General features: G+C 47.4%; 1 protein-coding gene across 2 annotated transcripts; it reads right to left on the bottom strand.

Annotated features, from left to right (window-relative positions):
• Positions 1-27,426: 27,426 nt before the first annotated feature.
• Positions 27,427-48,913, bottom strand: LOC125536863 (protein RETICULATA, chloroplastic). Of its 2 annotated transcripts, XR_015616215.1 has the most exons (10): positions 48,737-48,913; positions 48,058-48,638; positions 47,873-47,971; positions 47,559-47,779; positions 46,807-46,876; positions 46,630-46,709; positions 35,118-35,182; positions 34,854-35,027; positions 27,927-28,146; positions 27,427-27,760 (listed from the first exon to the last, which is right to left on the bottom strand). XR_015616215.1 is itself a non-coding variant. In XM_048700141.2 (9 exons), exons 2-8 carry the CDS (start codon positions 48,613-48,615, stop codon positions 27,953-27,955), a joined length of 1,287 nt encoding a protein of 428 aa, XP_048556098.1. In that variant the 5' UTR covers positions 48,616-48,638; positions 48,737-48,913; the 3' UTR covers positions 27,427-27,760; positions 27,927-27,952. The 2 variants fall into 2 exon arrangements, 1 of the variants encoding a protein (XP_048556098.1); XM_048700141.2 differs by lacking the exon at positions 34,854-35,027.
• Positions 48,914-63,130: the final 14,217 nt, after the last annotated feature.

Raw genomic sequence — 63,130 nt, forward strand, 5'->3', positions numbered from 1 at the left:
CAGGGCACACCGGATGAGCAAGACGTCGGGTAGGCCAGCCTAGAGTTGCCCCTGGTAACCCCGGACATCGCTCAGTTGGACCAACACTTAGAGAAGCACTGGCCCGGGGGGGTTAAAATAAATATGACCCTTGAGTCCGCGAAACCCAAGGGAAAAGGCTAGGTGGCGAATGGTAAAACCAATGTTGGGCATTGCTGGAAGAGTTTTATTCAAGGCGAACTGTCAAGGGGTTCCCATTATAACCCAACCGTGTAAGGAACGCAAAATCTGGGAACATAACACCGATATGACGGAAACTAGGGCGGCAAGAGTGGAACAAAACACCAAGCATAAGGCCGAGCCTTCCACCCTTTACCAAGTATATAGGTGCATTAAGATAAACAAGATAATATGGTGATATCCAAACAATAAACATGTTCCAACAAGGAACGATCTCCAAACTTCACGTGCAATTAGGAACGCTATAAGAGGGGCTGAGCAAAGCGGTAACATAGCCAAACAATGGTTTGCTAGGACATGGTGGGTTAGAGGTTTGGCATGGCAATTGGGGAGTCATGATAAGCAAGTGGTAGGTATCGTAGCATAGGCATAGCAAAAGAGTGAGCATCTAGCAAGCAAAGATAGAAGTGATTTCAAGGGTATGGTCATCTTGCCTGCAAAGTTCTCAGAGCTGCCTTGATCCTCGTAAGCATACTCAACGGGCTCCTCGATCACGTACTCGTCTCCTAGCTCTACCCAAGCAAGAACAACAAGCAAAAAGGAACACAATCAACCACGTGCAATGCTCAAGCAACATGATGCAAACATGGTATGATATGCGGGATGCGATATGTGATGCATGTGCAAGATTTGCAAAGGAATGATTGGACCTGGCCTCAACTTGGAAATCCAAGAGTGCCACTGGAAAGGCGAGGTGATTTCGGTCGAAATTGATATAAATATCACCGGAATCGGATGCACGGTTTGGAAATGGCAAGCAAAACAAATATGGCACCGGTCTGCGGTTAACAGCTAGTAACCTTATAAATGCATCAAGACCAACATGCTACAGCACTCCAACATGACAACACAATACATGGAAGGGATCCACTCATGATGCTTGACAAAAGATGAACACTGAGCTACAGCTAATTCACTCAATAGCAAGCTCAAACAAGCATGGCAAAAATGCAAAAGATATGAGGTTTCAGACTTAGTGAAATTAACAGCAAGACAGGAATCTATCAACAGGAAGCAATGTTTAGAGCATGATAACTACATGCTACAGGAACATATAATGGCAAAGCAAGGCATGGTATGAAGCTACTCAAAGCATACAACAGAAGTCCCTTAGTGACCATGAGCCAAAAGGGATCAGAAAATACAATTGCAAGCATGTGAACATAGCAAAAACATAAACAAATTCAGACTTAGTAAAAAACTGGAGCATGGCAAAACAGATAACGAGTATGCATGTTTACGAGCTCGATGCACTCACCACGAGGCATTTCATGACAAACTAAGCATACACCCAGCAAATAGCCATGGCATAGAAGCTAAGACATGGCAAGAACAACAACATAGCATGCACGGATCAACAACAACAAGCTCGGCAAAATTGCTAAACATGTTAACAATCTGCCAGGAACATTTTATAGCAAAAGTAGAGCTCGATTGACTCGAGCTAGGGTGCTCCATAATTGCAAACAAATAAATGGGTGGATAGAGCACAACATTATCTACAAAACATCCTTACTGATCATGCTCAAAAGAGGCAAGGATCACTAGGAAACAACATGAACATATGGCATAAAAATAATGACAGGGCAAGGACTTGGTGAAATTCCAAGTCCCTGAAATCAGCATCATTGAGTAAGCTACTTTGCATGCTTGTGCTAGTCATCACAAATATCACAAAAATACATGGCATACACCCCTGTAAAGATGGCATGGCATGCTTCAAAACACATGTAGAGCTCAGGATCATAGCATGCACACATTAAACATGGCAAAAAATGACAAAAGTGCATTTGCTGAAACAGATCTGAAACTATCATCACATAGCCCTCTTCCAACAGCATTTCGGGTATCAAGATGAGCTCAAATGAAAATGATGCAATGAGATGAAATGATGTACTCATTGAGATGAACATTTTGATATGCTACACATACGAATCGGAGCCACAATGAGGAAGTTATGATGTGTCAAAGATTGCAAAATATCTAGGGTTTCTGAGGGAAAAGTCAACCCGAGGACTAGATCCAGATCGGATCTCACCGGAACACTATAGCTGCTCGCGCCTCCCGAGGTTCACCGGGCGGAGATGGAGCGGGACGTCGCCGGACTTGGAGGAGAGGAGGTGCGACGGCCTTGGCTGCGTGGAGGAGGACGGCGGCGGGGCTCGACCGGAGATCGGAGGAGGCCGGCCGGAGCGAGGCGGCGCCGGTCGCCGGCGTTACAAGGTCGGCGATCGCCGGCGTCAACGCAAGGGCGGCGGGGCAGCGAGGAACAGTGGCGCGGGGCCGGCTCCCAGGCGCGGGCGGCGAACGAAGGCGGTGGCGGGGCAACGTGGGCCAGGAAGGGCTCGCTGCGGGCCTCCCGGGCCGGCGGCACGCGGGACCTGGCGGCGACAAGTGGCAACTCCTAAGTGGTGGCGGCAGTGTGTCCGGCGCCGGCGAACAATGTCCGGCGCGCTGAGGACGAAGGGGACTAGGGTTAGGGGGTGTTTGATCCGGAAATTCGGGGAAGGGCCTATTTATAGAGGTAGAGGGAGCTAGGAAGCTCCAAATGAGGTGCGGTTTTCGGCCACGCGATCGTGATCGAATGGCCTAGGTGATGGAGGAGGTTTAGGTGGGTTTTGGGCCACTTTGGAAGGGTGTTGGGCTGCAACACACACGAGGCCTTTTCAGTCCCTCGGTTAACCATTGGAGTATCAAACGAAGTCCAAATGGCACGAAACTTGACAGGCGGTCTACCGGTAGTAAACCAAGGCCGCATGACAAGTCTAGGACCAATCCGAAAACGTTTAGCACCCACACGCGAAAAGAGGTAGAAAGGGACACCGGAGGACATAGGATCGCCGTAATGCAAAACGGACAACGGGGAAAATGCTCGGATACATGAGACGAACGCGTATGCAAATGCAATGCACATGATGACATGATATGAGATGCATGACAAAGATAAAACACACGGAGACAAACACCCGACAACGAGGAAATAACATAACTTAGTGCCGGAAAAGGGAAGAGTTGGAATACAATTAAGGTAGTTACATCCGGGGTGTTACAACACTCCAGCACTACGAAAGGATCTCGTCCCGAGATCTAGGACTGGAAAAACTTCGGGTACTCAGAACGGAGGTGATCCTCACGTTCCCAGGTGGCTTCACAGTCGGAATGATGTGACCACTTGACTTTCAGGAATTTGATAGACTTGTTGCGAGTCTTGCGCTCAGTTTCTTCAAGAATAGCAACGGGGTGCTTAGGATAAGACAGGTCTTCTTGGAGATCAATGTCTTCGAAGTTGACGGTGCGGTCAGGGGTCTTGAAGAACTTGCGCAGTTGAGACACGTGAAACACGCCGTGCACGTTTGCAAAGTCGGAGGGAAGCTCAAGTTGATAGGCGAGATCTCCTCTCTTGCTGACGATCTTGAAAGGACCCACGTATCTAGGGGCAAGCTTCCCTTTGATACCGAAGCGACGAGTACCTTTCATTGGAGACACGCGGAGGTAGACATGGTCTCCGATCTCGAAAGCCAAGTCACGATGCTTGCTATCATAGTAGCTCTTCTGGCGCGATTGCGCGGCTTTGAGATTATCACGAATGACTTTGCACATTTCTTCTGCCTCTATGATCAAGTCATTTCCAAGAAGTTGACGTTCACTAGTCTGTGACCAGTTAAGAGGAGTACGGCACTTTCTGCCATAGAGAATCTCAAATGGGGCCTTGCCCGAACTCGCTTGGAAGCTGTTGTTGTAGGAGAACTCGGCATATGGAAGACAAACTTCCCACTTCATACCGAAAGAGATGATGCAAGCCCTGAGCATATCTTCAAGAATCTGATTTACTCGCTCGACTTGGCAACTAGTTTGAGGATGAAAAGTTGTGCTGAAGCGAATGTTGGTGCCCATGGCCTTCTGAAAAGATTCCCAGAACTTAGAGGTGAAGATGCTGCCATGATCTGAAGATATCAACTGCAGAATGCCGTGCAGAGAGACAATTCGGGAGGTATATAGCTCTGCCAACTGAGCTACTGTGATAGATTCTTCGATAGGAAGGAAATGAGCCACTTTAGTGAGTTTGTCGATGACAATGAAGATAGCATCATTGCCACGCTTGGACTTTGGAAATCCAGTCACGAAGTCCATCTCAATGTGGTCAAACTTCCATTCTGGGATGGCAAGAGGTTGGAGGAGACCAGCTGGCCGTTGGTGTTCTGCATTCACTCTTCTGCAGACATCACATTCATTCACAAACTGAGAAATCTCGCGCTTCATTCGAGTCCACCAATACGCCTGCTTGAGGTCATGTTACATCTTTGTACTTCCAGGGTGGATAGAGAGGAGTGAATTGTGAGCTTCGTTCATAATGACTTTACGAAGGTCACCTTTAGGCACAACAATGCGATCCTCTAAGAATAGAGTATCCTTGTCATCAAGACGATAGCACTTGTACTTGGGTTGACTCTTGGCAATCCCAATCTTCACCTTCTTCACCATAGCATCAAGAAGTTGACCCTCGCGAATCTGATCTTCCAGAGTAGGAGAGACTTGGCGGTTGGCGAGGAAACCTTAGGGAACAACTTGAAGATTGAGTTTGCGGAAAGCTTCACAAAGCTCGGGTTGGTAAGGCTTGATAATCAAACTATTGCAGTAAGCCTTCCTGCTCAATGCGTCAGCAATTACATTGGCCTTGCCTGGAGTATATTCGATACTTGGATTATACTCTTGAATCATCTCGACCCAACGAGTCTGCATGAGGTTGAGATTTGGCTGAGTGAAGATGTACTTGAGACTCTTATGATCAGTGAAGATATCCATTTTTCGTCCCAATAAGAGATGTCTCCAAGTTAAAAGAGCATGCACAACTGCCGCCAACTCGAGGTCATGAGTGGGGTAGTTCTTTTCATTGGGCTTCAACTGGCGAGAGGTATAGGCCACAACTTTCTTCTCTTGCATCAACACTGCACCAAGACCTTGACGGGAAGCATCACAGAAGACCTCAGACGGTTTGGATTCATCAGGAGGAGTCAGAACTGGAGCAGTGACTAACTTCTATTTCAGGGTGTTGAAAGCGATGTCACATTCAGGAGACCAGACATACTTCACATGCTTCTGGAGAAGGTTGGAAAGAGGCTTCGCGATCTTTGAGAAGTTCTCAACGAACCTTCGACAATAGCTTGCGAGACCAAGGAAGTTGTGGAGTTGCTTCACATTCTGAGGTGGTTCCCAATTCACAATTGCAGACACCTTCTCAGGATTCACCGCTATGCCCTTGGCAGAGATTATATGCCCAAGGTAGAGAACCTCGTCGAGCCAAAACTTGCACTTTGAAAACTTCGCATAGAACTGATGTTCTCTGAGCTTATCCAGCACCAAATGCAAGTGCTTGGCATGATCCTCCTTGTTCTTGGAAAAGACCAAAATGTCATCGAGGTAGACCAAGACGAAGTCATTTGTGTAGGCGTTGAAGATGAAGTTCATCATGCGAGAGAACGTGGAGGAGCGTTGACGAGGCCGAATGACATGACAGTGTATTCATATGAACCATAGCTTGTTCTGAATGCTGTCTTGGGGATATCTTGTTCACGAATGCGAATCTGATGATAGCCCATACGGAGATCAAGCTTGGAGAATACTTGAGCACCTTTGAGTTGTTCAAAAAGCTCGTTGATGTTGGGAAGTGGGTACTTGTTCTTTATGGTCTTCTTGTTCAATGGAAGGTAGTCGACACAAAGTCGGTCCGTTCCATCCTTCTTCTTCACGAAAAGAACTCCACAACCCCATGGAGAAGAACTAGGTCGGATGAGACCCATTTGCTCTTGAATATCGAGTTGCTTCTCAGCTCATTCAACTCTTCAGGTCCAAGCTTGTAAGGACGTTTGCAAACAGGTTCCGTGCCAGGCTCAAGATCGATGACAAATTCAACTGGCCGGTGCGGAGGCATTCCTGGAAGCTCTTCCGGAAAGACGTCTTGATATTCGCAAACGACTAGAATCTGAGAGATGGCATCCAGCTCGCCTTTCTCATTGAGAGAAAACAGTCGAATGGTATCATCCCTTGCGGCAAAGACAATTACATCCTCAGACGTATGAGTCAATTGAATCTGCCTGGCAGCACAATCAAGGTGAGCCTTGTGCTTAGAAAGCCAGTCCATTCCAAGAATAATATATATATCCAAGTTACCAAGGACCATTGGCGAAGAAAGAAACTTATAGTCGCCCAACGTGATAGTAACATCCGGAGCCATCATTTTGGTGTTCATGAACAAACCCGGAGAAGAAACCGCTATCGGCTTAGGCAAATCAACAGTATGCACATCATGCGTGGATGCAAAAGGCTTCGATAAAAATGAAAAAGATGCACCAATATCAAAAAGAACTCTTGCAGGAATATCATTAAGAGGAAGGTTACCCATGATGACATTTGACGAGTCCTCTGCCTGAGCTGCGTTCATCATGTTGATCTTAGCAGACTTGGGGTTATGCTTGACCACTGCGGTGCTGGCAAATCTCACAGGAGGAGGAGGAGGGAGACGCCTCTGATTGAAGCATTTGTTGGCATAGTGACCCTTCTGCTGACACTTGTTGCACGTGACCTCCGAGAGCGGACGGTGATATGGAGCACTTGATCTTGGAGCTTGAGACGAAGTCTTGTTCTGAAAGCCTGGGTTGGGTGGGTGGGAAGATCCATTGCCACCTTTGCCCTTCTGCTGATAAGGCTGATGGAACGAAGGACGAGGTAGCCAATACTTTTGCTGCTTAGAAGCCACTTGAGTTGAGGAAGAAGGAGTCGCATCTCTGACTTGCTTCTTGGAAGCATCGCACTTTAGTTGGGCAGTCTCTGTTTTCATTGCCATATTGTAGAACTCATCGTACTTCTTCGGCTCAAAAAGGACGAGAGCTAGTTGGAGATCTTCTCTGAGGCCACCCCTGAACTGAGAAATCATGCTCTTCTCGTCAGGGACGTCCTGCATGGCGAAACAAGTGAGCCTCTGGAACCGAATGTTATACTGGTAAACAGACAAGTTGCCTTGCTTCAAGTTGCGGAATTCCTCACACTTTCTCACAACAACACTCTGAGGAATGTGATGAGCTTTGAAGTCTTGACGGAATTCATCCCAGGTAATCACACGGCCTCCTCTGGAATCTTTGTATTGCTGAAACCATTCTGCAGCTTGGTCTTTGAGTTGGAAGGAGGCAAACTTGACAAAGTCCTCAGGCCTGACGTTGCTGCACTCGAAATGCTTGCAGATATCCACGAGCCAATCATCAGCGTCTGAGGCCTCGACATAGTTGCTGAAGGTCTTTGGCTGATTAGCGAGGAACTGGTTGAGTGTAGCAAACTGATTCTGATTGTTGCCATGGCCATGATTACCTTGGTTGCGCTCTTGTAGAATTTGCATGATCAGCTAAGTGTTTGCATTGGTAGCGGCCATCACAGCTTTCCATGCCTCCGGAGGTGGAGGTGGTGGTGGCGGATCAGGATTCGGAGTTGTGCGCGTTGGAGGAGCCATCCTGGAGAGGGTGACATCCGTTAGCATCTTGACAAACAAATATTCAAGCTGAATCAAACGGATTGAAATTGCAACATAAAGTCTTCACATCCGAACAAAATGAATGAATGAATTCCAATTGAAATGGTCACATTTCCATAAATTGAGAAGCCACTTAGATAGAGGTAGAAGAATAAAACAACAAGGTACGGACAAGAACAAATACTTGGTAAGGATTACCCAATCACAAACCAAATATCCGCGGAAGAAGAACTAGAGCTACATGAATTCCCACCTATGAAACTCCCCAACCTTTCCGGTTATGCAATCAGGTGTTGGAGATACAGGGGAAGCATAATATCTCACCCAAAGCTAGCAAATCCTACATCCAGCTGTATCCATCCTTCAACACATAACCAAGAAACCTTCGGAAAGCATTTACCTCAACCTTCGAAAAGCATCCGTTATACAAGTTATGGAAATACTCCCGAACTCCCGCCCCAGTATTGGGTGGCGTCGAGGTTATCTCACCAACAACTGCATAAAAGAGATTTTCGATGTCGGCGAAACTCAGGTATTCCAGAACTGCAACGATAAAATTGTGACGACAACACCTCGGAGTCAACTCCCCGGGACACTGCACAACCCCTAAATGTGAGAAGAGAAGAGAAGCAACGCAACAGTCGTGAACTAGAAGTGATCAAGAAGTGATCCTGAAACTACTTACGTTCAAGCATAACACAAGAACCATGTTCACTTCACGGACTCCACCGAAAAGAGACCATCACGGCTACACATGCGGTTGATGCATTTTAATTAAGTTAAGTGTCAAGTTCTCTACAACTGGACATTAACAAATTCCCATCTGCCACATAACCACGGGCACGGCTTTCAAAAGTTCAAAACCCTGCAGGGGTGTCCCTACTTAGCCCATCACAAGCTCTCATGGTCAACGAAGGATATTCCTTCTCCTGGGAAGACCCGATCAGTCTCGGAATCCCGGTTACAAGACATTTCAACAATGGTAAAACAAGACCAGCAAAGCCGCCTGATGTGTCGACAATCCCGATAGGAGTCGCACGTATGTCGTTCTCAGGGCAACACCGTATGAGACTAGCTATGAGTAAAACCAACCCTCAAGTTTCCCTGACGTGGCCCCGCAGGCAGCTTGGTTCGAACCAACACTTCGAGAAGCACTGGCCCCGGGGGGGTTAAAATAAAGATGACCCTCGGGAGCGTGACTCCCAAGGGAAAAGTATAGGTGGTGGTGAGGCAAATGGTAAAACCAAGGTTGGGCCTTGCTGGAGGAGTTTTATTCAAAGCGAACTGTCAAGGGGTTCCCATAACATCCAACCGCGTAAGGAACGCAAAATCAAGGAACATAACACCGGTATGATGGAAACTAGGGCGGCAAGAGTGGAGCAAAACACAAGGCATAAGGCCGAGCCTTCCACCCTTTACCAAGTATATAGATGCATTAAGTAAATAAAAGATATAATAATGATATCCCAACAATATCCATGTCCCAACATGGAACAAACTTCATCTTCACCTACAACTAGCAACACTATAAGAGGGGCTGAGCAAAGCGGTAACATAGCCAAACAATGGTTTGTTAGGACATGGTGGGTTAGAGGTTTGGCATGGCAATTGGGGAGTCATGATAAGCAAGTGGTAGGTATCGTAGCATAGGCATAGCAAAAGAGTGAGCATCTAGCAAGCAAAGATAGAAGTGCTTTCGAGGGTATGGTCATATTGCCTGCAAAGTTCTCAGAGCTGCCTTGATCCTCGTAAGCATACTCAACGGGCTCCTCGATCACGTAATCGTCTCCCGGCTCTACCCAAGCAAGAACAACAAGCAAAAAGGAACACAATCAACCACGTGCAATGCTCAAGCAACATGATGCAAACATGGTATGATATGCGGGATGCGGTATGTGATGCATGTGCAAGATTTGCAAAGGAATGATTGGACCTGGCCTCAACTTGGAAATCCAAGAGTGCCACTGGAAAGGCGAGGTGATTTCGGTCGAAATTGATATAAATATCACCGGAATCGGATGCACGGTTTGGAAATGGCAAGCAAAACAAATATGGCACCGGTCTGCGGTTAACAGCTAGTAACCTTATAAATGCATCAAGACCAACATGCTACAGCACTCCAACATGACAACACAATACATGGAAGGGATCCACTCATGATGCTTGACAAAAGATGAACACTGAGCTACAGCTAATTCACTCAATAGCAAGCTCAAACAAGCATGGCAAAAATGCAAAAGATATGAGGTTTCAGACTTAGTGAAATTAACAGCAAGTCAGGAATCTATCAACAGGAAGCAATGTTTAGAGCATGATAACTACATGCTACAGGAACATATAATGGCAAAGCAAGGCATGGTATGAAGCTACTCAAAGCATACAACAGAAGTCCCTTAGTGACCATGAGCCAAAAGGGATCAGAAAATACAATTGCAAGCATGTGAACATAGCAAAAACATAAACAGATTCAGACTTAGTGAAAAACTGGAGCATGGCAAAACAGATAACGAGTATGCATGTTTACGAGCTCGATGCACTCACCACGAGGCATTGCATGACAAACTAAGCATACACCCAGCAAATAGCCATGGCATAGAAGCTAATACATGGCAAGAACAACAACATAGCATGCACGGATCAACAACAACAAGCTCGGCAAAATTGCTAAACATGTTAACAATCTGCCAGGAACATTTTATAGCAAAAGTAGAGCTCTATTGACTCAAGCTAGGGTGCTCCATAATTGCAAACAAATAAATGGGTGGATAGAGCACAACATTATCTACAAAACATCCTTACTGATCATGCTCAAAAGAGGCACGGATCACTAGGAAACAACATGAACATATGGCATAAAAATAATGACAGGGCAAGGACTTGGTGAAATTCCAAGTCCCTGAAATCAGCATCATTGAGTAAGCTACTTTGCATGCTTGTGCTAGTTATTTGGTTTTTATTCAAATTATTCTCCTCCTAAAAATAAACTATATGGAAAAGGGTAAAATGATTCCCTTCAATGGAAAATTAGGAGAAAATAAATTTGAAATCATTTACGTATTTTCGAAAATGGTTTCATTGGATTTTATTGCAACAGCAACACTATTTTGACTTTTGTGGATTTTTTGTGGATTTTATTTGCCTCTGAAAATATGTTCATGTTTTAAGAAATTGTTTTCTGAAAATGTTGATATATTATATGTCTATATATCTTTTTTTATTCTCTGTTTATTTTTCTTGTTTTGTCCTCTCTAAAAAAATAGAGAAAACCCTAGCTAACCTAACCTAGCGTCCCAGCCCACTAGGCCAGCAGCACGACCCATGGCCACCTCCCCATGGCCTTGCTCCCGAAATCCCTCACCATCGGCCGCCCACACCGCGTCCCTTTCTCTCTATCGCTAGCCCTCAGACACCGACAGGTGGGCCCTGCCTGTCAGCATCTTCTTCCCCACGTCATGGACAGAGGCCGCATCTCGCACGCCTCCCCGGCCGATTTTCTCGCAAAGATTTGCCTCACCCGCAATCCCTTGCCCACGCAAGACCCTCTACAAATACACCCCTCCTCCTCCTCTGCCGTTTTTTGCAAAAACCGCAAGCTCTCGTACCCCAGAACACTCGATCCGATCTCCCCGGAGTTCTCGCCCGAAGCTTCTGTCACTGCTCGACTCCGTCGCCACAGAAGGTTCCCAGCTCCCGTTTTCCCCTTTGTATTTTACCCCTTGACCTCCTCTATCTCGTTGAACTTTCCTCTCTCGCAGAATCGCACGGTACAAAGCCCTAAACCTCTCTCGAATCTCGTCGGCGCTGCCTCGTGCTCCAGTTGCTCGTCACCATTGCGGGAGGACTCCATGGACGCTCATGAGCACACCACCGGGCTCGCCTTCACGCGAGGCGTCCCGTTCGACCCTCCCCCGAGTTCGGCGACCACCAGGAGCGACGCCCGCATCGACCAGAGCCGTCGCGTCGCCGTCTTCTCCAAGTCCGACGGCCTCGTCGTTGTGCTGTAAGCCACCATCATCCCCGACCGTCCGATCGTAGTTGTAGGGTCTAGATTAGATCGGCTTGTTTTTATTATTAGGCAAAACATTATCAGTTAATTAGCAGCCGTTTGCTAGGTTAGCAACGCAGCGGACGTCCTTTATCCAATCACAAACCCACGCAGCCACGAGATTTGTTTATTCTCTTTAGCCGTTGTCGCTGCCGCCGAATCCGCTAAGCCTTGGTCGTTCGGTCGCATCCAACAAACACAGCCATTACGAGCTCGCCACATGTGTAACACCCCGGATGTAACTTGCCATATTTGTACTCCAACTCTTGTCATTTTCGGCTCTAAGTTATGTTTTTCCCTTCGTGGTTGGGTCTTGTCTTTGTTTTGCATTTTGTTCATGTCATGCATTTCATATCATGCCATCATGTTCATCTCATTTGCATACGTGTTTGTCTCATGCATCCGAGCTTTTTTCCCGTTGTCCGTTTTGCAATCTGATACTCCTACGTCCTCCGGCGCCCCATTTTGTCTCTTTTCGTGAGCGGGTGTTAAACTTTCTCGGAATGGACCAAGATTTGCCAAGCGGCCTTGGTACACCACTGGTAGACCACCTGTCAAGTTTCGTGCCATTTGGAGTCCGTATGATACTCCAACGGTTAACCGGGGAACCGTAAAGGTCCCGTGTGTGTTGCAGCCCAACACCCCTCCAAAACGGCCCAATAACCCTTCCAAACCACTCCCATGTCCTCCGCCGTCGGATCACGATCACGTGGTCGAAAACTACACCTCATTTGGACACTCCCACCTCTTTCTAGGTATAAATATGTCCTCCCCGTCCAAAATCCGGGTCCAAACCCTAGTTCCACCTCTCCCTCCGCGCCAGACACGTCCGTCGGCGTCGGACGCGTCCAGCCGCCGCCGCTCGTCCAATCGGCGCCCGCCACCTGTCACCACACCACCATCCGCCGTCCGCCGGCCCACGAGCCCACGTCGGGCCCGCGGGGCCCGAACCGTCGCCTCGGCCGCCCCGCGCCCGTGCGCCTCCCCGCGCGCTCGCACCGCCCGAGCGTCGCCGCGTCCCCGCCCGTCGGCGCGCCACCGCCTCCTCCCGCGCCCGAGCCAGGTGGGCTCGTGCCGCACCGCCCGGCCACGTCCTCGCCGGCCGCCGCCCGTCCAGATCCGGGGAAGGAGACCCCGGATCCGCCTCCGCCGACCTCCTCCACGCCGCCAGCGACGACCTCGCCGGAGACGACGCTGCCGCCGCCCGGCCCGATCCCCTCTGCCTCCACGAACCCTAGATCCGTTGACTTTCCTCGAGGTCGAATTTTCCCACTAAGTCCTTTGTCTGCTATATTTTTATGCCCAGTTTGTGTTGCCATAACTTCCTGCTTGTCTCGTTTTGTGCGTGCAATATACCAAAATGTTCATCAGGATGTGCTCTTCATTTTGTTCCATTGTGGCATTTTTTTTAGTTCATCTGGATACCCAAATCGTTGATGCAAGAGTGCTATAAATTGTTAGGTGCTGTTACTCAACAGATTATGAGCTTTTGTCATTTTTGTCACATTTTTTGTGTGCTGCATATGGGCATGAGTCCTACATGTATTTTGATCTATGCCATTCCATCTTTACAGGGGTGTTTTCCATGTATTTTTGTGATCCATGTGGTGACTAGCACAAGCATGCAAAGTAGCCTTCGTGTTATTGCTGATTTCAGGATCTCTGGATTTTGACAGTGTCTTTTGTCTGCCGTTATTTTGATGCCATGTAACCATGTTGCTACAGTTAGATACATGCTTTATTTGAGGTGCTTCAGTAAGGATGATTTGAACATATTGTTGTGGTCTATCCATCCATGCCCCTATTTGCAATTATGGAGTGTCCTAGCATGACTTAATCTTGCTCTACTTTTGCTATAAAATGTTCCTGGCAAATTGTTTACATGTTAATCAATTTTGCCATGGTTGTTGTAGTTGATCCAAGCATGCTATAAACTTGTTCTTGCCAGGGTTAGCTTCATGAACCTGTCATCTTGTTGATTCTATGCTTATCTTGTCATGCAATGCCTTATGTTGAGTGAATCGAGCTCGCAAAGATGCCTTCATAACTCTGTTTTGCCATACCCAGTTTTCTATTAAGTTTGAATCTGTTAACGAAACTTGCTATGTTTACATGGGTGCCATCATATCTTCTGTGCCTTTTTGGCTTATGGTCATTAAGGGACTTTTGTGATATGCTTTGAGTAGATTCATGCCATGCCTTTGTTTTCTATGATATGTTCCTGTAGCATGTTGTTTGCTTGCTCTAAACATTGCTTCCTGATGTTAATTCCTGACATGTTATTATTTTCACCAAGCCTGTGATGCTGATATCTTTTGCACTTTTGACATGCTTGTTTGAACCTGCTCTTGTGTGATTTAGCCATATCTTAGTGTTCATATTTTGTCAAGCATCTTGAGTAGATCACTGCCATGTGTTTTGTTGCTTTGTTGGAGTGCAGTAGCTTAGTTTCTTGTTGCATTCTAGATGGCATCGTGTTGTTAATCGCAGAATTGTGCCATTATTGTTTTGCTTGCCATTTGTAAACCGTGCATCCGATTCCGGTGATCTTTATATCGATTTCGACCTAAATCATCTCATCTTTCCAGAGGCACACTTGGTTTGCCAAGTTGAGGCCTGGTTCAAACTTTCCCTTCCGAAGCATGCATATGCATTGCATATCACATCTCGCGTGTCATGTCATGTTTTGCATCATGTTGATTGTGCATTGCACCGTGATTGATTGTTGGTCCTTTGCTTGTGTTCTTTCTTTGGGTAGATCCGGGATACGAATACGTGATCGAGGAACCCATTGAGTATGCTTACGAGGATCAAGCTTTCGTCAACTCGGAGAACTTTGCAGGCAAGATGACCATACCCTCGAAATCACTTCTATCTTTGCTTGCTAGTTGTTCGCTCTATTGCTATGCCGCGATACCTACCACTTGCTATATCATGCCTCCCATATTGACATGTCAAGCCTCTAACCCACCTTTCCTAGCAAACCGTTGTTTGGCTATGTTACCGCTTTGCTCAGCCCCTCTTATAGCATTGCTAGTTGCAGGTGAAGATGAAGTTTGTTCCATGTTGGAACATGGTTTTTGTTGGGATATCATTATTATATTTTATTTACTTTAATGCATCTATATACTTGGTAAAGGGTGGAAGGCTTGGCCTTATGCCTGGTGTTTTGTTCCACTCTTGCCGCCCTAGTTTCCGTCATACTGGTGTTATGTTCCTTGATTTTGTGTTCCTCGCGGTTGGGTGTTATGGGAACCCCTTGACAGTTCGCTTTGAATAAAACTCCTCCAGCAAGGCCCAACCTTGGTTTTACCATTTGCCTACCTACCACCATATACCTTCCCTTGGGTTCTGCAGACTCAAGGGTCATCTTATTTTAACCCCCCCCCCCCCGGGCCAGTGCTCCACTGAGTGTTGGTCCGAACCGAGCTGCCCGTGGGGCCACCTCGGGGAAACTTGAGGTTTAGTTTTACTTGTAGCTAGTCTCATCCGGTGTTGCCCTGAGAATGAGATACGTGCGACTCCTATCGGGATTTGTCGGCACATCGGGTGGCTTTTCTGGTCTTGTTTTACCATTGTTGAAATGTCTTGTAACCGGGATTCCGAGACTGACCGGGTCTTCCCGCTAGAAGGAATATCCTTTGTTGACCGTGAGAGCTTGTGATGGGCTAAGTTGCTACACCCCTGCAGGGTTTTAAACTTTCGAAAGCCGTGCCCGCGGTTATGGGCAGATGGGAATTTGTTAATGTCCGGTTGTAGAGAACTTGAAACTTAACTTAATTAAAATGAATCAACCGCGTGTGTAGCCATGATGGTCTCTTTTCGGCGGAGTCCGGGAAGAGAACATGGTCTCGTGTTATGCTTGAATGTAAGTAGTTTCAGGATCACTTCTTGATCATTATTAGCTTCTCGACCGTGGTTTGCTTCTCTTCTCGCTCTTTTTTGCGTAAGTTAGCCACCATATATTTTAGTGCTTGCTGCAGCTCCACCTCACTACCCCTTTCCTACCTTTAAGCTTAAATAGTCTTGATCGCGAGGGTGTGAGATTGCTGAGTCCCCGTGACTCACAGATACTTCCAAAACAGATGCAGGTGCCGATGATGCAAGTACAAGGGATGCTACCGAACTCAAGTGGGAGTTCGACGAGGATTCGGGCCGCTACTATGTTTCTTTTCCGGATGATCAGTAGAGGATCCCAGTTGGGGCGATCGGGGATCTAGCATTTGGGGTTGTCTTTATTTATGTTGGTTCCATAGTCGGACCTTGATTGTATTCTGGATTATGTATGCTATATTTATGTATTGTGTGAAGTGGCGATTGTAAGACAACTCTTTATCCCTTTCTTATTCAGTACATGGGATGTGTAAAGATTACCCCTCCTGCGACATGCCTACCATGCGGTTATGCCTCTAAGTCATGCTCCGACACGTGGGAGATATAGCCGCATCGTGGGTGTGACAAGTTGGTAATCAGAGCCTTCCTCGACTTAGGAGCCCCCTGCTTGATCGAATCACTGATGTTGTTGAGTCTAGAAAAAAAATTTGAGTCTTATAGGATTATATATATCGGAGAGTAGGATTCTTTTTACTCCTCAGTCCCTTCGTCGCTCTGGTGAGGCCTCCTGACGTATAGTTTTGACTCTTCTCTCCTCAAATTTCACTAAAAAAATTTAGGATCACGCGGGTATCTTGGAATCGTTTCGATGGTTTTGTTACGAGAACATTGTTCTTGGTGCCTCCTGACATTTAGGGGTTGCGGCAGTGTCCTGGGGAGTTGAGCTCTGAGGTATTGTCGTCACAATTTTATCGATGCAGTTCTGGAATACCTGAGTTTGCCGACATCGAAAATCTCCTTTATCCAGTTGTTGGTGAGATAACCTCGACGCCACCCAGTACTGGGGCGGGAGTTCGGTAGTATTGCCATAACTCGTATAACGGATGCTTTTAGAAGGTTGAGGTAAATGATTTCCGAAGGTTTCTTGGTTACGTGTTGAAGGATGGATACAGCTGGATGTAGGATTTGCTAGTTTTGGGTGAGATATTATGCTTCCCCTGTATCCCCAACACCTGATTGCATAACCAGAAAGTTTCGGGAGTTTTATAGGTGGGAATTCATGTAGCTCTAGTATTTCTTCCCGCGGATATTTGGTTTCTGATTGGGTAATCCTTACCAATTATTTGTTCATATCCGTACCTTGTTGATTTATTCATATACCTATTGTCTAAGTGGCTTCTCAACTTATGGAAGTGTGATGATTTACTTTGGAATTCATTCATTCATTCTTGTGAATGTTAAGGCTATATGTTGCAATTTCGATCCATTGATTCAGCTTGAATATATGTCTTTCAAGATGCTAAAGGATGTCAACCTCTTCAGGATGGCTCCTCCAATGCGTCAGAATCCGGAACCTCCGCCACCACCTCCACCTCCGGAGGCATGCAAGCTGCCATGGCCGCCACCAACGCCAACACTCAAATGTTGCAAGAGCGCAACCAAGGAAATCAAGGCCAAGGCAACAATCAAGCTCAGTTTGCTACCCTCAATAAGTTCCTCGCAAACCAGCTGAAGTCCTTCAGTAACTGTGTCGAGGCCACAGACACCGACGACTGGCTTATGGATATCTGTAAACATTTTGAGTGTAGCAATGTCAGGCCTGAGGACTTTGTCAAGTTTGCTTTGTTCCAACTCAAAGACCAAGCTGCTAAGTGGTATCAACAATACAAAGATTCAAGAGGAGGTCGTGTGATTACCTGGCATGATTTCCGCCGAGACTTAAAGCTCACCACATTCCCCAAAGTGTTGCTGAGAGTAAGCGCGGGGAGTTCCGCAATCTCAAGCAAGGCAGCATGTCTGTTTACCAATACAACATCCTGTTTCAGAGGCTCGCTCGCTTCGCTAAACAAGACGTCCCTGATGAGAAGAGGATGATTTATCAATTCAGAGGTGGCTTCACGGAAGATCTGCAACTAGCTCTCGTGCTTTTTGAGCCAACCAAGTATGATGAATTCTACAACATGGCACTAGAGCAAGAGGCCGCTCAGCTCAAGTGCGATGCTTCTAAGAAGAGAGTCAGGGATGCAACTCCATCTTCTTCTTCAACTCAAGTGGCAGCTAAGCAACAGAAGTTCTGGTTGCCTCCTCCTCCTCCGTTTCGTCAGTCTTACTAGCAGAAGAGTAAAGGTGGCAATGGATCTTCCCGCCCACCCAACCCAGGCTATCAGAACAAAGCTCCGTCTCAAGCTCCAAGGTCAAGTGCTCCTTATCACCGTCTGCTCTCAGAGGTTACTTGCAACAAGTGTCAGCAGAAAGGGCACTATGCAAACAAATGCTTCAACCAAAGGCGCCTTACGCCTCCTCCTCCTGTGAGATCTGCCAGCAATGCAGTGGTCAAGCATAATCCCAAGCACGTCAAGGTCAACATGATGAACGCAGCTCAGGCAGAGGAGTCTTCAGAAGTGATCATGGGTAACCTTCCAGTTAACTCCATTCCTGCTAAAGTCTTATTTGATACTGGTGCATCGCATTCTTTCATGTCATTCCCATTTGCATCGGAGCATAACTTTGACACTAAGGCATTACCTAAAGCATTGCAAGTTGTTTCTCCAGCTAAGCGTTTGAGTTCTAGCATGATGGTTCCGAATGTCGGTATCGAGATGGGCGACTACAAATTTCTGGCTTCTCCTATTGTTCTTGGTGATTCGGATATTGATCTAATTCTCGGCATGGAATGGCTTTCTAAGCACAAGGCTCTGCTTGATTGTGCTGCCAGAGAAATTCAATTGACACACTCTTCTGAGGAAGTGATTATCTATGCCGCTCGGGATGAAACCATTCGGTTGTTTTCTCTCAATGAGAAGGGCGAGTTGAATGCCATCCCTCAGATTCCAGTCGTTTGTGAATATCAAGACGTCTTTCCAGAAGAGCTTCCGGGAATGCCTCCTCATCGGCCAGTTGAATTCGTCATCGATCTTGAGCCTGGCACGGAACCTGTTTGCAAACGTCCTTACAAGCTTGGACCAAAGGAATTGAAAGAATTGAAGAAACAGCTCGATGAACAAGAGCGTCTGGGTCTGATCAGACCGAGTTCATCTCCATGGGGTTGTGGTGTTCTTTTTATCCAGAAGAAGGATGGCACAGACCGACTTTGTGTCGACTACCGCCCATTGAACAAGAAAACAATAAAGAACAAGTACCCACTTCCCAACATCAATGAGATTTTCGAGCAACTTAAGGGTGCCCAAGTATTCTCCAAGCTTGACCTCCACATGGGTTATCATCAAATTCGCATTCGTGAAGAATATATCCCCAAGACAGCATTCAGAACAAGCTATGGTTCGTATGAATATACTGTCATGTCTTTCGGCCTTGTCAATGCTCCTCCAACGTTCTCTCGCATGATGAACTTCATCTTCAACCCTTACACAAATGATTTCGTCCTGGTGTATCTCGACGATATTTTGGTCTTTTCCAAGAATAAGGAGGATCATGCCAAGCATTTGAGATTGGTTCTCGACAAACTCAAAGAACATCAGTTCTATGTGAAGTTTTCAAAGTGTGAGTTTTGGCTCGATGAGGTTCTCTACCTTGGCCATATCATCTCTGCCAAGGGCATAGCTGTTAATCCTGAGAAGGTGTCTGCAATTGTGAATTGGGAACCGCCTCAGAATGTGAAGCAGCTCTGCAGTTTCCTTGGGCTTGCAAGCTATTGTCGAAAATTCGTTGAGAATTTCTCTAAGATTGCAAAGCCTATTTCCAACCTCCTCCAGAAGCACGTCAAGTATGTCTGGACGCCTGAATGTGACACCGCTTTCAACACCCTCAAAGAGAAGCTAGTCACAGCTCCTGTTTTGACTCCTCCTGATGAATCCAAACCATCCGAAGTTTTCTGTGATGCCTCCCTGCAAGGTCTCGGTGTTGTGTTAATGCAAGAGAAGAAAGTTGTGGCCTATACCTCTCGCCGGTTGAAGCCCAACAAAAATAACTACCCCACTCATGACCTCGAGTTGGCGGCAGTTTTCCATGCTCTATTAACGTGGAGACATCTCTTGTTGGGAAGGAAAGTGGGCATCTTCACAGATCATAAGAGCCTCAAGTACATCTTCACTCAACCCAACCTCAACCTCAGGCAGACTCGTTGGGTCGAAATGATTCCAGAGTATAATCCAAGTATCGAATATACTCCAAGCAAGGCCAATGTCATTGCAAACGCGTTGAGCAGGAAGGCTTACTGCAACAGTTTGATTCTCGAGCCCTTCCAACCGTACCTTTGTGAAGCTTTCTGCAAACTTAATCTCCAAGTTGTTCCTCAAGGATTTCTTGCCAACCTACAAGTCTCTCCTACTTTGGAAGATCAAATTCGTGAGGCACAACCTCTTGATGCCATGGTGAAGAAGGTGAAAATGGGATTGCCAAGAGCCAACCCAAGTACAAGTGCCATCGCCTTGATGACAAAGATACTCTATTCTTCCAGGATCGAATTGTGGTTCCTAAAGGCGATCTACGGAAAGTCATTATGAATGAGGCGCACAATTCCCTTCTATCAATTCATCTTGGAAGTACAAAGATGTACCATGACCTCAAGAAGTTGTATTGGTGGACTCAAATGGAGCGAGAAATTGCTTAGTTCGTGAATGAATGTGATGTCTGGAGAAGGGTGAAAGTAGAACACCAACGGCCAGCTGGTCTCCTCCAACCTCTTGCTATTCCTGAATGGAAGTTTGACCATATTGATATGGACTTCATGACTGGATTTCCCAAGTCCAAACGTGGAAATGATGCTATCTTTATTGTCATCGACAAGCTTACTAAAGTGGCTCATTTTCTTCCTATCAAAGAATCAATCACAGCAGCTCAATTGGCAGAGCTATACACCTCCAGGATTGTCTCTTTGCACGGCATTCCGCAATTGATATCTTCAGATCGTGGAAGCATCTTTACCTCTAAGTTCTGGGACTCCTTCCAGAAGGCCATGGGCACCAACATTCGCTTCAGCACAGCCTTCCATCCTCAAACTAGTGGCCAAGTCGAGCGAGTCAATCAAATTCTTGAAGATATGCTCAGGGCTTGTGTCATTTCCTTCGATATGAAGTGGGAAGATTTTCTTCCATATGCCGAGTTCTCCTACAACAACAGCTTCCAACCAAGCTCAGGCAAGGCCCCATTCGAGATTCTCTATGGCAGAAAGTGTCGTACCCCTCTTAATTGGTCAGAGACTGGTGAACGCCAACTTCTTGGCAATGACTTGATCACAGAGGCTGAAGAAATGTGTAAAGTCATCCGTGAAAATCTCAAAGCTGCGCAATCGCGCCAGAAGAGTTACTATGATAGCAAGCATCGTGACTTGGCTTTCGAGGTCGGAGACCATGTCTACCTCCGCGTCTCTCCAATGAAAGGCACTCGTCGCTTCGGTATCAAAGGGAAGCTTGCCCCTAGATACATGGGTCCTTTCAAGATCATTGGCAAAAGAGGCGATCTCGCCTATCAACTTGAGCTTCCATCCAACTTCGCAAACGTGCACGACGTGTTTCACGTGTCACAGCTTCGCAAGTGCTTCAAGACGCCTGACCGCACCATCAACTTCGAAGAGATTGATCTCCAAGAAGACATGTCTTATCATGAGCATCCCGTTGCTATTCTTGAAGAAACCGAGCGCAAGACTCGCAACAAGTCTATCAAATTCCTGAAAGTGAAGTGGTCACACCATTCCGACCGAGAAGCCACCTGCGAGAGCGAGGACCACCTCCGTTCCGAATATCCAGATTTCTTTCAGTCCTAGATCTCGGGACGAGATCCTTTCGTAGTGGTGGAGTGTTGTAACACCCCGGATTTAACTTGCCATATTTGTACTCCAACTCTTGCCATTTTCGGCTCTAAGTTATGTTTTTCCCTTCGTGGTTGGGTTTTGTCTTTGTTTTGCATTTTTTTCATGTCATGCATTTCATACATGCCATCATGTGCATCTCATTTGCATACGTGTTCGTCTCATCCATCCGAGCTTTTTCCCCGTTGTCCGTTTTGCAATCCAACACTCCTACGTCCTTCGACGCCCCCTTTTGTCTCTTTTCGTGAGCGGGTGTTAAAATTTCTCGGAATGGACCGATATTTGCCAAGCGTCCTTGGTACACCACCGGTAGATCGCCTGTCAAGTTTCGTGCCATTTGGAGTCCGTTTGATACTCCAACGGTTAACCGAGGAACCGTAAAGACCTCGTGTGTGTTGCAGCCCAACACCCCTCTAAAACGGCCCAATAACCCTTCCAAACCACTCCCATGTCCTCCGCCGTCGGATCACGATCACGTGGTCGAAAACTACACCTCATTTGGACACTCCCACCTCCTTCTAGGTATAAATATGTCCTCCCCATCCAAAATCCGGGTCCAAACCCTAGTTCCACCTCTCCCTCCGCGCCGGACACGTCCGCCGGCGTCGGGCGCGTCCAGCCGCCGCTCGTCCAATCGGCGCCCGCCACCTGTCGCCACACCGCCGTCCCCCCCCCCCCCCCCCCCGCCGGCCCACGAGCCCGCGTCGGGCCCGCGGGGCCCGAACCGTCGCCTCCGTCGCCCCGCGCCCGAGCGTCGCCGCGTCCCCGCCCGCCGGCGCGCCACCGCCTCCTCTCGCGCCCGAGCCAGGCGGGCTCGTGCCCCGCCGCCCGACCGCGTCCTTGCCGGCCGCCGCCCGTCCACATCCGGGGAAGGAGACCCCGGATCCACCTCCACCGACCTCCTCCGCGCCGCCCCGCCGGCGACGACCTTGCCGGAGACGACGCCGCCGCCGCCCGGCCCAATCCGCTCTGCCTCCGCGAACCCTAGATCCGTTGACTTTCCTCGAGTTCGAATTTTCCCACTAAGTCCTTTGTCTGCTATATGTGTATGCCCTGTTCGTGATGCCATAACTTCCTGCTTGTTGCTCCGTTTTGTGCGTGCAATATAGCAAAATGTTCATCGGGATGTGCTCTTCATTTTGTTCCATTGTGGCATTCTTTTTTGAGTTCATCTGGATGCCCAAATCATTGATGCAAGAGTGATATAAATTATTAGGTGTTGTTACTTAATAGATTATGAGCTTTTGTCATTTTTGTCACATTTGTTGTGTGCTGCATATGGGCATGAGTCCTACATGTATTTTGATCTATGCCATTCCATCTTTACAGGGGTGTTTTCCATGTATTTTTGTGATCCATGTGGTGACTAGCACAAGCATGCAAAGTAGCCTTCGTGTTATTGCTGATTTCAGGATCTCAGGATTTTCACTAAGTCTTTTGTCTGCCGTTATTTTGATGCCATGCAACCATGTTGCTACAGTGAGATACATGATTTATTTGAGGTACTTAAGTAAGCATGATTTGAACATATTGTTGTGCTCTATCCATCCATGCCCCTGTTTGCAATTATGGAGTGCCCTATCATGACTTAATCTTGCTCTACTTTTGCTATAAAATGTTCCTGGCAGATTGTTTACATGTTAATCAATTTTGCCATGGTTGTTGTAGTTGATCCAAGCATGCTATAAACTTGTTCTTGCCAGGGTTAGATTCATGAATATGACATCTTGTTGATGCTATGCTTATCTTGTCATGCAATGCCTTATGTTGAGTGAATCGAGCTCGCAAAGATGACTTCATAACTCTGTTTTGTCATGCCCAGTTTTCTGTTAAGTCTGAATCTGTTAATGAAACTTGCTATGTTTACATGGGTGCCACCATATCTTCTGTGTCTTTTTGGCTTATGGTCATTAAGGGACTTTTGTTATATGCTTTGAGTAGATTCATGCCATGCCTTTGTTTGCTATGATATGTTCCTGTAGCATGTTGTTTGCTTGCTTTAAACATTGCTTTCTGATGTTAATTCCTGACATGTTATTATTTTCACCAAGCCTGTGATGTTGTTATCTTTTGCACTTTTGACATGCTTGTTTGAACCTGCTCTTGTGTGATTTAGCCATAGCTCAGTGTTCATATTTTGTCAAGCATCTTGAGTAGATCACTGCCATGTGTTTTGTTGCTTTGTTGGAGTGCAGTAGCTTAGTTTCTTATTGCATTCTAGATGGCATCATGCTGTTAATCGCAGAATTGTGCCATTATTGTTTTGCTTGCCATTTGCAAACCGTGCATCCGATTCCGGTGATCTTTATATCGATTTCGACTGAAGTCATCTCATCTTTCCAGCGGCACACTTGGTTTGCCAAGTTGAGGCCTGGTTCAATCTTTCCCTTCCGAAGCATGCATATGCATTGCATATCACATCTCGCATGTCATGTCATATTTTGCATCATGTTGATTGTGCATTGCACCGTGATTGATTGTTGGTCCTTTTCTTGTGTTCTTGCTTTGGGTAGAGCCAGGAGACGAATACGTGATCGAGAAACCCGTTGAGTACGCTTACGAGGATAAGCTTTCGTCAACTCGGAGAACTTTGCAGGCAAGATGACCATACCCTCGAAATCACTTCTATCTTTGCTTGCTAGTTGTTCGCTCTATTGCTATGCCGCGATACCTACCACTTGCTATATCATGCCTCCCATATTGCCATGTCAAGCCTCTAACCCACCTTTCCTAGCAAACCGTTGTTTGGCTATGTTATCGCTTTGCTCAGCCCCTCTTATAGCGTTGCTAGTTGCAGGTGAAGATGGAGTTTGTTCCATGTTGGAACATGGTTTTTGTTGGTATATCATTATTATATTTTGTTTACTTTAATGCATCTATATACTTGGTAAAGGATGGAAGGCTCGGCCTTATGCCTGGTGTTTTGTTCCACTCTTGTCGCCCTACTTTTCGTCATACCGGTGTTATGTTCCTTGATTTTGCGTTCCTTACGCGGTTGGGTGTTATGGGAACCCCTTGACAGTTCGCTTTGAATAAAACTCCTCCAGCAAGGCCCAACCTTGGTTTTACCATTTGCCTACCTACCACCATATACCTTCCCTTGGGTTCTGCAGACTCAAGGGTCATCTTATTTTAACCCCCCCCCCCCGGGCCAGTGCTCCACTGAGTGTTGGTCCGAACCGAGCTGCCTATGGGGCCACCTCGGGGAAACTTGAGGTTTAGTTTTACTCGTAGCTAGTCTCATCCGGTGTTGCCCTGAGAACGAGATATGTGCGACTCCTATCGGGATTTGTCGGCACATCGGGTGGCTTTTCTGGTCTTGTTTTACCATTGTTGAAATGTCTTGTAACCGGTATTCCGAGACTGACCGGGTCTTCCCGCTAGAAGGAATATCCTTTGTTGACCGTGAGAGCTTGTGATGGGCTAAGTTGCTACACCCCTGCAGGGTTTTAAACTTTCGAAAGCTGTGCCCGCGGTTATGGGCAGATGGGAATTTGTTAATGTCCGGTTGTAGAGAACTTGAAACTTAACTTAATTAAAATGAATCAACCGCGTGTGTAGCCATGATGGTCTCTTTTCGGCGGAGTCCGGGAAGAGAACACGGTCTCGTGTTATGCTTGAATGTAAGTAGTTTCAGGATCACTTCTTGATCATTATTAGCTTCTCGACCGTGCTTTGCTTCTCTTCTCGCTCTTTTTTGCGTAAGTTAGCCACCATATATTTTAGTGCTTGCTGCAGCTCCACCTCACTACCCCTTTCCTACCTTTAAGCTTAAATAGTCTTGATCGCGAGGGTGTGAGATTGCTGAGTCCCCGTGACTCACAGATACTTCCAAAACAGATGCAGGTGCCGATGATGCAAGTACAAGGGATGCTACCGAACTCAAGTGGGAGTTCGACGAGGATTCGGGCCGCTACTATGTTTCTTTTCTGGATGATCAGTAGAGGAGCCCAGTTGGGGCGATCGGGGATCTAGCATTTGGGGTTGTCTTTATTTATGTTGGTTCCGTATTAGGACCTTGATTGTATTCTGGATGATGTATGCTATATTTATGTATTGTGTGAAGTGGCGATTGTGAGCCAACTCTTTATTCCTTTCTTATTCAGTACATGGAATGTGTAAAGATTACCCCTCTTGTGACATGCCTACCATGCGGTTATGCCTCTAAGTCGTGCTCCGACACGTGGGAGATATAGCCACATCGTGGGTGTGACAACATGGCACCTCTGCCACGGTCGGCCGAAACTTAACACTTCCAAATTCAGATTATGTTCTGATTTTTCCTTTATCATATTCTACAGATCCAAATTAGTTGATTATTTTTCCTACTGGTTCGTATTGATCTCATCTATCCAGTAAACCCAACCAAAAATATTTTTGAAATTTCGAAATTTGAATTTGAACAGATTCAAATCTAAACTTCGTTATGCCATAACTTTTGATTCGTAATTCCAATTTAGGTGATTCATTTTGCAAAATACTCCTTATGGCATATACTTTCCAATAAAAAGTGGATTTTGGAGATTGAGCAAATCAAATTTATTCAACTTCAAATTTATCTCAAACCTTCATTTGATCATAACTTTTGAACCAGAGCTCCGTTTACGATGAAACCAATTGCACTAGGTTCGTCTCAAAGAAATCCCTCTGTTGACACCATTGGTGTTAGCTTTCATCAGATTCCTTATGCGTTGCGATCATCGACTGTTATGCTACTATTATTTGGTTTTCTTATGGATTTCTTTGTTGCTTTTATTTGTGGATTTTTATTATGAGTGTTAGAAATTGCTTGCTGCTATGTTTACTTATATGAATGCTATGACTGTTTAATGTAGATTTTCATCAGAGTGACGGATAGTATCAAGTTATTTTTGAGAGCATTATTATCTTCATCAACTTACCAGGCAACTTCACTTTGACCATGCTTTTCATACCTATGTTTTTATTGCCTTTAGTGTCATCCTTGCAACAATCCCTCCATTAGTGATATTGAATCCTTGTAGTTGAATAGTATGCATGAGGTAGGAACCCATCACCCTGTTACCAAGCCCGGGACGTTATTTATTTTAATGCCACGCTATAGTAGACAAGATTGGTATAAGTGTTCGTGAGTGGTGTGAGAATGGACGACTTTACGTCAATGACGACTACTTCATGATGGCATCAGCAAGGGATTGCATCTTTAGGACATAAGACTTCAAGACTTGAGACAAGAATTCAATACACACTACTAGGTGAAGGATGGTTTAGGTGGGCACCCTGAAGCAACCAGTGGATGACCCGAGATGCATGGAGAAGCGCCATGACATCTTGCGGAAAGCTTCATCCAGACTCAAAAAGATGAAAGAATACTTCATGCCCGAAAGATGTGCACAGGTAAACTTCCGAGCATGAAGTATATTTATACATGAGGTATATATCAATTTTATGTTATTAATTTATACACAGCACCGAAAAAATATTTCATGCCCGAAAGCTTCATCAATTTTACGTTATTTATACATATGATTGCACTTTAATATATACATTAATGTGTGTGTCAGTAATACTGATTCAGGATGACACAGAGTAACTCACCACTACTCTGGTCGTACTTTTTTGGATTTGAGGTCTTTCTCGCTGAAGCTTTCTTTTGCTGTCTTGATTACTTTATTTCTTTGCCCAATATTTTTCTTCTTACATAAGAGACATCCACAAGGATAGATGATGTGGTATGCTCGTAAACAAAATTTGGACAGCGCGCCAGGTTAGGATACCTACGCGTTGATTAGAAGGCATACGAAAACTGATTCAACTACCCTATCGAATCAAGATCACGAAATCTTGGACAACAGGAACAGACCATTTAAACTCTTCTGATTGCTGGAGCTACAAATCACTGCATGAATCGCTAAGCACTTACATGCTTAAATTTCAACAATTATACCACGCCTCTTCCTGATTCATTTCCGATGGTACTTTCTAGCAGCCTAACACAATCTCAACATATCAAGACTCCAATCAATCTACGGAGCACCTTCATGTTTATTTTTAGAATTCTGCAGCCAAGCTGTTGTCAATAATGGTATCAAATCTTTAACTCGGAGAGGAGCAAATTCGACAAGTTTCATTGCTTTATCAAACAGCAGATCACATACAACATCAGTATGGATGGTAACTGCAATAACAATAGATCACATTAGATAGTCATAGGATAAACAATATACTTCTATTGACAATAAATTGCTCGTAAGCAAGGTTTCTCCCATCACAGCATGAAGTGAAAGGACCACTGTGTTTGAAATGCCGTGCAAGCATATGTGAACAAATAAAACTGAACTCACCATGAAAAACATGGATGCAATACACCTCATTGACAACCACTCATTCTGGCCCAATCCACAAATTGCATTCCTCCATAGACGTTATTTGCAAAGCGCACGCTGACAGTGAATGCCAAAGAAGCAGCTGGGACACGCTTGCCAAGAGGCGAAGCCTCAACCAACCGCTCAAGACCATTAATTACCTGATAACGGGTGTTGGACGAGACACCAAGGAACACACCTGAAACAATCAGGAAGATTATATTTACGTAGCTTCATTTGATGCAATTTAGCAGGACACATGTTTTACAAAAATAAATAGATAAAATTATTTGCATCATGCATTTGGCTATGATGTTGATATATCCAACTAGCATCGATTAGATTAGAAAAAATAATTTACTACCAAAATATTGCTAAGTAATTACATGATGATACGAGCTATCCAGCTCAAGTTGCTGTTACCATAATTACTGTAGCTTTAATTTAATTTTCTGAGCGAAACTACTATGGTTTTCACTAGGAAAAGCATGTTACTAATTGTAAACATAGAAATTGTACCCTCACATCATGTGTTTAAAATAACTTCACATAAACAAGCACATCAAATACTTCCTCCATTCCAAATTAATTGAGGTTCTAGATGTGTACTAAGTCAAACTTCTTTAAGTTTGTAGAAAAATGGTATATCATGTTGATACATTTTCTACAGATTTGGTCAAACTTAAAGAAGTTTGACAAAGCTAGAACTTCAATTGACTTGCAATGGAGGGAGTAATTATGTATCATATTTGTACAATTATTTTAAGAGATGCTCAAATCAAAGACACAATACATAGTAATCAGCTTCGAAGATTCCAAATCACCTATTGACAGTAACAGTACATTCAACCACAAGACCTAGGAAGTGCATAGTATTCATCAAAGTAAAAAATGCATTCAAATTCTTCTCTTTGTTGTCCACTTTTGCCAAAAGTTGCCTTGATCCAACAAATGGTTATAAGTAAATAAACTCTCATGTGTGATCTATTTTCATTATATTATCGATCTTCTATTTAGCAAAATACATTCTTTAAAAAACTTCTGTATTTTCATATACAGCACCGTAATAGAGGATTATATATACACTAATACTTCCTTTGTTCCAAAATAACTGAAGTTTCTAGGTTTGTCCTAAGTCAAACTTGTTTAAGTTTAAACAAGTTTATATAAAAACATTTAGAACACAAAATAGTCTCATGAGATTCATTATAAAATATATTTTCGTACTATGAGTATTTCGTGTTATAGATCCTAGCACATTTTTCTATAGAGTTGGTTAAACTTACACCAGCTTGACTAGGACAAACCTAGAACTTCAATTATTTTGGAACAGAGGAAGTAAAACAGGATATCCTATCCCCAAACTGTACAAAATCGTTTATTCTCTGAGATGGTTATGAGAGTGATATTGCCATGTGGAGTGATGTGGCATGTGCCAGGTGACTCAGCAAATAGACAAAATAAAACTAATAATACAGGAGAGAGGCACTTGTCGGTGAGTCTATTCCTCATTACCCCTAGATCAAATTACTGGTTCTTTAGTTCAAATTACTTGTCGCCGTCGAGCAAACTGGTTCTTTCTCTACCACATTTTCTTCGGTACTGTTTCTGCTGTGATATTCATTGCTATGTTCATCTGTGAATCTGTTAGCATTCTCATCTGTACTGCAATATGTTTGTTTTTGTTTTTCATCTTGCTGTACTGAATGTAATTTGTCTCTATGTTCGTATGTTCTTCATCAATTGTTACTTAGTCATCCTTCTAGCTTTAGTTCTCATGACTATCTCACAGTAGTCTACTCCCTCCGTCCCAAAAATAAGTGTCGTGGCTTTAGTTCGGATGGAGTATCTTAGTTATCCCTCGTAATCATTTATTTCAGTAGTTTACCTTCAGTAGAACTGTATCTGTTTAAGTTTTTCTGTTGTGCTGTGCTGAGAGATTTCTTCGAAAGAAAAATTGAATGTCCCATTCACCCTCCTCTGGTCGATATACTTAGATCCTACAGTAATATTCCTTAAGATAGGGTATCCGATTTTAATTTTCAGGGGGTTAAGGCCATCTCTAGTGTGAGGAAAAAGCGATCCGAAGACGAGAATTGGTTCCATACAATGGAGCGTGCCAATCTTGTTAGAGTTGTATATATTTAGTCGTGTACCACTTTGTATTTTCCCCGCATATTGTACCGCCCATGTACGTGTATATATACTGGCCTATGGCCACCTTGAAATACAAGTTGCATATTTCCTAACATGGTATTAGAGGCACGGGAATTTTTTTCGCATGCACAACTCATGCTCCTGTCTATCCAATCTCGCGTCGTCGCCTTCCTCCTTTTGGTCTGACGCTGCTCGCGCTACCGCACTTCTCTGGCTGGTAGTTGTTGCCTCCCCTGTCCACACATGCCTGCATCTTCTACAACGTGTTGCAGCTATTGTTCTTCTGGGTCAACACCGACCAAGGTTGCTAGGCCCTGCGTGCTCCCTCGTGCAACCGCCTGCCCATCTATTGTTCTTTTGGGTCAACGCCGACCCAGGTTGCTGGCCCCGTGTGCTCCCACTACCGCCCGCCCGTCCACGCCCGATCCACTGGTTCCTACGAGCTCCAGGTCGCCAACCACCCTACGTTTCCTGCAAGTCAACAACCATCTATCCGGGCCGTGAGACGCCGAATCCCGTCTCTCGTGTGGCTGCGCTGCCTGCTATAGCACGGCTCTCTCCAGCCAGCCAGCTCACTGCCCTATCTCTTGTGTGGCTTCCCTACAGCTCTCTGTGGATGCGCTGTCTGCTGTAGCACCAACCGGCCATCGTTCTTGAGACTCTTCCCCGAGCAGCCCACGTCGTGGTGGGATAGAACTTCTCTGAGGTTGATTCCGCTGGGTTGACCACTAGAAAAGAAAAACGGGCAAGATGTTTTCGTCGGATACACATCTCCCTTGCTGCCCGCTGATTTTTGACGGTGTTCCCTACACTGCTCCTGTCTCACACATGTGTTGTCTCTCAGTGCTTGGTGCTTGTCTGCCTGTGACGTCGTCCCCTTCGACGTCTTTTGCAAATTTTGTTGGTCGTTCTACACCGACTTCTACAGGCGGTCGTCATGGTCTCTCTTCTACGACTCCTCTCGTGACCTCTGCGCATGGTGCTGTCGCTCTACACCGACTCCTCCCGTGACTTTTACTGGCAGTGTTGGTTCATACGGCTCCATTGACTACGCTTCGACACCTTCCCTTGGTGCTTGGTACTTGTCTACATGTGACATCGTCTCCTTCATCAACTTCTGCAGACAATACTTGTCATACAACACCACCTCCTCTAGCAGTTGCCTCTTCTAGCAGCTTCCACAGGTGGTGGTGGTCGCTCCTCTTCACGTGATGCCTAGGTCAACTACTTCAGTTATGTCCTTCACTGATCAAGAGATTGCGTGCCTTCACGATTTGGTGATTGTCTCTGGTTCTCCACTGTCGGGTGCATCTACGTCGCCGTCTTTACTTGAGCCCCATATTGAGCAGGAGATTACATAACTTTGATACCTGGTACCTGCATCCTATGGTTCTCCAAGGACAGGTTCTACTGGTTTTGCTACCGACACTTCTGGCATTGTGAGGACCACCCTCTATAGAAGCAGGTACGTCCCCCGGCTCCGTGACTTCCAGGGCGTGTGGAAGCATGACTGGTTTCACCTTCCTCTGTTGCCACCATCGCCAGTCTCTCCGCCTCTGTTGCCTTGTCTACAGCTCTTTTCAGCAGTGGCATCATCGCCTTGGTCACTTGTGTGGCTCTCGTCTCTCATTCTTAGTTAGGCATGGTCTTCTTGGATCAGCCCCCGGCCGTGTGCCCTTAGACTGTTTGTCGGCTCGGTAAACAGATACAGTTACTTATCCTCATAGCGAGACTGTGTCTCAGCGTCCTTTCGACCTTGTACACTTTGATGTCTAGGGTCAAGCTCCCTTTGCCTCGAAAGGAGATCATCGCTACTAATATTATCTTTATATATGATTTCTCTCAACATAACGGATATAATTTATGTCTTCTCGTAGTGAGGTCTTATCTACTATATAAGCGCTTTGCTACCATGGTTCACACTAAGTCCTCTACGCCTATTCGGGTGTTCCGTGTTGACTCTGCTAGAGAGTATACCTGCAAGACGTTGGAGTTCTTGCTGAGCAGGGCACTCTTGCTCGGTTCTCTTGTCTTGGTGCTCATGCTAAGAATGGCGTGGTTGAGCGCAAGCATCGTCACTTTCTTGAGATGGCTCATGCGTTGATGATCGTCACCTCTCTTCCACCTCCCTTTTGAGCCGAGGTTGTATCCACCTATCTCATCAACCTTCAGCCATCCACTGTTATGTTCTGCAGGGAGGCGTTGCTTTCGTGCGTCTTTTTCTTAGTTCTCTTGATTAATCAGCGCTTCGTCTGTTTGGTTGTGTTTGCTATGTTCTTCTTGCCCCTCGTGAACAAACCACACCAAACTGACCCTCGATTTGTCAAGTGGTCTTCTTACGGTACAGTGATGAGCATAAGGGCTATCGTTGTTCGGATCCTATCAGTCGTCGGATGCGTATTTGTCAGGATGTAACTTCTGATGAGTCTCATCCCTTCTACCCGCGTCCATCTTCATCAGCCTTTCTAGTGGAGGATATCTCTTTTCTCACTTTTCCTGACACTCCTATCACTCTTGTTGAGCCCTTTGTCCATCCGCCCTACTGCTCCTACTTCTCCAACTATTGCAGATCCGACACCATCTCCTATGGTTTCCTCACCTCACTTATCACAAGATCCTGCACCTTCATCACGAGTAGCTTCCCCATCTCCATCACCTGAGTTTATCCCGGTGATTCCTCCTTTTCTTCCATCTTTTCCTCACTCTTATACTCGTAGTCCACGTATTGTGGATGCGTCTACTGATGCGCCCTCTACTTCTGATGTGTCATCTTCCTTGTCTTAGCCTACTTATGGCTTGCATCCTCATCTGATTCAGTCTGTTGATCGCCTTGGTTTTTCAAACACCGGCGTTGCTGTTCTTGAGCCGACTTCTTATCATGATGTTTGTTGTTCATCCCGAACGGCAACTTGCGATGGCAGGAGAGCTTGTTGCTCTTGAGCGCACCAACACGTGGGATCTTGTTTCTCCTCCTCCATGTGCCAACACTTTTAAGTGGGTCTACAAGGTTAAGACTCACTCATATGGTTCTCTTGAGCACTACAAAAGCTCATCTTGTGGCTCGAGCTTTCAGCAGGAGCATGGTTGTGATTACGATGAGACTTTTGCTCATGTGGCCATGTGATCACTATTAGCACACTTGTTGTGGCCTCTGTTCACCACTAGTCTGTCTCAGCTTGATGTTAAGAATGCCTTTCTTATGTGGCCATTTGACCACTATAAGCACACTTCTTGTCGTGGCCTCTGTTCGCCACTAGTCTGTCTCAGCTTGATGTTAAGAATGCCTTTCTTCGTAGTGAGTTGTGTGAGGAGGTTTACATGTAGCCACCACTTTGGTATTTTGTTCCTGACGACATGGTCCGTCATCTTCGTCGCTCTCTTACGGCCTTAAGCAAGCACCTCGCGCCTGGTTTCAGCGTTTTGCCTCTATGGTGACTACCGCTGGTTTTTCAGCAAGTGCTCATGTTCCCGCGTTGTTTGTCCCCCTTCCTACTCATGGTCGGACTCTTTTTTATATGCTGATGACATGTCCTGAGTACATTGCCTTTGTGAAGGCACGTCTTAGTGGGCAGTTTCTTATGTCTGATCTAGGCCCTCTTCACTACTTTCTTGGGATTGAGGCCTCTTCGACATCTGATGGCTTTTTTTATTTCCAAAGAGAAGTATATCCAGGATCTTCTTGTTTGTGTTGTTCTTAATGATGTTCACCTCCATGCTACTGACGATGACCCCTTGTCTGATCTGACGCGTTATCATAATTTGTTGGGAGTCTTATCTATCTAGTTGTCACTCGTCCGGATATCTATCATGTACATATTTCGAGTCAGTTTGTCTCTGCTTCCACTTCGGTTCACTATAGTCACCTTCTTCGTGTTCTCCGATATCTTCATGGCACGATCTCTCACCATCTGTTTTTTCCTCGTTCCAGTCCATTACAGCTTCAAGCCTATTCGGATGCTACGTGGGACAGTGATCCCTCGGATCACCATTCACTTTCTGTTTACTGTGTTTTTCTTGGTGGCTCTCTCATTACGTGGAAGATGAAGAAACAAACTGCAGTGTTTCGTTCAAGTGCAGAGGCTGGATTATGAGCTATGGCTCTTTTGACTGGAAAGGTGACTTGGTTATGGTGGTTACTTCAGGAGTTTGGTGTTTGTGTCACTACACCTACTATGCTATTGTGTACATGTGTTATAAGTATTGCACACGACCCTGTGAAGCATGAGCTCACCAAACATATTGGTGTTGATGCTTCTTTTGTGCGTGCTAGTGTGCAGGATCATATTATTGCTCTTCACTATGCGTCTTCTGAGTTACAGTTGGCGGATTTCTTTACAAAGGCCCAGATTACAGCACAGCACGGCTTCTATCTCTCCGAACTCAGTGTTGTTGATCCACCATGAGTTTGAGAGGGGGTGGTCTTAGAGTCGTATATATTTATCCATGTACCACTTTTTATTTTCCCCGTTCTATAGGGGGTTTTCTGCATATTGTACCACACATGTACATGTATATATATACTGGTCTATGGCCACCTGAAAATACAAGTTCATACTCCATCCCAAAATAAGTGTCTTAAGCTTAGTACATTTTATACTGAAGCTAGTACAAAGTTAAGACACTTATTTTTGGAGGGAGGGAGTATTTCCTAACAGACCCAATGTGTTAGAAGTACAAAGTGAACCAAGAAGTTGGTTCGGTTCTTATCTATTTAAATAATGTTTGTGTGACAAGGTACAAAAACCTGACCAGAGGATCACGATGGCCATGCAAAACAGTTCGCACTAGCAGGAAACAGAAAATTGTTTATTTTTGTTGTAGGTCCCATCGTTGGTTGAATAGCACATCTATACATTGGAGAGAAAGCTCAACCATTGGTAAATCAGCCTTTTCTCTTCGAACCGGCGCTACATGAGACATGGCCTAAATAGTCAAGTGGTCAAACCTCACAGAGTATGTGAACTTTATTTCAATATTTAATGTATAATCTGGCTAAGGTAAAGCATCACTTACCCCACAAAGCAGAAGTTTTCAGAAGAGGTGGAACAGGTACATCATTCTCTGACTTCTTCACACTCCTGCATTACAAATTTGAAGGAAATAGTAAGTTCTGAGATGCATAAACAAAAACGTGGACGTATTATGCTGATGTTCTCAGGAAAGTACTCTTATCAGATAATACATTAATACAAATAAAACAGATTGTGTTTTGTTGTACATAAATTATAATTATATCGTGCACAGAAATACATTCAAAATCAGGACTAAGATGGAGCAAACCGCGTTTGGAAAATATCTGCTTAACATAGTTTGTTGAGTATAATGACAACATATTTTATAACCAGTATTGTAACATGTTAGAGTACGTAATGGACCTGGGCTGGCAGTATAGCCCGTTAGTCTTAGGGTTAATTAGAGAAGGGTCGCTTCCTTAGGGGTCAAGTAAACCTTGCTTGGAAGTCAAGTAAACCTCTCTATATAAAGAGAGGAGATGTATCAATCTAATCAAGCAAGAATTAAGAAGGAAATCCCTTCCATCTTGCCCGGCCGAGGGCAAAAGATCCCCGGCCAGCCCTCTCGCGCCCTCCTTCTAGCAGCGCCATAACAATTTGGTATCAGCTAGCTTTGGTTTGATCATGTCTTCACCGCCGCCCAACCCGTCTCTTCTGCTGCCGGTCACCTTGTCGCCGCCTCCGGCGACCACCACGACCGTCGCCCGGCTCCTACCCGCGTTGGGATCCTCCGTCTCGCCCGCCCCCGCCGTCCTCACCCTGGAGGAGGTGTCCGGGGCGCTGCGGGACCTAACCCAGGCGGTCCCGGAGATCCACCTGTTCTTGGCCAGGTCCTACGGGCCGCACCCGGCTGCGCCGCCGATCGCCACTACCGCGCTGCCGTGGCTGCCATGGCAGCCGCTGCACCAGGTGGCCTCCGTCACGCTCGCCGGGCCGCTGCAAGTGCCATCCACCGCCCCGCCCTGGCTGCAATGGCAGCACCGCCGCGCCCGGCGCTCTGCCGCAGCAGCCACTGCCGCTGCCCCAAGGCGTCCTCTCCGCGCTCGCCGGGCCGTTGCAGCTGCCATCCACCGCCACCACCGCCCCGCCCTGGCTACAGTGGCAGCCGCCGCTCCTGGCGGCCTCCGCCACGCCCGGCGCTCCGCTGCAGCAGCCACCGCCGGTCAGCTCCGGCCCCGCATCGACCGCGTCGGTGGGAGTCCTAATCCACCAGATCAAGTTCCCGTCGTCGCCATTACCGCGTCGGCATGTGCGGGAGATGCGTGGTCTACAGCTGCCGCTCCTCTCAGCTGCGCTTCGCTGCACAAAGGACCTCGATCTCGCCCGCTGCGTCGGGGATCTTGGGCATGTTGTTTTCCCCACGGGCAGCGACCTCAAAGTCTGCGACATCGACGGTTGGGGGGGGGGCATACCCCTCATGATTCTCCATCACAAGTCCTCCACTCTTCTCTGTGCGGTGCAGACCAACGGCCGTTCGGCGGGGAGAAGGCAGGGTGTCACCGACAGGAGCACATCGCGTAGCACCACTGCATTTCGCCGGCCGCCGCGAGGGCGCCTCTACTGGTCGCTCTTGCGACCACTTCCAGGTGGCCATACACATGCACTCCTTTTGTCTAGATGGTGTCCATGGGATCCAGGTGGTTGTACACGTGCACGTCCGACGTGCGGATGGTGTCCACTTCTTGTTAAGGGGTCCAAAATAAAGCATCCCAGTCCATTTCAGGTTGAGAGTAATAAAACAAGCCGAGATGTAAAAGGCTTGTTTTTAGGTGTTAGGTTTGTGTTGTGTCGAGTCATGGTTATAAGTTGGTTAGGCTGCAGCTCGAGGACAAGCTGCATGTCCAGGTGGGGTGTAGTGTTAAGAGTACGTAATGGGCTTGGGCTGGCAGTATAGCCCGTTAGTCTTAGGGTTAATTAGAGAAGGGTCGCTTGCTTAGGGGTCAAGTAAACCTTGCTTGGGAGTCAAGTAAACCTCTCTATATAAAGAGAGGAGATGTATCAATCTAATAAAGCAAGAATTAAGAAGGAAATCCCTTCCATCTTGCCCGGCCGTGGGCAAAAGGTCCTCGGCCGGCCCTCTCGCGCCTCCTTCTAGCAGCGCCATAACATAATATCATGCTTGTTTCATCTAAGAACTTTATCTCAACTAGTAACTGCATAGATTAGCAATCTCTGTGAAAAATTAGTCACTCATGTAGGCACGCCCGGGCACGCTGATTAGAGGCAAAACGCCTCGCTTTGGCCCTGAGGGAGGTGGGTTAGGCAGCCAGCGAGGTACTCTGGTGGCAAGAACGGCTGGAGAGGAGAAGCAGAGCAGGGAAGGAGGGGGGAAGGAGAAGCGGAGCAGGGAGGGGAGCAAGGGAGAGAAAGAGATAGAGGAGAGCAGATGGACAGTTTGGATTAGGACATATAGACGTTTTAGACTAGGTTGGCAAGCTAGGGTTCCATAATGGGCCTTATTGGGCTAGTTAAGTTGCAAGGAGAGGAGAAGTGACGTGAAGCATCCCATGGACATCACCGTGGATCCCCCATCAAATCCAAAATTACAGGAGAACGTGCATGAGCTATACAAACCAAGGTTACCTCACTCCTCTTCGAGCTCCATATTCACTCATGTGAGACATGGCTACTACCTCAATCTGAGACCCTTTGCATACTCGGGCAGAAGGGTATCTAGTGCGAAGGAACAAGGAAGGCCAAACCACAGAAGAGGAGCAAGAAGAACAAGTAGAGAAGAAGAGGCTCCTCCCGCCAGGAGGCCAGACAATCTGGCCACATTAAGGCTGGACAATCCAGGGCCAACCGAGTGCACCCGGACAACCCGACACCTGTCTGATTCAAACCGAGCGCAACAAGACATCTGGCCGGACAGTCCGGCACCTTTCCATTCCCTAGAGACCTACTTCACCCTCTACGTGTTATAGTTACTCCTTGCATCTCCCGTGATAATTGTCTCACATATTTGGTCGAGGCTCAAAGAGAAGTGGTGAAAAGGAAGAAAAAGTACACAAAAGGAGAAAGAAAAGGGTACAAAGAACTTCATAAGCAAAAGAGTTAGAGCAGCAAATACTTGTGCAAAGGATGTATCAGATAGGAACATGTTACGCTTGTCATCGAAGGTTGGTGCCAAGTTTCCCGTATATGGCCCAAACATGCAATCAAGCTAGCATCTCTCTTTGTGCTTGTGCAACATGAGCATTAGTCTTTGTTAGGAACTTTTGTCTTGCTCATTCCTTTGGTTGCACTAACCCGTTATCTTTGTGTGGCATGTTTCTCTTGCTCATTCATCTACATTTGTAATCTACATGTATCTCATTTGCGATCACTTGGATCTTACCCGACTTTATCAATATCTTGATCTGCTTGTTGCATGATTTTGAGCCACTAACCCCTCCAAGCTCCATATAAAGCCTTGTGTTCAGGTGTATACGCTTTCGGATAAAGAACACTACCAAGTCTCGCTCATTTTGCATTGACAATCTTGAGGTCATTTGATTCTTCAACGGCATGAGAAAGAGGTAACTTGGTGTTGTTCATTTTCCTTTGTGTCTCACACCTTGCGCAGGTGTCACAACTAGGAAAAGGACATCTCATCCGGTATTATGATGATCAAGAGAATCACACAACTATGTCTCCAAGGCGTCACATCGGTCTCAACGAGCTATGCATGACGCCAATGCAATCTTGGATGGGTGTATCACACGCCTTCCCATTGACATGCGAGAAGCCAAAACTCATAACAAGAACTACTCGGACACCAAATTGAACACACAGTTCTGCAACATTTTCCACAACCACAAGTCCTCTTCATCCTCTTCAAGAAGACATTCAAGTGCACACCATTCCAAATGTCCATCATCGTCAAGTTCACACCGATCGCGACGCCACCACCACCATGAAGACTAAGAGCCCAACTGAGGTTCCACCTCCTCATCATGGCAATTGGTTACAAGACCACATTCTCGATCATGAACGACAAAAACACGAAGCTCAAGAGCAACACGCCAATGAAGAGTGTGATGATGCGCAACAAGTTTGAAAAGCCGAAAAACAAAAATTACAAGAGCACAATGCTCATCTGCAAGAAGAAGCTCGCCGCGTCGAACAAGCGACCAAGCGCACCAAGCTCTACATGTGCAAGGCAATACACGGAGCAAACCTGTCAAGCTTGTGAAGCATGACAAGTGGAGGAGGCTCGTCTTAAACAATAAAATGAAGTGCACTTCATGGCCAATGCACCACGCATCGAGCACCACCTCCAATATGAAGACCGAGACAACCCACCGCCTCATCGACAGGAGCATCGTCAACCTCGTAACCTCCAAGGAGAAGAGCGCTTTGGCAAGGTCAAATTACAATGACTAAGTTCTTCGGCCACATCGACCATGAAAAAGAGTGTACATATCTTCCAAGTCCACAACTTTGAAGACCCAAAGAAGATCGACATGTCATCCCTTGAGTCTGATGAGTGCGCACTTGTGTGGTAGGAACAAGTTCAACAACTTTGACAAGAAAGCAAAGAAGCCCCCATTGCCACTTGGGATGCAATGAAATAAGTCATGAGAGTGAGATTCAAACCCACGCACTATACTCATGACCTGTTCAAGAAGCTCCAAGACGATGGCTCATTTTCGCAGTGAGCTCAACCATCCCATCAAGAGGATTGCGGATTTCCAACCCTACAACAACTTGTCTGAGTTGGTTCACCAACCAACGCAAGCGGAGAGACAAGTCCAAGACAACGTCAAGTACTCCAAGTTATTCACCTCCCCTTCGAGGAACTTAGCCTCCAACTCTCAAACAAATTCAAGTACGTTGCCATACTAATGAGACACATCTACAAGTGGTGTTCCTTCAAGCTCCAAGGTACCGGTGATAACATCAAGTCCCACACCTCCAAACTCTACAAGGCTCCGACCTAGACCAAGTGCCAACTCTACAAGGGACTCAACCGACAAGACAGGCCAAATTGAGTGCTTCACATGCAAGGTCACAGCCACAAGTCATGAGTGCCACACCAAGCGCGGTATGGTGATTAATGAAGATGGAGAGTACGGCTCCATGCATGATGGAGAACTCAAAGCTTTGCAACACGTTGCTCGCCATCAACAAGTCGACCAAGACGAAGATGGTCAAGTCTTTTGTGATAACGATTCGAGCCCCGCTCTTGTTGTCTCCAAGATCTTGACCAACGATGCCACTTATTTCACTCAAAAGTCAAAACCAACGGAAGATGAATCAAATGATCATTGATGGTGGTACTTGTCATGACTTGGGAGTACGAAACTTTGCTCAAAGTTGCAAGTCATGTACAAGCGCCAGCTTAGCCCTACAAGGTCCAATGGCTCAGTAACGCCGACACCATCAAGGTTGAGCACATGGTGGAGGTATCTTTCAAGATCGACGCCTCTTAAGGTAGTGTGGAATGTGATGTAGTGCACATGACCGTTTGTCATCTTGTCTTGCGACACCCATGGCAATTTGACGGTGGCGTAATACACAATGGTCACACCAATCTCTATAGCTTCAAGTGGAAGGAAAGAAATATATGTGTGTCACCCTATGTCTCCAAACCAAGTCATAGCCGACAAGACCTTTGAATGATCATGATACTATTGAGTCGAGTAAGGGAGCGAGCCACCTAAAAGAAATTGGGTGCCACAAGCCCGAAATGAGTGCCCATGATGAGTGACAATAAGGACATGGTCCTCTTAGACACAAAATTTAACTTGAGGGAAGTGAGTGAGAACCCATCGGTGCTTCACTTTGTGCTTTTTGTACAAAGATGAAGCCATTTTAACTAACAACTATCATGCTCTTCCTAGCTCCATTTCACATGTTTTGCAGGAATTTGTGGATGTCTCTCCTTCGAAGACACCACCGTGCCTTCCTCCACTACAAGGCATCGAACACCGGGTTCACTTCATCCTTAGCACTCCACTTACAAACCACCCTCCTTTACAGCGTTAGCCCCGAAGTGACCAAAAGTAATACAATGTCAAGTACAAGAGCTACTTGACAAGGGGTGTGTTCACGAAAGCTTAAGCCCTTGTGTCGTCCCCGTTGTACTTGTGCCTAAGAAGGATTGATCTTGGCGAATGTGTGTCGGTTGGTGTGCTATTAACAACATTATCATTCGCTATAGACACCCTACTCCTCACTATCTTTTTCAAAATTGATATGACAAGTGGTTATCACCAAATCCGTATGCAAGTGGGCGACAAATAGAGAACCGCTTTGGAAACCAAATTTGGTCTTAATTTATGGCTTGTCATGCCCTTTGGATTGTCTAATGCCCCTAGCACCTCATGCACTTGATGAAATTATGTACTTAGGCATCTCGTTAGCAGATTTGTTGTTGGTTACATTGATGATCATCCCATTCATGTTTCCGAAGTACTTGAAGAGCTAAGAAATGAGAAACTTTCTGCTAATCTTGAAAAGTGCACATTTTGCACCACTCAACTCATTTTTCTTGGGCTTCATTGTTTCTTCTCATGGCATTTAAGTAGATTAGTCTAAGAACGACGAGATTCAAAATTGGCCACAACCCACGAATTTGATGCAAGTCTGTAGTTTCCTTGGGTTGATCAAATTTGATCAACATTTTGTCAAGGATTTTAGCACTATTGCTTCACCATTGGATGCTCTTTCCAAAGACGGTACGTGTTTTACTTGGGGTTCTTCATAAAACAAAGCTTTTCTTAAACTCAAGCATCGCTCGGCTCATACCTCATTGCTTGTTTTGCCGGATTTTGCAAAAACATTTGAGATTTGAGTGTGACGCTAGTGGTACCAACATAGGAGGCATTCTTATGCAAGAGCGTAGACCAGTAGCTTATTTTAAAGAAAAACTAGCTAGCGCGCCATTAAACTATCCCATTTATGACAAGGTACTGTATGCTTTGGTTCGTGTCTTGCAAATTTGGCAACATATTGGTGGCCTAAGGAATTTGTTATCCATTCCGATCACGAATAGCTCAAGTACTTTAGAGCCAAGCCAAACTAAACCGTGGACATGCTAAATGGAGTGATACACTGAGCCGTTTCCCTATGTCATCATGTGCATGAATGGCAAAGAAAATGTAGTAGCTGATGCTCTTTCCCGCAAAATCATGTTGTTACAAAAACTTCAGATTAATGTCACGTGATTTGACCACATTAAAGATTTGTATGCCATTGACCCTTTCTTTGCTAAGCCTTTTGCTCATGCCAAGAAGGCACTCGTTGGATATCGTATGCACGTTAACAAACTTTGTGTTCCCTAGAGTTTTTTGCATTTGCTCCTTTTGCATGAATCGTATGGTGGTGGACTCATGGGACATTTCGAACGCGAAAGACTTATGCTATGCTCGCCAACAAGTTCTTTTGGCCAAGAATGTCTCGAGGTGTTGGGGAATTTATCCGTCGGTGCATCACATGTCGCAAAGCTATCTCTAAAACTCTTTCCCATGGTATTTATACACCTTCGCCCATTCCACATGCACCTTGGGAAGACATTAGAATGGACTTTGTGTTTGGGTTACCTAGTAGAACTAAAAAGGGGAAGGATTCTACCTTTCTGGTTGTTGATCACTTTTTTAAAATTGGCGCATTTCATTCCTTGTAACGAGAGAGACGATGCTTCACATGTTGCAACATTGTTTTTTAGGGAAATCTTGTGCCTAACGGAGTACCCAAGTCCGTCGTCTCCGCGCAACATCAAGGTCATAAGCTATTTGGGAAGACATTGTGCGCCAAGCTCGGCGTCAAGTTGCTCTTCTCATCGGCATACATCCACAGACGAAGGTGGTCAATCGCACATTGTCTACCCTCCTTCACGTGCTCATCAAGAGGAAACTTCAAGAGTTGATTGATTGCCGATAGCCGAGTTTGCCAACAACCGCGCTCAAACTCGACGACACTTGAGTCCCGATCGAAGTCATCTATGGCTTCAACCCTCTTTCGCCATTAGACATTCTTCCGCTACATCTCGAAAGAGCGAACAAACATGGACACAAGTACAAGTGCCAAGTTCATGAAGAGGATGCAAGAGAAAACAAGGCTCACCATTGAGCCTAATTTCAACAACGCGCCAACAACGGTCTTCCAACCCTGGCAACCATGTGTGTGTGCATCTTCGCAAGGATCGTTTCGTAGAAGAGCGCAAGCCCAGCTACTTCCCTGAGCCGATGGTCCATTCAAGGTCATCCAAAGGAACAACGACAACGCCTATAAGGTCGACATACCCATGGACATGTCCTCAGTGAGCAATACCTTCAACTTCACCAACCTTGCCCCCTTTCATGGTGATGAGGACCTTTATACGAGGACAGATCTTCCCCAATGGGAGGGAGGGGAATGGTGTGGAGCATCCCTTGGACATCACCATGGGTCCCCTATCAAGTCCAAGTAGACCAATGACAAGAGCACATGCACGAGCCATACAAACCGAGGTGACCTCACTCTGCTTCAAGCTCCCTATCCATACTAACTCAATCTAAGAAATGGCTACTGCCTCAATCCAAGACCCATTGCATACTTAGGTACAAGGGCACTGCTAAGGAACAAGAAGGCGGGCCAAAGCACGGACGAGGAGCAAGAGAGAAGAAGAGGTTGCTCCAGCCAGGAGGTCAGACGGTCCAGCAAGATTCAGGCCGGATAATCCTTGGCCAAAGGAGCGCAACTAGATAGCAGCCAGACAGTCCGCTACCTTTCTGGGTAAAACCGAACCCACCGGGACACCTGGCTGGACAATCTGGCACCTGCGTGAACTCTAGAGACCTGATTTGCCCTTTGCCAGCCACCGACCGACCGGACTGTTGGAGTGCGCCAGCGGTCAAACACATGCACCCGCCCAAACCCAAGTTAGCGCCCAGGGTTGAACTATCCAGGCTAAATGGAGTCAGTTTGATTGACCAGCTGCTTGCGCGCTATCAAAGGAACACCGACCATGTATCTCTCTCTCTCTCCCACCCACCCCTTTGTCCCTATACTATATATATATATATATATATATATATATATATATATTGTACTCCTCCAATCTAGGGTTAGCAAAATATAGACCATCAACTTGAGAGCTTTGTGCAATCTACCTTCCTCGAGGCGGTCAAGGTCTCCATCTTGGAAAAGAATCCTTTAGGATTACAAGGCCTTCCACGTGAAGAATCCCTTCTCTCTCGGATTGGGGAAGAACCATCTTTCAAGACCTCCATCTCTCTTTGGGGTCCTAGGGATGAACCATCTTGTGTTTCCTTACTGCCTTAGCTTGCTTATTGGATCTAAATTGGACCTCATGTATTGCCTTGTGTGTGTTTCCTCTTGTGATTTTCTTTTGTTTCCCCTTTGCCTTTCGTGTTCATCTATGAATCCACCTCCAATCGTGGAGATCGAGCCACCCCTACGACTTGCCCTGTATCAAGAAGCATAATGCCAGTTATGCCCAGACCTCGAATTGCCGCCCCCACTCTTAGACCCTCCGGTGTGACCTCCGAGTCTCACCACTCAACTTTTGTGCGCCTCCTCTGCTCCTACACTGTGACCTCTCACCCTTCAACACTTCTTTCTTGGCTCTTTCGTACAACTGTATGGAAAGGCTAGGCGCCGCTTCAGCGAACTATGCACTAGGCAGAGGCAAAACGCCCACCTAATGCCTGGATATTATCGGGTCCTTGGGCAACTCATCAATGAAATTACAGCACAAATTGTTTCATAGGAATATTTCTTATGACTTGAACCTCTTGGAAAGATTCCTATGTTTTTCTAAAATGTAAAGAATCAAACACCCATTGGTGCAAATTATATAAGATTCAAAAGGGCATGACATCATTGTCCAATGATTTTCATGTTCACGTGGCTTTTAAATCATGCAAAACAAAGACCTTGGCATTTGCACATGCTATGAGATACCCCCCCCCCTTCCAAAATAAATGGTGTATTTTGATTGTTCCAAAAACAAGTTTTGCCATGATTACTTGTATAGTATATTGTTAATGGTCACAAAAACACAGCAATGATTGAAGGTGTTGTTGAAGATGAGTCCGATTACATTGGTGTAATAACCAACATAATATTGGATTAGTTCTTGGTCAAAGTTTGTATTGGGGAAGCCAAAGTATGCCTTACATACAGGAACTGAGGAAGTGTTTTTCTTTATTTCTTTGATGAAGCATAAAACACGGTTATAACGAACTAACTACCAAAGGTGATCCATGCACAACTATGGTTATTCCATGTTGTAATCAACAACAAAAACAAAGCTTTTTAGTCCCAAAAATGTTGGGGTAGGCTAGAGTTGAAACCCATAAGATCTCAAAACCAAGTCATGGTTCTGGCACCTGGATAGCCAACTTCCACGCACCCCTCTCCATGGCTAGTTCTTGGTGGCATTCTAGTCATTTAGATCCCTCTTTATGGACTCCTCCATTTGAAGTTTGGTCTAACCGACCTCTCTTGACATTATCGGCACACTTTGATCGTCCTCTATGCATTGGTGCTTCAGGAGGCATGCGTTGTATATGCCAAACCATCTTAGACGATCTTGGACAAGCTTGTCTTCAATTGGTGCTACCCCAACTCTATCACGTATATCATCATTCCGAACTTGGTCCTTTCTTGTGTGGCCATATATCCATCTCGACATGCAAATCTCACCAAACTGTTGGACATGTTGCCTTTTAGTTGGCTAACATTATGCGCCATACAACATCACAAGGTCGAATCGCAGAACTGGCATTTTATCTTTTGTGGCACTATCTCATCACAGAGGATGCCAAAAGCTTGGCGCCACTTCACCCATCCAGTTTTGATTTGATGGCTCACATCTTCATCGGTATCACCATCCTTTTGCGGCATCGACCCCAAATATCGAAAGATGTCCTTCTAAGGTACCACTTGCCCATCAAGGCTAACCTCCTCCTCCCCATGCCTAGTAGTACTGAAGTGTACTCAGTTTTAGTTCTACCAAGCCTAAAAACTTTCCATTCCAAAGTCTGTTTCCACGGCTCTAACTTTCTATTAACCCCCCTCCGACTATAGTCGACTAGCACAACATCATCCGCAAAGAGCATACACCATGGGATATCTCCTTGTATATCCCTTGTGACCTCATCCATCACCAAAGCAAAAAAGGTAAGGGCTCAAAGTTGACCCTTTGTGCAGTTCTATTTTAACTGTGGCTAAGAATTTGTTGATTTAACCTTACACAATGCGGCAGTAATTGTGTGGCAAACTAGTGCAAGGTTGGCACTCAAGCAAACAAGGCTTATTTTTACAATCATAAGTTGTATGGTAATTTTCCTTGTTTCCTTCAACATTTTTTGATCATTCATGAACCAAAATGAGTTCCAAAAGTATCTAACCTCTCTAAGAAGCTGCTTAATGAGATGTAATATCTCATGCTAATACTATTTGTTATTATATGGCCTATCGGAATATAAGTATATCATAGGAAGAAAAGTAGTCAAATATGCCAATAAACTGACTACAGATTGGTGACAATATTAACTTTAACATAACAAGAAATACAATACCGCTTTGCAGTCATTATCAAGTTTGCAATGCCTTGGCCAACAAGACCACAAGAAAATCCAACTGCACCATATAAAAGTCCCTGTTCTCAACATAGGGTATTTGAGATATTAGAAGAGGTAATAGCATTTGTAACATTTCTGGGTCACAATAAGTATCGCACTGAACAAAAAAATTACCTTGAGAAGGTATGATCCGAGCCGTTGTCGAATGGAAAAACTGTATCCTGGCCTTTCAGCTTCAAAAACACTACATGAGTTCAGATCTCATCAGTGTTACGCAGGATGAACGGTTGGATGCATTAGAAACAGTAATGAAGAACAATGTCAGCCAATTATAGTAGCACAAAGTGCACTGAGATTAACATGCAACAAGCAAGGGAAATGGGAAATAAGGCTAAAATGACAAGATAGTAGTACTTAACCCAATAATCATCTGATGGCATGTTTTTATGGAAAGGGAAGTATGCATCCAGCAATATTATGGTACGAATCTCATCAATAACCAGGATTACTATTACAGTTTACAGTTAGAGATTATTTATCTTTAGTCAGTTTATTAAGCATTGGTGACTCAACCGGATAAGTTTTATACAAACAAACCTTGCCCTTTTTACAGTTTTTCACTCATTAAGAATTATGCACTGAAAAACCTTGCTTTTTCTAGGGATGTGACTGGCCTTTGTGGCTTGATTTATGGATAAAAGACAAATAACCTAGATTGCAGAAAAATTAGGCTAAAAGCTTTAATGGAACGGGAAGACAGTAATACACCTGGTTCCCACTAAAGAACTTACACATAGAACTATAAGTACATAGAAATATTAAATGACATGCACCTAGAGACACAACGAGAAGTCACTTGCAATTAACACAAAATACTGCTTCCATTTTTTACTCCCACAGAACTGTTAGCATAGTTCATAACTCACCTGCTCGGGAGAGCATCATAAGCATGCCTAACACGCCCAAGAATACCTGCTGATGCAGACCCCCCACGGAATCGAGCATATGGTGCTAACATGCCAACTAAAGCAACATTAACAACTACGCCTACCAACATATCTGCTGCATACAACTCGAATTCTGACCAGAACTCATCGCCCCTCTTCTGAACCTCCGCAAAAGTCGCGCAACATGTGTCAATAACTATCTGCAAAACGTTCCACCAAAACGATCAATTAACAATCCTACCAATGAACACTTACCAGTGTGCAATTCTACCTAAGATAAGAACCGAACCTACCTCCGTCCCAATTTTGAAGAGGAACACAGGATCAACCAGCATCCTATTCCGGAGAAGCCCACAGGATCTAATGGCAGGACCCAAGGGCCAAGCTGAGGCCTAGAACATGCAAACAGCAAAATAACTCCGAGTCAGCCATATAGCAATCCCAAAAGACGCATAAGAACAAGAGCACTTTACAACACCTGCATGTCCAAGTATCTCAGCAGCAGCAGCTTCTGAACCCCTATGCTCTTCGCCGCCTCGATCATATCGGCTGGCAAGCTGGACAAGCTAACCCCTTGCTTCTCCACCTCCTGGACTACCTGTTCGAAGCTAAGGATCGGCCCAAACTCATCATCCCCCTCATTGTGGCCATCCCCACCATCGCCACCCCCACCACTATCCCCACCTCCACCACCACCGCCACCAGGCCGGAACTTCCCATTCCCACCCGATCCACTAACGTCAGCAACCTCCGCGCCCTTCTCTTGAAGCGCAGTCGGCTGGGTAACCGCGCCGACGTCCTCGGCAGAACCAGCAACCTTCCCCGCCTCTCGGGCGACCACAGCTGCGCCGGAGGTGGTGGCTGCGCTCCCATCCGCACTGGCCTGCGGCGGCAGCTGGCAACGGATTCCTCTAGCGATCCGCCTCCTTCCAGTCGGGTACGAACAGCCGCTCGGCCTAGCTAGAACGGCCCGGCACTTGACGGTGCCGACGCGGCCGTGCAGGCGAACGCTCGCGCACGAGAAGGCCATGCTCATGCTCCCTCGCAGCACTTACACAGCTGCGACCGCAACGCACACGCAGATATTGTCAGATTGAAATGAGCAATAACGAACCAAATCCCAACAATTAACAAGGGGAAATCGAAGAAGCGCTTGCCTGCAGAATCAAGAGACTGGGTGATTTTTGAGCGGGCGGATTCGATTTGGACTGGATGCAGAGAGACCAGAGGAGTATGGTGGTGGTGGTGGTGGCGGCGGCGGCGGCGCGGCGCGAGGAAGAAGCGTGCACGGTGTGGGCAGTCTCTCAGATTCGGCTATTGGCAGTTTTTTTTAATCCATTAAGCAGTTTTTTTTTAATCCATTCTCTCCTCGCCTCTCCTCCTTTGCCGAGTTGAGGGTCCCCTTCTTCTTCCCGTTGCCGTCCCTTCTCTTCCTTCCTTCCGGCGGCCCTGGTGGCCGGCAGGAGGATGATGTAGGTGGTCGTGCTATTCTTGTACATATTAGATCTAGATTTAGTCCGTGTCTTTAGCTATATGCGTCTTTGGCTACATGCCGGTCGTCGGCTCTATGCCGAGAGGGAGATGCCAGGTCTAGGGGCCCGGATCTGGTATTGCTTTGTCTCTTTGCTCCTTGTTGCGGTGTTTCCATGGACGAAGCCAGAGGTGATGAGGAGGAGAGCACATGTGTCGGAATAAATAATCACGGGTAGATTCATCTGCTTTTCATGGTGATTCAAGACATCAAGGCCGACTGCGCCCCTCAAGCCTCGAAGAGGAAGAGCCGCCTTCTCAGGGCCGGCTGGTCCAAGAAGACGGCTATGAGGTGGGCCGACTCCTAGCAGACAGCCTTCAGGGAGGCTGGCTCCTAGAAGGCGCCCCCCCTCCGCCCCTTGAAGTTTGCACCACATTATGGCGACGAGACAGGCATGGCTACAGTGCAGCCTGCCACCCTCGAATCTAGGGCAAAGCGTGGCCACAATACAGTGTACTGGGCGGACATCCCCGTCCGACGCGGCCCTGTTGCCACGCAGCCCGTGACACCACCCATAGCAGAGGAGGCCATGCTCCCACTACGGACTGTCGGTACGGCCCGCAGGCGGCGGGCCCTACCTGTCCGTGAGAGACCGACTCCTGACCAGGCGGCACCACGGAGGCCGACTCCCCACCAGGTGGCCCTCCCTCTCCCTCAAAGTCTGCGCGACATTAATTAGAAGAGACGGGGAATGGCTACAATGAACATCCATCAGGCGGCGGGACTGTAGCCACGCTCTCCCTAACAAAGTGTGCATCATCAACGGCACTGCCACAGTACTAGCAGTCGGCAAGACCCGCAAGCGGTGGGCGCGGCCTGTCGGTGAAGTATGAGACAGCCGGCGGGACCCACCAGGTGGCGGGCCCTAGCGGCCAGCGGAGAAGCCGGCAACCATAGACACTGACAGCCGGGTCCTACACCCGGCCAGATTACCATTGTACCCCCATGGCACACATGCAAAGGGTTCAGACCTTAGTCCACCCACACACACATAGAGAGAGAGGAAGCTAGGGCTAGCCTTGTTCTTCTTCCCTCTCTAGAGAAACAGCTCAAGGAGCAAGCTTGTAGCCACCATTGTTGCTTGAGTGATCATGCGGAGACCCCGCAGGGCAGGATTAGAGGTGTTATCTCTTAGGAGAGCCCCGAACCTGGGTAAAGTTCGCCGGCGTATATGTCTACACCTCATCCCATTTCCTGGCACCGGCGATGTCTTACTATCCCCCACCATGATAAGCTATCCTTTGGCATATGTCGCACGACACCCCCGACATTTGGCGCACACCGTGGGGCCTGGTGCACCATCGTCCAGAGATATGTTTTGGACGGGAACCTTATTTCTTCCTAGCGAGCGCAGCCAGCCCGGCACGCCTAATGGCGTTTGCGCCGACGCGCTGCATGGCGCGGAAGTCGCTTGCGCGGCGGACAGCCTCGCCGATCTTGTTGGCGAGATCCGCCTCTCCAACGAGCCCACACCCGACGCGGGAGCAGCCAACTCCGGAAGCTGCTTCGTCGACCTTCTTGGCAAGCTCCACATTGCCAACGAGCCCGCCACTGACCTAGAGTCGGTTGGCTCCACCGACCCGATGCTTGTCGACACTGACACGGCTTCCTTCGACTCCTTCCCCGCCAACGTGGTGGTCATCGACGATCCGCTCCCATGCACGGAGAGCGGCGGCAGCACTGTCACGGAGGTGCTTGTCATCAGCCACGACGGCGCCTCTGGCGGGCCGCCCAGGACTCGTTGCAGGCGGCAATGCGGGACCTGTCTACGCCCATTACGGCAGACGCCGGAGGCCAGCCGTGTCTCGCTTGTTGAGAACGCCAAGAAGTTGGCTACCATGAGACGCCTCTCCGAGGCCTTCCAGCGCGAGATCGACCGCGCTGTTGGCGGCACGCCGCCTGCTGGCGGGCGCAGCCGCGTGGGCATGGTCCGACAGCGATGTGGTGCTGCCGCCAGCATGTTTGGGGTAGACCACCCTGTCTACGCCACGCCCATGGAGAACATACGTGCTGCCCAGGCGGCAGCGGATGAGCTGGACCACCTGGAGGGCGATGAGCGTCGCTACATGACGGAGCACGTTCAACAGCTTATCGACGCGGCTGCCGCGTAGCAAGAAGCCGGCTGCCGTGCAGAAGAGCCCGGCCAACGGGTTGAGAACCCGCCCCCTCGTCAAGAGCATGGCACGACCTCCCGGACGCCGATAGGCGGCGTCCGTGACAGACGATACAAGGAGCCGGCTGCCAGCCGCAGCCGGACACGCGTCACCATCGAGCGCGACCAAGACGGCCGCCCACGAGCTGGACGACGGGACAACTATCCGCCTCCTCCGCCTCCTCGAAGGGAGAGGCATGCTTCCTCGCCGCCTGTTGAGCACCCGACTCTCGGCAACCGGCTGGGCCGCCAAAAAGGAGTCGGAGAGAATGACGCCCGCTACCGGATCAACCGTCTCACTGGGTCACTGGCGCTAGAAGAAGACGCGATGGGCCCGCCTTATTTCGGCCCTTGCATTCACGACGAGCCCTTCCCCAAAGGGTTCTCTCTTCCGAGAGACACGCCCAAGTACAACGGTTCCGTGAAGCCGGAGGATTGGCTGGTTGACTACTCCACAGCCGTCAATATAGTGAACGGCAACAAGCGTGTTGCCGTGAAGTATGTTCCGCTCATGCTCCAGGGCACGGCCCGGACATGGCTGAACAGCCTGAAGCCCTACAGCGTCAATAGCTGGGTGGATATCACTGAAGTGTTCATCCGCAATTTCACCAGCACCTACAAGCGGCCGCGCAAGCCCCGCCAGCTCTCGCTGTGCGTTCAAGGCCCGGATGAGTCCACCCGTGACTACCTGACGCGGTGGGCAGAACTGCACAACTCCTGCGAAGTGGTGCATGAGGTCCAGGCAATCGAGTACTTCACCGTCGGGTGCCGAGAAGGCACCCTCCTCAAGCACCGACTCCTCTGCGACGAGACTGCTACACTCGACGAACTGCCGATCATAGCAGACAAGTACGCCACTGCCGAATCCTCCATGAAGTCGGAGCTCCGAGTGGACGCCTTCGGAAAAATGCTCCCTCCGGCTCCTAGGATGTCGGCTGCAGACAAAAGTCGGCGGCAGCAGCCAAACGACAACAAGCTCAAGGCCCCGCAGCCGGCATCCACTAGCCATCATGTGGCGACAGTCGAAGACCAACAGTCTGAAGGACAACCCGGCCCCAAGCGACAGAAGGGCGGCAAGCCTACTTGGCTACCCGCCTTTTCCTACAAGCAAACCCTCGATGCTCCCTGCAAATTCCACGGCGGCGCGAAGCTGTCCAATCACACCACCCGAAAATGCCACTGGCTCACCCGAATATCCAAGGGCGAAGGACCGCTGCCACCTCCACCTGCTAGCCCACCGCCGTCTCCTCCCCAACAGTCGGCGCCCCGTCCAGCAGTTGGCGCTGTTCAAGATGACTACCCCGAAGAGCACTTTAACACCCCGGATGTAACTTGCCATATTTGTAACTCCGACTCTTGCCATTTCCGGCCTTAAGTTATGAGATTCCCTTCGTGGTTGTGACGCCCGGGTAATTAAGCTACAGTGATCCTCTGCTAATGATGCCACGTCACCTCGATTATAGTTGCTAATCTCGAGTTAGTTCAAGACCGATTCAAATTCAAATTCAAAATCAGGCAAACAATAAAACTTTTCAAATTTTAAAACTAAAATGTTCGGAGTGAACCAATTAATTCATAGGAAATTATGGTGGAGAAAACACATTTATTGTAAAAGGTTTAAATGCACTTAGGTAATTAAAGCAGTAGGTAAAACAATTATATAAATGCATTTCTATTTATAAAATATCAGAATATCTTATTTAGTTGCCTGAAATTAATAGGTCAGTAGCATAATTATTATTGCTAAATTGGGACTTGCTTTTAGGTTTTATAAAACTGTAATGAATCAAAATGAAATAAAAATAGAAAAGAAAAGTAGAAAGAAAACGAAACTAACAAAATAAAAAGCAAAGCAACCCCCCCTCACTGGGCCAACCGTGGCCCAGCTGGCCAGCCCCACTGGGCGAAGGCCCAACCAGTTGCGCCCCACTCCCCTCCCTTATCCCCCCACCCTGGTCAAACCCTAACCGACAGCCCCCCCACTCGCTCCCACTCCCTCTCTGCCTCCCTCCCCGATCCAGATCGGGATCGGGGGCGTTTGAGCCCGGCGCCACTGGACCTCCCCGTCGCCACTCCCGCGCCAGAACCCTCCCCCGCCGACGCCTCACCAAGCCCGACGCCGCCCGTCGTCATCGCCGGCGCCAGGCGCCGCCTCGCCGCCGAGCTCCGTCGCCGGAACCGCACCACCTCGCCGCCCGTCTTCGTCCTCCTCCACGACTGGAGTTCCTCCGCCTTGTCGCGCCGGACCTCCCCGACTCCTCCTCGAGCCGGCTTTCGCACAACTTCAGGGCCCCGGTGAGGCCCCGTCCACCCCTCCTCTTCTTCCCCTCCGTCTCGGGCCGCACCATCGTAGCCCGTTGATCATCCTCGCCTCGCCCGCACCTAACCCTGACCGCGCCAGCTCCGGTTCCCGCTCGTCGCTCGCCCGTGTGCGAGGTCCCGCCTCGCCGGCCCACACGCACACCGCGGCCGGGCCGCGATCGTGCGCGTCCTCGTGCTGGCCTGCAACCTCCCGGCCTCGCCCGTTCGCGGCCACGGCCGCGCCTCCGCTCGCCTCCGCCTGGCCACGCCCAGCCCCGGCGCCGCCCAGCCCTGGCCTCGCCTTACCACACTCTGGCGCCGCCTCCTGATGCTGTCGGCGCCACCCCTCGCCTCCGCTCGCCGTGGCCCCGGCTGGCCGCGCCGTCGTTGCCCCGGCGGCCTCGTCCCGCCTTGCGGGTGAGTGCTCACTCGGGTGCGCCCGCACCCGCTGGACCAAACCCGCCAAGGCCCCTGTGGCCTATGACAGATGGGCCCCACACCCAGAACGTTTTTCTTATGAAAAAAAGAATTAAATAAATAAATAAATAAGTAATGATTAAATTAACCAAATAAGATTAATTAACCTAATGATTAGTTAACCTAATTAACTACTGTTAATTAGCTAATTAATTAGTATGACAGTGGGGCCCACCCACTAATTAATTTTGATTAGATTAATTAAACTGTTTAATTAAAATGTGTCACTGATCAGTGGGACCCACTGGTCAGGTTGACCAAGTCAACTCTGTTGACTGCTGATGTCAGCATGACATCATGCTGATGTCATTAATTCATTTTCGAATTAATTAATTAATTAATTAAATTCCAGAAATTAATAAAATCTTTAGAAAATCATATCTTTTAATCCGTAACTCGGATGAAAATACTTTCTACATGAAAGTTGCTCAGAACGACGAGACGAATCCGGATACGCAGCCCGTTCGTCCGCCACGCACCCCTAACATATCAAACTCGCAACTTTCCCCCCCTCCGGCTCCTCTGCCCGAAAACGCGAAACACCGGGGATACTTTCTCGGATGTTTCCCCCCTTCACCGGTATCACCTCATACCGCTTTAGGGCACCTCTAGCACCGATATGTGTCATGTCATGCATCGTTATGCATCTGTTTGCTCAAATATTTATTGTTTCTTCCCCCTCTTCTCTCGCTAGACACCGAGACCGACGCCGCTGCTACCCAGTACGACTACGGAGTTGTCGACCCCTCTCTCTTGCCAGAGCAACCAGGCAAGCCCCCCCTCTTTGATCACCAGATATCGCCTACTCTTCTCTATACTGCTTGCATTAGAGTAGTGTAGCATGTTACTGCTTTCCGTTATTCCTATCCTGATGCATAGCCTGTCCTTGCTACTACTGTTGTTACCATTACCTGCTATCCTACTGCTTAGTATATGATGCTAGTGTTCCATCAGTGGCCCTACACTCTTGTCCGTCTGCCATGCTATACTACTGGGCCGTGATCACTTCGGGAGGTGATCACGGGCATATACTATATACTTTACACAGTTACATTACCTGTGGTACTGTTCGGAGTTGGGGGCTGAAGGGGCAGGTGGCTACATCCCGGTAGAGGTGGGCCTGGGTTCCCGACGGCCCCCGACTGTTACTTTGTGGCGGAGCGACAGGGCAGGTTGAGACCACCTAGGAGAGAGGTGGGCCTGGCCCTGGTCGGTGTTCGCGGATACTTAACACGTTTAACGAGATCTTGGTATTTGATCTGAGTCTGGCTATTGGCCTATACGCACTAACCATCTACGTGGGGACAGTTATGGGCACTCGACGTCGTGGTATCAGCCGAAGCCTTCGTGACGTCAGCGACTGAGTGGCGCGCGCCGGATTGGACCGTAAGCCTGCTCTTGTATTAAGGGGGCTAGTTCTGCTTCCGGCCGCGTACGCAACGTGCAGGTGTGCAATGGGCGATGGGCCCAGACCCCTGCGCCATAGGATTTAGACCGGCGTGCTGACCTCTCTATTGTGCCTAGGTAGGGCTGCGACGTGTTGATCTTCCGAGGCCGGGCATGACCCAGGAAAGTGTGTCCGGCCAAATGGGATCGAGCGTGTTGGGTTATGTGGTGCACCCCTGTAGGGAAGTTAATCTATTCGAATAGCCGTGATCTTCGGTAACAGGACGACTAGGAGTTGTACCTTGACCTTATGACAACTAGAACCGGATACTTAATAAAACACACCCTCCCAAGTGCCAGATACAACCGGTGATCTCTCTCTCTCACATGGCGACGAGGGGAGGATCATCGGTTAGGATTATGCTACGTGATGATACTTGGAGGACTTCAGTCTACTCTCTTCTACATGCTGCAAGACGGAGGTTGCCAGAAGCGTAGTCTTTGAAAGGACTAGCTATCCCCCCCTTATCCCGGCTTTCTGCAGTTCAGTCCACGTATAATAGCCTTATTCCAGTTGATACCAATGCATACATATGTAGTATAGTTCCTTGCTTGCGAGTACTTTGGATGAGTACTCACGGTTGCTTTCTCCCTCTTTTCCCCCTATCCCTCCTACCTGGTTGTCGCAACCAGATGTTGGAGCCCAGGAGCCAGACGCCACCTTCGACGACGACTCCTACTACACCGGAGGTGCCTACTACTACGTGCTGCCCGCTGACGACGACCAGGAGTAGTTTAGGAGGATCCCAGGCAGGAGGCCTGCGCCTCTTTCGATCTGTTTCCCCGTTTGTGCTAGCCTTCTTAAGGCAAACTTGTTTAACTTATGTCTGTACTCAGATATTGTTGCTTCCGCTGACTCTTGTGCCTTCGAGCATTTGTATTCGAGCCTTCGAGGCCCCTGGCTTGTAATATAAAGCTTGTATTATTTTAATTTGTGTCTAGAGTTGTGTTGTGATATCTTCCCGTGTGTTCCTGATCTTGGTCGTACACATTTGCGTGTATGATTAGTGTACGGTCAAATCGGGGGCGTCACAATGGTTGGGTTTTGTCTTCGTTTTGCATTTTGTTCTTGTCATGCATTTCATATCATGTCATCATGTGCATCGCATTTGCATTCGTGTTCGTCCCATGCATCCGAGCATTTTCTCCGTTGTCCGTTTCGCAATCCGACACTCCCACATGCACCGGCGCACCCCTCTTGTCTATTTTCATGAGCGGGTGTTAAACATTCTCGGAATGGACCGAGATTTGCCAAGTGGCCTTGTGTAACGCCCTCGATGCGACTATATCTCCCGCGTGTCGAAGCACGACTTAGAGGCACAACCGCATTGAAAGCAATGTCGCAAGTGAGGTAATCTTCACACAACCCATGTAATACATAAGGGAAAGAGATACATAGTTGGCTTACAATCGCCACTTCACACAATTACATGAATAAAGCATTACATCATCCAGATACAATCAAGGTCCGTCTACGGAACGAAAATAAAAGAAGACTACCCCAAATGCTACACAGATCCCCGATCATCCCGACTGGGCTCCACTACTGATCAACTAGAACGAAACAACACAAAGGACAAGATCTTCATCGAGCTCCTCCTTGAGCTTGGTTGCGTCACCTGCTCGGTAACATCAGCACCTGCAAACTGGTTTTGGAAGTATCTGTGAGTCACGGGGACTCAGCAATCTCACACCCTCGCGATCAAGACTATTTAAGCTTAAAGGTAAGGAAAAGGTATGAGGTGGAGCTGCAGCAAGCGACTAGCATATTTGGTGGCTAACATATTCGCAAAAGAGAGCGAGAAGAGAAAGCAAAAGCACGGTCGAACAACTATGATCAAGAAGTGATCCTAGAACAACCTACGTCAAGCATAACTCCAACACCGTGTTCACTTCCCGGACTCCGCCGAGAAGAGACCATCACGGTTACACACGCGGTTGATGTATTTTAATTAAGGTAAACTTCAGGTTTTCTACAACCGTACATTAACAAATTTCCATCTGCCCATAACCGCGGGCACGGCTTTCGAAAGTTCAAAACCCTGCAGGGGTGTCCCAACTTAGCCCATCACAAGCTCCCACGGTCAACGAAGGATATTCCTTCTAGCGGGAAGACCCGATCAGACTCGGAATCCCGGTTACAAGACATTTCAACAATGGTAAAACAAGACCAGCAAAGCCACCCGAATGTGCCGACAAATCCCGATAGGAGCTGCATATATCTCGTTCTCAGGGCACACCGGATTGTCCAAACTTGCAGTAGGCCAGCCCAGAGTTGCCCCTGGTGGCCACCGGCGGCTGACAAGTTGGACCAACACTCAGAGGAGCACTGGCCCAGGGGTTTAAATAAAGATGACCCTTGGGCAGGCCTACCCAAGGGAAAGAAAAGGCTAGGTGGCAAATGGTAAAACCAATGTTGGGCCTTGCTGGAGGAGTTTTATTCAAGGCGAACTGTCAAGGGGTTCCCATTATAACCCAACCGCGTAAGGAACGCAAAATCCGGGAACATAACACCGATATGATGGAAACTAGGGCGGCAAGAGTGGAACAAAACACCAGGCATAAGGCCGAGCCTTCCACCCTTTACCAAGTATATAGATGCATTAATTAGATAAGAGATATTGTGATATCCCAACAAGTAAACATGTTCCAACAAGGAACAACATCTCCATGTTTCAACAAGGAACAAACTTCAATCTTCACCTGCAACTAACAACGCTATAAGAGGGGCTGAGCAAAGCGGTAACATAGCCAAACAACGGTTTGCTAGGACAAGGTGGGTTAGAGGCTTGGCTCAACAATATGGGAGGCATGATAAGCAAGTGGTAGGTATCGCGGCATAGGCATAGCAAAAGAGCGAGCAACTAGCAAGCAAAGATAGAAGTGATTTCGAGGGTATGGTCATCTTGCCTGAAATCCCGCAAGGAAGAAGAACGAGTCCATGAAGAAGACAAACGGACATAGTCGAACGAATTCCTCACAAACACAACGTTATCGGAACCAACCCGAAGAAGCAACACCGGAAAGAAGCAAACAACATAGTAAACAACCACCACATAAGCATGACATGATGCACAATCAAGTATGATGCATGTCCGGTTTAATGAAGCATGGCATGGCAAAGTGCCCAAACAATACTACAGATTAAGTGGAGCTCAATATGCAACGGGTTGCATATTGACGAAACACCACAACAAGTTATTTAGTTCGATCTCGTTTATGTACTCAACAATATTAAATGTTGTTAGCATGACAAGAGGTGAAGCAAAGTAAAACTACCTATCTAGTCAAGTTTAAATGAGGCCGGAAGCAACGAACAACAATTCCGGTAAATCCCCATATGCATATTTTAGGTTTGGTACTGTTCTGCCCTAAACACAATTTTAGGGTTGTTAAACATGCAAAATGATGCCATCATGTTAAACTAGACATTTTTATACCCCATTTACGTACAAAGTTTATTAAATTCTGAGTTACGGTTATTTAATTATGAATTAAACCATTTTAGCAAGTCATTTAAGCAAATTTAAACAAACGACATATTAAACATTTTTAACATGCATGAAAGTTGGATATAATTAATCTACACAAAATTCTAAGCACTTTACATATAAAGTTTGTATAATTTGAGTGCATGCATAATTAGTTATGAACAAAACAAAAGAGCGGCATTTCTGTAAATATGCAATGCACTTGAAAAATACTAAAACCAGAGAAGTAAAAAAAACATGCGTGGGACGGATTGCAACACAGTGCAGCGGCCCATGAGGAGATTTGGGCCGGCGGATGAGTGCAAAAATAACATAAACACAAAGCAAAAAAATGGGTCCAGCTGGGACTTGATCCCACGACCTACAGCATAGAGGAGGAGAGCGCTGACCAGCTGGGCTAAATGAGTGTTCATGATTACTAGAGGGCCATAGACCATTTTGAATAGGCAAACCCCCGGTTTTGGAAACTCCATGAACGCCCAGCAACTTGCCGGCGACGACGGCAAGCAAAGTGGCGGCTGTAGGTGCTGCAGAACACGAGCGGGGGTGCGGTTTTGGGTGCAGGTGCGGCGGGTGCAAGCGGAGCAGCTGCTGGAGTGAAAGTGCGTGTGTGCGTGGGTGCAGCATGGGCTCGAGAACGAGCTTGAGCACGAGCATGTCTCGGCCGCACGGCGAGGCTGCAGCTACAATGGCGAAGTGCGCGAGCGCGGGGCAAGGCAGGCAGCGTGCGCGCGGGTGGAGGTGCATGCGGGGGCTACGTGCGCGTGCGTGCAAAGGGCGCGCATGCAACGGTGCATAGAGAGAGACAGAGAGGGTGCGGCGACCACTTCTACGACAGAGCATGGTGGCCGCAGGCTTCGCGTGAGCAGATCAATGCCGAGAAGATGCAAACGAGACAGGTAAAGGCCCGAGCGGCGGGGCGAGGGGCGAGTGGTTGTGGGTGGTGCGCAAGACGTTGTGCATGCAAGAGAAGGAGCTGCGGGAGTGCAGCGTCCACAGCTCGCGTGCGTAGCCATGGTGGTCGGAGTTGTGCTTGTGGAGATCGACACCTAGCGGAAGCGTACGACAAGGAGGAGGGCGTGAGGGGAGCAGAGCATCACCATGGGTTTGCTGGTGATGACGGACTTGTCCGAGAAGCAGAGGAGACGGCATGGGGACGCCCCGATCGGGACGGTGTCCTCGGATCCGCAAAGCAGAGGAAGCAGGGGAGGAAGACGAGGGTGCAGACGACAACATCTTGAAGTCCCGCGGCGCCATAGTGGTCGGAGTCGACGAAGATGACATCGGGGAAGACGATTCACCCGACGGAGACGGCTGCAACTCCCTGGAGGCCTGCCGGCGACGAAGCCGAGCTCCTGCTTGGTGAAGAAGAAGAAGAAGCAGGGGAAGGAAGAGGCTAGCGACGGCAAGGGTGGAAGAGGGAAAGAAGGGAAACCCAGGGTATGAGGCGCTGGCTTAAAAGGGGCTAGGGCGACGGGACGACGCGACGGTGCTCTCGTGCTCACGGTCCCCATGGCGACGGCGAGAGGAAAGGGAAAGGTGGGTGCGGTAACACAGGGGGCGCTGACAGGTGGGGCCGAAGAGACCACGTGGCGAGGGGCTAGCGGGGGTAGGCTCAGGCGCGGGTGAGAATAGCATGAGAGGGAAAGGAGCGGGCCGGCGGGTGCGCTCGGCCTGCTCGCGCGCGGGGGTTGGCTGGGCCAGCCTGGGAGGCCGAGGCCCAGGTAGGCGGCTGCTGCTGGGTTGCACTGCTGCTACTGCTTTATTTTCCATTTCTTCAGACAGAAATACAAAAAGATAGAGCGGGGAAAAAAAGGAGAGGAGCTAGAGAAATATAAAAATATTCTCATGATCCTGAAAATGTACTCTATTTAATAAAAGTGGTTTGGAGATTTTTAAAGGAAGTAAAATAATTCAAGTTTGAATTAAATTTAAACTTGAACCATTTTAAACCCTAACCAAAACAAATTCAATTGAGATGAAATTTGACAAAGAGGCTAGGTATATGGTGTTAGAATATTGGTGAAAAGATGAACATTTATGGTGGAGGCAAAGTGGCACTTGCAAAGAATGGAAAAAAGGGGAAGGAAGGAGAAGTGATGGTGCAAAAACCACACATGGAGCATGCAACAAAACAACATGCATGAGAATGACAATGCACATGATGGACATGGAAATCAACAAGGATGGTGCAATGCACATGATGCAAAGATGAATGCAACAGAAGAAACAAAACACACCAACGAAACCCGGAAACCCTGGAAGGCATCTGAAGCTCCGGTCTTGGGGCGTTACACCTTGGTACACCACCGGTAGACCGCCTGTCTAATTTCGTTCCATTTGGAGCCGGTTGATGCTCTAGTGGTTAACCGGGTAACCGCAAAGGCCTCTTGTGTGTTGCAGCCAAACACCCCTCCAAAACGGCCCAATAACCCATCTTAACCATCTCCATGTCCTCCCTCATCGGATCACAATCGTGTGGGTGAAAACTACACCTCATTTGGACACTCCAAACTCCCTCTACCTATAAAGAGGCCTCCTCCTCCGAAAATTCAGGCGAAACCCTAGTCTTCCCCTTCCTCCGCGCGCTGGACACGTCCGCCCGGTGCCGGACACGTCCGCCGCCGTCCCCTCGGCGAATTGTGCGCTGCCACATCACCGCGCCGCCGCCCGCCACCGCACAGGCCCGCCAGCCTGAGGCCGGCCCTCCCGGCCCGCGTGCAACCGCCACCGCTCCCTATCCTCCGTCACCCGGTCTCCCGCCGCTCCGCCGCACGCCTCGCCGGTGCCGCCCTTCACTGGCCCTGTTGCCTTGCTCGGCTCCTCAGCCGGCTCCGCCGCCCCGCCACCACTCGCCGCCCGCCGTCTCGCTCAACCCGCCGCGCCGCCTGTAGCTCTGCGCGCCGCCGGCTTCCCTCCGCCGCCCTCGCCGTCCCTCGTCGCTGGAGCAGCTCCTCCGGTCAAACTCCAGCGAGATCTGTAGCAGGGTGGACCAGATCCATCAGGTGCGCCAACCAAATGTTTCCCCGTGCCCGGATCCCTCCATCCCGGAACATCTTCGTCCAGTTTTTCACGGGGTAAAAATCGCCAAAGTCCTGAAATCCTGATATTTTCATGCCCTCTTTGACATGTCGTATCTCGGTGACCGTGACTCCGATTCATGCATATGATATGTCAAATTGTTCGTCTCTTTGAGCTCTTCATGCTAGTAGAATTTACATGCATGATACTGCCCTTTATGATGCCTTTTTCATTGATGCATGAGTGCTATAAAATGTTAACTGCTGGTACTTATCAGATTACGAGGTTTTGTCATTTTTGTTGCATTTGATGTGTGCATCGTATGCACTTGAGGTCTACATGTGTTTTGAACTACAACATGCCATCTTTATAGGGGTGCTTGTCTTGCCTTTTTGTGATATATGTGGTGACTAGCACAAGCATGCAAACTAGGCTTCGTGATGTTGCTGTTTTCAGGGACTTAGCAATCCTAAGTCTTTTCCTGCTGTTATTTTGATGCCATATAAACTTGATGCTATAGTGAGACTAATTCTTATTTTGGGATACTTCAGTAAGGATGTTTTGAACATGTGGTTATGCTCTATCCATCCATGCCCTTGTTTGAAATTATGGAGTTGTCTAGCATGTCATTTGCTTGCTCTACTTTTGCAATAAAATGTTCCTGGCAGAATGTTAACATGTTAATCAATATTGCCATGGTTGTTGCTAGTGATCCATGCATCCTATGAACTTGCTCTTGCCTTGGTTAGCTTCATGAACATGTCATCTTGCTTTTGGTATGCTTATATTGTCATGCAATGCCTTGTGGTGAGTGGCATGAGCTCGCAATGTTGCTATCATAATTCTGTTTATGCAATGCTCTGTTTTTCTGCTAAGTCTGAAACTATTATTAAATCTTGCTATGTTTACATGGGTGCCATCATATCTTCTGTGCCTTTTGGCTCATATTTAGTAAGGAACTTTTGATCTATGCTTTTAGTAGAATCATTCCATGCCTTTGTTTGCTATGATATGTTCAGGTAGCATGTTGTTTGCTTGCTCTAAACATTGCTTCCTGATGTTGTTTTTGACATGTTAGTGATTTCGCTAAGTCTGTGAAGCTGATATCTTTTGCACTTTTGCCATGCTTGTT

The sequence above is a fragment of the Triticum urartu genome, chromosome 2A (genome assembly GCF_056163025.1).
Source record: "Triticum urartu cultivar PI428250 chromosome 2A, HENAU_Tu73, whole genome shotgun sequence".
Taxonomy (NCBI): domain Eukaryota; kingdom Viridiplantae; phylum Streptophyta; class Magnoliopsida; order Poales; family Poaceae; genus Triticum; species Triticum urartu.

What these genes read in the sequence shown, in the direction of transcription:
- LOC125536863 (XM_048700141.2), bottom strand. Translation starts at nt 48,615, where the DNA reads ATGAGCATGGCCTTCTCGTGCGCGAGCGTTCGCCTGCACGGCCGCGTC. An exon ending in TTGATAATGACTGCAAAGCG is followed by an intron (nt 35,183 to 46,629) that starts GTATTGTATTTC and finishes TTTGTAATGCAG; the next exon opens with GAGTGTGAAGAAGTCAGAGA. An exon ending in GAAAACTTCTGCTTTGTGGG is followed by an intron (nt 28,147 to 35,117) that starts GTAAGTGATGCT and finishes TGATTGTTTCAG; the next exon opens with GTGTGTTCCTTGGTGTCTCG.